The sequence below is a fragment of the Leucoraja erinacea genome, chromosome 28, assembly GCF_028641065.1.
Source record: "Leucoraja erinacea ecotype New England chromosome 28, Leri_hhj_1, whole genome shotgun sequence".
Lineage (NCBI taxonomy): Eukaryota > Metazoa > Chordata > Chondrichthyes > Rajiformes > Rajidae > Leucoraja > Leucoraja erinaceus.
This window is the reverse complement of record NC_073404.1, coordinates 334,891-406,979: the sequence shown is the minus strand read 5'-3', so window position 1 is coordinate 406,979 and position 72,089 is coordinate 334,891. Positions and strand designations below refer to the sequence as shown.

The 72,089-nt window shown below is 47.2% G+C and overlaps 1 protein-coding gene across 1 annotated transcript; it reads right to left on the bottom strand.

Moving 5' to 3' along the window:
• Positions 1 to 19,304: 19,304 nt before the first annotated feature.
• Positions 19,305 to 68,786, bottom strand: LOC129710488 (leupaxin-like). Its single transcript, XM_055657444.1, has 9 exons — positions 68,504 to 68,786; positions 60,115 to 60,314; positions 58,730 to 58,812; positions 56,703 to 56,802; positions 55,274 to 55,456; positions 42,441 to 42,614; positions 39,744 to 39,825; positions 35,083 to 35,231; positions 19,305 to 20,052 (listed from the first exon to the last, which is right to left on the bottom strand). The coding sequence occupies exons 1-9, from the start codon at positions 68,514 to 68,516 to the stop codon at positions 19,786 to 19,788; spliced, it is 1,251 nt and encodes a 416-aa protein (XP_055513419.1). The 5' UTR covers positions 68,517 to 68,786; the 3' UTR covers positions 19,305 to 19,785.
• Between the last annotated feature and the right edge of the window lie 3,303 nt (positions 68,787 to 72,089).

The following is a 72,089-nucleotide window of genomic DNA, read 5'->3' as shown; positions in this document are numbered from 1 at the left end:
TGCCTCGCAGTCAACCGTATGCCTTCTCCTCAAATTCACCTCCCACTTGCTCGGACTAAACTTCATCTGCAATTTTTCCAGGCGGTGAGAAAATTTTGCATCCCTCCTTCTGCCAGCAAGAACACTATTTCTATTAGAAACAAATAACTGCGGATGTTGGTTCATACCAAAGATAGCCTCCAATTTCTGGAGTAACAGGGTAGATCAGGCAGCATCTCTGTAGTCAGACTTCATGACGATTAACATTAGTGAATGATTCTCACATCCAAGGGTCGCCGTCTTACCTTTGTAGTCATTAACAACCGCAAACTCTGTTGCCCTGTTTTGTAGGGAGCGCCAAGTATTTCTTGAAGGAGTTAACCGACGGATGTCTTGCCATGCTGACGCTATGCGTTGTTGAAGAACCTGTCAACAAGTTTCTCATTCACACGTTCGCTCGGAGTTATCTGAGAAAGATGGCTACACATGGGAGACACCTAACCGTAGGTCTGTACGTGGAGACACCACGTTTAATTTTAATAATAATCCAGAGATATCCATCTTACAGACAGTATATGTCCTCACATCTAATCACAGCTTCAGGAAATGCGGGCCGCCCAGTGGCGCAGCGGTAGAGCTGCGGACCCACAGAGTGACATGTTCGACTGCGTTTTCTGTGTGGAGTTTGTACATTCTCCCTAGGAGCGCGTGTGGTTTATTACCGTGATCCGGATTCCTCCCACAAGGACGTGCAGGTTTGTAGGTTAATTGGCTTCGATAAAAAAATGTCCCTAATGTGTAGAATAGTGCTAGTATATGGGGTGATCGCCGCTCTGCGCGGAGTCAGTGGGCCGAAAGGTCTGTTTTCGCGCAGCATCTCTAAAGTGTAAAATGTGCCGTGAATTTAGATGACGGTTAAGACGTTAAAAAAGACGGTTACACCAAACCCAGGGTAACTTTGCCACGAAAACCAGCGCACTGGACAATTTCAGTCGCGAGATGCTGGCGGGTTCAACAGAAAAACAAAGTACTCAAGAACCATTATTTGTCGTTCATAATTCATGGGAGCAGAATTAGGCCATTCGGCATATCCCCATCTAATCCTGGTTGTCCAATCGTTCCATCTCAACCCAATGATGCCGCCTTCTCCCCATAATCTTACTTACTCATCAATGTGTCAATCCCCCCTTGAAAAAAACAAATGATTTGGCCTCCACAGCCGTCAATGGCAAATAAATCCACTGCTTTTCCACCATATTGATACATAAACTCATATTCATCTCATTTCATTTCGAATCAATGTCCTCTGGTCGTAGATACTTCCACAAGCGGAAACACCCTCTCCACATCCACTCTATTCCATAATGAGGTCTCCAACGTCCGTCTAAGCTCCAGCGAGTAAAGGACCACTGCAATCAAACGCTCCTCATATGCTAACCCAATCATCCCCGGGATCATTATCTTCAACATCAACTCCAGCCAATGCCGGTGCATCCTTCCTCAGATATGAGAGCCAAAAGTTCCCACAGTATTCCAAATGCGGTCTAACCATCGTTCTTTAATGTCTCACCATTGCACCCGTGTTTTTAAATTATAATCCCCTCGGAATAAATGCATTGCATTTGCTATCACTTTCCCTCATTCAACTTGCACATTAACCTTTTAGGAATGCTGTACCAGTCCCTTTGCACTCCTGATGTCTGAATCTGTCGTCCAGTGCGCATCAAACTGGGGATGTAAAGGAGAAAATATTCAAGAGACAATAGGCAAGAAACGGAACAATTAAATTCTTACTTGCAGCACCACAACGGACATGTACATACAGTACTCTGCAAACAGGTCCTAAGTACAATCAATGCAGTTTGTCGTTCGGAGTTTAGTTGACGTTCGTAGTGTTCAATAGCTTGATGGGTGGTGGGAAGCTGCTGCTCTTGAACATAGATGTCACCGTTTTCAGCTCCTATACCCACTTCCCGATGGCAGAGTGAAATTAAAGCGTAGTCAAGGTGGTGTGGGCTTCTATTGATGCTGGCTGCCTTTTTGAGGCAGCGCATCCTGTCCTTCCCTTGGATGGTGGGAAGGCCAGTACACATGTTGGACCAGGCATTGTTCAACACTTTTTTTACAAACTTCTTCGTTCCATGTGCGTTCGAGGTACCGACCCAGGCCACGAAGCAACCAGTAAATATGCTCTGTACCCCTTGACACCTATCAATGTTCAAAAGATGGATCCGTAATTGAAATACCGAATCCATCTCCAATGTTATTAAAGGCGTTGACTTACTATTGTTTGTGTACCCATCACCTGTGCTGTAGCAATACAGGATCCGTTGAAAATACCGAAAAATCCGATGTTATTGGAGGCGAGTGACTTAATTTGGAGGCTATCATTGTGTTGATAAGGTGGAGAAGAGCCGAGAAAGTAAATGGAGGCTATATTGTGTTGATAAGGAGGAGAGAAGAGCCCTGAAAGAAGAGTAAAATGTAAATCAGAGGAACCTCTGAAACAGTTGCTAATTCACAACTGATGTATTTGCAGAAGGTGGACATTTTCTTTGGTCAGTGTGTTAACGCTACGGTATTTTCTGCGTGTCCGGGTTGTATTGATGTAAAAATGTTCTCCCGGGATTGCAGACAAAAATCAATGGTTCCCTCTCTATCCTGGTAATCCTGGCGAAAAACTACCAATGGCCTCAATACCGTGGATGAGGAGAGGATATTTCCACAGTGGATGAATCTGGGAGCAGAGGACACAGGATCAGAATATAAGGAATATAAGGATGTTGCTTTAGAAAGGAAATTTCCTTAGAGTGAGGTGAACCTATAGAATTTGTAGCCGCAGGTGGCCGTGGACGCCATTGTTTTGGGTATTTTTAATGTGGAGATTGTCAGTTTCTTGATTAGTATGTGAGTCAGAAATAATCGGCTAAAGGCAGGAGAATGGGTTTGAGAGGGAAAGATAGATCAGCCATGAGTAACATAGAAACATGGAAATTAGTTGCAGGAGTAGGCCATTCGGCCCTACGAGCCAGCACCGCAATTTAATATGATCATGGCTGATCATCCAAAATCAGTACCCAAGGGATTTTTTCCAAATATCCGTTCATTATATTAGCCATAAGAGCTAAATCTAACCCTTTCTTGAAACCCTTTCATGAAAATATCCAGTGAATTGGCATCTACCGCCTTCTAGGGCGGAAGATTCTACAGATTCACACCTCTCTGGTTGATTTTCTTTCCTCATCTCAGTCCTAAATGGCCGACCTATATTTCTTAGACTGTGACCCCTGGTGTTGGATCTGCCCCCCCACCCACATCCCCCAACATCGCGAACATTTTTTTCCGGACAGTGGACAATATTTCATAGGATCCCAGCAGCACCGTGGAGAATTTGAATGTTCCCAATTTGTCCTGCTTATTTGTCACGTGCTTGTAAATTGACTTTCTCAACCCTCTCTCAAATGTGTCTTCATTGATATTTTCCGCATGGTGCCGCAGGCGTGATGTCCACTGTTACCCTGACGTTGAAGTGCTTGATCGAGCCTCAGCAAGCCAGAGGCAGCTCGCGGCTTCACCTGGCCAGGACTTTGATGTGGCTAACGAAGCGAATCCTCAGCCATGTGCGTTACGACGGGACAATCGGGAGCCTGCGCGACACGGGACTGGCCATGCAGGTACGCTATGAATGGGTCCATAGTAAGCGTGCATAGTATTTCCGCTGACCGGAGAGCACGCAACACACAAAGTAGTTTAGATTAGGTTCGTTTATTGTCAAGTGTACCGTGGCACAACCAAGTTGCTTGCTATCCAGTCAGAAAGACTATACATGATGAAAATCATGTTAACTCTTAGCTCTTAGCCTGAGATTTAGATCTTAGGGCTAAATGAATCAAGGGATACGGGAAAAAGCAGGAATGGGGTACTGATTTCAGATGATCAGCCAAGATCTATTGAATGGCGGTGCTGACTCCAAGGGCCGAATGGACTACTCGTGCATCTATTTTTCTATGGTTCTATGTTTCTAATCAAGTTGTGCATGCGTGTATCCAAACATTGCAAAGGGAATAACGTTTAGTGCAAGATAAAGTCCAGTAAAGTGCGATTAAACCTAGTCAATGCATCTGCAAGGGAATAGATATGAGCTCAGGACCGCTCCCTGGTTGTTGATAGGATGGTTGAGATGCCTGATAAGAAGAAGCTGACTCTGAATCGAGAGGTACGCGTTTTCATAATGTGCCTCTTACTTGAGAGGGTTGGAGCGAAGGATGAGTGTCCTAGGTGTGACTGGTCATTGATTAGGCTTTTATTTTATCCCGGAACACGTGACATCAAAACTAAACTGAACTAAATGAGGCGATCGGAAAGAAGAACGCTTTTTAGTGACAAGCGAATCGGCCTAACTCGTCCATGCCGATCACCATTGAAGCTGCCACATGCAAAATGGACGGACTGTCTCATATTTAGCTCCACTAGCTGACAGCTCCGCGGAATGAACGTGTAAACACTAGTAACATTGCCATCACCCCCACTTTCCTCCCCAGTCATCCTCCTTCCGCGGTTCTCCACATTGTCTCCCTCTTGAGATCACACCTTTCCTAATAACAATGGGGCTTCCAGGGCACCATCCTGCTGGAGGTTATTTGTTGCCGGCCCTGATTGTTCCTGGCCTCTTCTCGCCACCAGTCCCCCACCACCTTCCCCCTCATCGCCTACTTTCAGTCAGAAGAAAGGTTCCGACCCGAAACGTCACCCATCTTTCTCTTCGAAGATGCTGCCTGACCCGCTGAGTTGCTCCAGAACTTGTGAGATATAAGCTGCCCACTTGCCCGATTTTGGCCCACATTGCGTACCCATGTATCTGCCCAAGAGCCTCTTCAATGTTGCTGATGTATCTTCCGGAAGTCATTCCATTGGCAGTTCGTTCCCCCTCCCACTGTGTGGAAAAAAATTGCCATTAAATCTTCCTCCTCTTAGCACTGTGCCCTCTGGTTCTTGATCCAGTTCCTCTCACATCAGATCAGTGCGGTGATTTTTAAATATTTGTCGATTTATTATACGAAACAGGCCCTTCAGCCCAGCGTGCCCACGACAACCGATCACCAGTCCACACCTGCTCAATCCCATTTCTCCCACAGCGGACATTGGAGACGTCGTAGTCCCTGTCACCTCATGCATCCCCTATAGTCTTGGACATTTCCACCCTGGGGGGATAGGTTCTGATTGCCCACCCTTTGTATACGTTATGTGGGCTGGAGAGGTCTGGGTGGATGTGGGCCAAATGCAGGCAGATGGGGTATGCTGACCAGAGTGGGCAAGTTGGGCCGAAGGAGCAGTTTCCACGCTGTTTCTCTAAACGAAACAAGTGTGAACGGATAATCGACGGTCGGAGCGCTGTCAGGGGGCCGAAATGAATTGTTTTCACGCTGTATCCCTTAATTAAACTAATATGACCGGTTGGTTGAAGGTCGGCGCGGACATGTAGGGCCGAAAAGTCTGTTTCCACTCTATATCTATAAATTAAACGAAACTAAGTTAATATCGATTTCGCAAGCATATTAAAACGCTCGTTTTGTCCCTTGTCTTCCAGGCTCTGAACGAAAACATTAACGTTTTCACCTCACGTGTCTATAATTGCGCCAAGACAATGGAGAAATTAGGGCAGGAAATCGCGCGCGGAAACCTCGGGGACTTGACATTATTGTCCCAGGCGCTCATAGCTCTCAGTGGAAAAAGCTACCTGGACGTGAGGAATATAGACTGTCCAGTCTCTGGAAGTAAGTGCAATTGGTGAAAATGCGTGCGGAGTGTGAGGAGGAAGTGAAGAAGCATAAAACATGTTAGACTTTAGAGACGCAGCGGGGAAACATTCGGCCCACACTGTCCATGCCATACACCATAAAGGGCCAGTCCCACGAGTATGCGACTCCATGCAGCAAGCGTGACCTAACGTGGTCGCTTGAGCCGAACGGCCTCGCGGGGCCGGACCCACTTCGATCGCCGGAGCCGTATGGAGTAGTGCGGGGCTGGTCCCCACACCGCGCGGGGTTCCGAATACTGTTCAAAACTGTTCCGACAGTGTTCAAAAATTCCGCGCGGCAACGGCCTGCCGGCCCGCAGCCGCCTCGACGCCGTACGTACCGGCTCGACGGACATACGCAGCGTCTTGACGCCGTAGGTCACGCGCGAACTTCCCCGAACTTCACGTCACTCACTCGACCTCCGCGCGGCCCCCGCTTCCGGGTTGGTCGCGCTTGCCGCATGCAAGTCGCATGCTCGTGGGACAGGCCCTTTACACACTTAGGACATTTACAATTTTCCAAAGCCAACAACCTCTAAAATCGTACGTTTTGGGAGTGTTGGATGAAACCTGAGTATTCGTCGAAAATCCACGTGGTCAAAAGAAGGAGGTCCAAACCCGCGATCAGCAAAGTGCAGACAGCACCGTACAGACAGCACCAGACCCGGGTCCCAGGCGCTGTAAGGCAACAGCGCCACCGCTTCGCCACAGTTCCTCTGAATAATAGAATAGCTCTTGAATACTGCCCAACCTCAACAACTATTATTACAGTCATACCGCACGGAAACAGTTCCTTCGGCCGAGCTTGCCCAGGCCTACTAACCTGTCCCATCAACCCTAGTACCACCTTCCTGTTTCTGGAATTCATCAATCTAAACCTATCGTATCTATGTACCTGTCTGATTGTTTCTTAAAAGTTGCGATAGTACCTGCCTCAAATACCTTCTCTGGCAGCTCGTTCCATACACCAACCGCCATTTTGCGTTGAAAAGTTACCCTTCAGGTTCCCTATTAACCTGCCGTCCCCCTCATCTTAAGCCTGTGTTCTCTAGTTCGCCATTTCCCAACTCGGCAGAAACAATGGGCTTACTTGCTCCATTCATCTCATGATTTTATACGCCTCTGTTAGATCATCCCTCTGCCTGAGCTCCAAGGAGTAAAGTCATCGAATGCCCAACCTCCCGCCCATACCACTCCGTATCTCTAAAGTACAAAATCTAAATTGTCCAACGTGTGGGATTACTGAGTCCAACGAAACGCTTCAAATAACTAATTTGCTATAACTCTTCAACTAGGTTTGGATACAACACCGAAGAGACCAAGCTCCATCACAGAGATACTTTCGACGCCCAGTGACGCCCCAGCGCGGGATCCTATCATTTCCACGGTGACAAGTCGACATATGGTAATTGTGACGACGTCGCCGAGGGGAACAACGTCAACTCCGTTGCCCGACCACAGAGCTTTCGTGCAGACTTCTCCATCGCATTCTACACAAACTGGACATCATGCCAGCACGGCCCATACTACATCCCGGCGTACTTCGCTTCTTCTACCCACGGTACCGATATGGACCTGGCTGGGACTGTCTACCATAAGTAAACCCATTGTCCCTACAATATCTAAATCCACTGTATTTGTAGGTACCGGACCGCGTCTGTCTCTTGTAACTGCACCCAACGTCCTATCTGTGCCCAGACCCAGAGTGCCAATTACGAGCAGCTCGAGTCTGCCCACCGTAACTAAATCCAATGCCCCTATTGTGACTAAATCCACTGTGTCCGTAGGTACAGGACTGTATATGTCTTTTGTAACTACAACCAGTATTTCAACCACGAGCAGAGCCACAGTCTCTATCGCAACCGGGCCGCGAATGTCTACCATAAATAAATCCAATGTGCCAAATATAACCAAGGCCACTGTACCGGTAGAGACCGGAGCACGGCTGTCCCATCAAACTGACCATGCTGCCCCAACTGTGAAAAGGCCGACCGTGTTGGCAATGACTGCACCGGGCCTGGCCTCTGTATCTGAATACATTAGCCCTATTTTTACCAGAATGACTGTGCCCATCGAAAGCGGGCCGCGCCTGCCTGTTGTAACTGAACCGGGAACGACTACTCTAAATAAAACCCATGATCCAACAACGAGCAGAACCACAGTTTATATAAGGACCGGACCGAGTCCTTCCACCATAAATATCCCCAATGTCCAATTTGTGACCGGGCCCAATGCACCCATAAGGACTGTGCCGCGAATGTCTAATCTAACTAAACCCGATGTCTCCACTTCGACCAAACGCACCGTAACTGTGGCGACCGGAGCACGATTCTCTACTGCAACGAAACTGAATCTCGCAACTGTGAATACATCGACAGTACCGATAGAAACCGGTAAGAACCACACCACCCCAACCGTGACAATACTAACCATGTCTACAGGAACCGGACCAGGTCTGGGCACTGTAACTAAACCGATTGGCCCTACTTTTGCTGGAATGTTTGTACCGATCGAAAATGGGCCTCGACTGTCTGCTGTGACAAAACCGGGACTACCCACTGTAGCTAAATCCACCGTCCCAAACATGGCCAGAGCCACAGTTTCTGTAGAGACCGGAACGCGAGCGTCCACCGTAAACAACCAGAATGCTTCATTTGTGACCGGGACGCTTGCATCGACAGGGACAAGGCTACGAATGTCTTATGTAACTAAGCTGAATGTTTCCATTGCGCCCGGACAGACCTTGAATGTCGGGACCGGAGCGCGAGTCTCTACAACAAAGAAAATTGATATCGCAACCATGAATGGACAGATTGTACCAATAGAGACCCGCCCGCGACTGTCCTTTGTAACTGCCCTCATCATGAAAAGTCAGACCGCGTCTGCAGGGACCAGGCCGGAACTGGTCTCTGTAGCTAAACCGAATAGTCCTAACTTTACCAGAGTGACTGTACCGATCGCCCCAACACTGTCCATTGAAGCTACTGCCCCAACAGAACGGACTGACCCTACCGTGACCACTGCATTTATAGAAGGCCCTAGGCCTGCAACCTCTGTTGTAACCAAGCGGAGGGTCCCACTTCCATCCAATCAACCGGCTGCTGCAGGGGCCGGTCCGAGTATCTCTATTGTAACTACCAATACTGCCTCTACAATGCCCAGTTCGACCGATATGGGTTCGCGACTGTCCTTCGTAACTAAAGGCAATGCCCCGTCCGTGACCATCGCTACTGTGTCCACACAAACGGGACACCGCTTGGTTTCTACAACTGAACCCACACCATCTAACGCGACGAGAGCCTCCGTGCCTGCAGCGACCGGGCCCAGCCTGTCCATTGTAACTAGACTTGGCGTCCCAACTGCATCCGATCAGATTGTTTCCGTAGCGACCCGTTCTGGTTTGGCTGCGGTATCTGAAACGCACGTCCCAACCATGTCGAGATCGAGTGTGAAATTAGAGGCCGGACCGCGTCTGCCTGCTGTTGCTGATCACATTGTGCCCATCGCGTCCACTCCAGCTGTGAATATACAGACAGCGGCCACTGTGTCTGTTGTAACTGTACCGACACGTTTACCTGTTTCCACTATGGCCGTGTCCATGCTGACCGGACCCAGTCTGACTATCACAACTGAACCGAATATCCTAACCTCATCCATATCGACTGTAAATGTGAAGACCTTGCCGCGTCTCTCTGTGGTAACTCAAGCAAACACCCCGACTACTTCCAGACCAACGGTGCCTGCAGGAACCGGGCGAGGTCTGTCTGATGTAACTGGCCACACGGTCCCTATAATGACGACTACTGCTGTAAATATTGTGACCGGGCCCCGTCTATCCGTTGTAAGTGAACCAACTATCCCAACTGTGACCACTCCAAGTGTGAATATAGGTAACCGACCGCATCTGCCTGTTGTAACTCAACATTCTGACCCTCCTTTAACCACTCGGACTATGACTGTTAGGAATGAAGCCGGTTTGTCTGATGTTACTGAGCCGACTATTCTAACTGTATCACCCCCCACTCTGTCTATGCAGACCTTACCACGTCTACCGGTTGTAATAAAATGGATGGTCCCACCTTTAACCACTCCGAATGTGCCTGAATGGACCGGGGCCGGTCTGTCTGTTGTTGCTGAACCGACTATTCCTACTGTATTCCCTCCGTCTGTGTCTGTAGACACCGGACCGCGGTTGTCTCATGTAACTGAAGATTTTGCCCCTCTTTTCACCACGCCGACTGTGCCTGTAGGGACGGGAGCCGGTTTGCCCGATGTTCCAACTGTATCAACTCCAACAGTGTCTGTATATACCGGGCCGCGCCTGTCTGTTGTCACTGAACAGTCAGTGCCACCTGCCGCTAGACCAACTGTATTTGTAGAGATTGCACCTATTGTTACGGAGCCCTCTGATCCGATAGCATCCATTTCGACTGTTGATTTAGGATTCAGGCCGAGGCTGCCTAATGTAACTCAACTGAATAGCAGTCCACCCACCCTGTAGCCACATATTCACGAAGTCTGGATTTAATAAAAAAATATTCATCGTCAACGCTGTCTTCCTTGTTGCATTTTTTGAGAATGTTCTCGGCTGCGTTGGATGGTCGTGAGTAAAGGCAGGCTGGGCAATTAATACCCACAGTGTAATAAAAAGTAACGAGTTTATACCTAAGATGGACACAAAATGTTGGAGAAACTCAACGTTTCAAGCAGTATCTCTGGAAACATTAATATGTACAGTACGCTGGAGTAACTCAGCGGGTCACGCAGCAGATTTGGAGAGCATGGATAGGTACAAACTGCTAGAGTAGCTCTGCATGTTTGGCAGCATCTGTGGCTAATGTGGATAGCTACAAAGTGTTGGAGTGACTCCGCGGGTCAGGTAGCATCTCTAGATAAAACGGATAGCGACAAAGTGCTGGAGTAACTCAGCGGGTCAGCCAACATGTCTGGAGAACATGGATGGGTTATCAACAACACCCATAATGAGTATTGGTAAATATGTAGATGCAGTTGTCTAATTTCACAAATACTATTAACTGTGTAACACTGTTTGAAATAGTTTTCCAAGGGTTTAGTTGACTCATAGAGTTACAAAGCTGAACGGAAGAAAAATAGGCCATTCGCTCAACCTTGGCCATGCCACCAAGTTCGCATACTTGAGTCATCCCATTTGCTCCCGTTTCTCTCTAACCCCTTCCTAAAGACAATAGAAGTTACTTTGGACTTTATTGACACAGCGCGGAACCAGGCCCTTCGGCCTACATTGGCCATGCCGATCAAGTTCGCGTTATGAGGTCGTTCCAAATCTCGTATCTCTAAAAACCGTTCCTACATAATTTAGACTTTAAAGATACAGCGTGGAAAGAGGCCCTTTGGGCAGGCCAGCGATCACTGCGTACACACGACACATTCGGAAACATTTGGAATTTACGGAAGCCATTTAACCTACAAACTTGCACCTCTTTGGAGTGTGCAAGGAAACCAGATATAAAATCAACGCGGACGCAGGGAGAACGTACAAACACCGTCCAGAAAGACAGCACATGTTGTCAGGATGCAAACCTGGTTTCTGGTGCTGTCGGCAGAAACTCTACCGCTGCGCCACTGATCCACCATATGCATAATTCTATCCAAATGTTTTATAATACGACCATTAGTTTTTGGTCGCTACGGTAGAAATACAATCGTTCGCTTGGTTGTAAACATCGATGACTAGCTGGTGGAGGGATGGGGGTGTCAAATTCAAGCAGATATGCGTGACAAGACTGTTATATAGACAGTGGTGGGAGCCTGGCGCGCGATGTCAGTGGTTAAACATGGAAACATAACAATAAGTGCAGGATGAGGCCATTTGTCCCTTCGAACCAGCACCGCCATTCATTGTGATCATGACTGATCATCCGCAATCGGGAATTTTTGCCTGCTTACTCCTCATATCCCTTGGTCCCGCTAACCCCTAGAACTCTGTCTACCTCTCTTTTGAATTCATCCAGTGAATTGGCTTCTACTGCCTTCTGTGGCACACAATTCCACAAATTCACAACTCTCTGGGCGAAAACTCATGTTTTAAATGGCGTCCCCTTTATTCTTGGACTGTGGACCCTGGTTCTGGATTCCCCCAACATTGTGAACATTTTGCCTTCATCTAGCTTGTCGAGCCCTTTTATAATTTTATACGTTTCTATAAGATCCCCTCTAATCCTTGTGAATTCCAGTGAATACAAGCCCAGTCTTTCCAATCTTTCCTCAAATGACAGTCCCGTCATCCCGGGGATTAACCTCGTGAACCTACGCTGCACTGCCTCATTAGCATAGATGTCCTTCCTCAAATTCGGAGATCTAAACCACACACAATACTCCAGATGTGGTCTCACCAGGGCCCCGTACAACTGCAGAAGAACCTCTACTATACTCATAACCTGGTGGTTGTGGTAGAATCACACATGAGAGCGACTATTAAGAGGCAATTGGACAAGGAGAAGAATAGAGATACATATGGACCATGCACAAGTATAAGGATAGGTTTATTTCGGCATTACGGGCGACACAGACCCGCTGCTCTATTCTGCGTTCTATCAAAGACAAATGTCACATGTAGGTGATGTTGCAGGCATGTAATTTCAGTATGAATTGTATTCTCCAACGAGTCAGGCCGTTATTTTACTCCCGGGTCTAAGAGACAAGTGAGGGAAATCGGAGCCAATTTCTGGCTTTTGATGGATGGCGTCTATTGTGCAATAAATGTCAAATGCTCTTCAAAGGTCATGTTGAACGCGTGGGCAGATGATGTTGCCTGTATACACCTGGGAAATGCATACTTGGCTGTTGGTTAGAACAGATGGCAAAACTGCTCCCCTTCACGATTGTTGATAGCCTGTCGTGAAACAATGAACCGAGCTCAAAAAGTTACCAGTAGCATTGTTAATGCTATTCAATATAGCACGCCGAGAACAATCTGCTTGGACCGTCCAACAGGCAGTTAAATAAACGTGAGTGGGTGGTTCAACAGGGAAAAGAATATGGTCTTCTTAATGCCAACCCGATCGATGGTGAACGTACACAAGGAAATTGGTGACATTGAGATCTTCTGCACTGTAGAAAGCATATTTGTGGGAATATATCACAGCATGGTTTGCGAGAAATTGCAGAGTTGTGGATGCTGACCAGATCATAACCCAAATCCACCTCCCTTCCTTTGACTCAAAATACACTTCAGGCTGCATCGACAAGGCCGCCATCATAATTAAGAACAAGTCTCACCTCGGACATTTTCGCTTCTCTCCTCTCGTATTAAGCAACATGTGCAGACGTGTGAAAATGCATACCTCTAGATTCAGGGGGAGTTTCTTCTCAACTGTTATCAGGCAATTGAAACGTCCGCTCAGGAGCTAGAGAGCGGACCTGTGCTACCATTCACCTCATTGTGGACCCTAGGACTTTCTTAATCGGCCTTTATTTGACTTGCACTGAACCTTATTGCCGTTATCCTGTATCTACACACAGTGGACGGCTTGATTGTAATCACCAATAGTTGTTTTCACGCTGACTGGATGGCACGCAACAAATACGCTTCTCACCGTACGTGACAAAATCTGCTAACCCACCATTCTACCTCCAGGTCCCCCAGGTCGGCCGACTTGGGGCTACTGACTACCCCCCGGTCCAGGTATAAGCTCAGGGGCGAACGCGCTTTTGCGGTTGCAGCACCTAGACTGTGGAACAGCATCCCTCTTCTCATCAGAACTGCCCCCTCCATCGACTCCTTTAAGTCTAGACTTAAAACCTATTTCTACTCACATGCGTTTCTTGAGGTCCTCTGAGGGAGCGCTGTATGTATGTATTTATGTATGTATTGTTAGATCTATGTAGCACGTTAGTACCTGCCCTGATATAAAGCACTTTGGTCAACGAGAATTGTTTTTAAATCAGCTATAGAAATAACATTGACTTGACTTGACTTGACTTGAAAAAAGTCAACTGAACTCAAAACTAACTGAGAGGAAATAAACTAAACAAAACAAAAAATAAAACGAAACTAAACCAAGCTAAACGTTATTAACTCAAACAAACTAAACTCAACCCAATTAAACTAAAATAAAATAGAAATCTAGTCAAACGTAAAGACTGTTTTATTGACATATGTCCGGAAAAGTAACAATGGATGCCTTATTTGCAGTTGGACATTTCGTTCACTTGCACGGTTCAAGTCACCAGTTAAGGCTGGGGATGCGATCAATTGGAACAAGATCAGAGGCGATTTACACGGGCGTTGCCAGAGCTGGCAGCATCTTGGATTTAAGAGGAATATAAACGCACCAATTGTCTTCTAAGAAAAGGAGGCCAAACTTTATATTGGCACAAAGTAAACTAACTACGCGATCGCGCGTCAACATATCTAGGGCGCCTTTTCCAATTATTTACACGACCACGCCACCACCTTGGCGACGCAATGGCGCAGCTCGTAAAGCTTCTGCCTAACTGCGACAAGGACACAGGTTCGATTATGACCTCGGGTGCAATCTATGTGTGTGTGTTTTTTTGCACGTTGCGCTGTGACCGCAAGGGATACCCTCGGGTTTCATTATGTTACAGTGTCATGGAAAGACATAGAGCCTTACAGCGTGAAAACCGGTCCTTCGGCCAAACGACCAAGTCGACTAATTTGCACCAAGCACACTTGCCTGCGTATGGCCAATATTTCTCTAAACTCATCCTACCCGTGTACCCGTCTAAATGTGTTTTTAACGTTGTGATGTAACAGCTGCAACTATCCCCTCTGCCAGCTCGGTCCACGCTCCACGTGACAATAAATGAACCATTGACGCATTAAGCCATCTGTATGAGAAAGGTATCCCTCAGGTTCCTATGGAAGAGAACGTGAGATTACATAGAACTCGGGACACATTGTGTGAGTATAACTCATGTCATGTCATGCAGCATCCCCGCAGAATATGGAAAGGTACAAAGAGTTAGAATTATTCAATATGTCTGGCAGCATCACGGCAGGATATGCATAGGCAATATTTCGGGTTCAGTCCCATCTTCAGTCTGATTGTGGGTAGCTGGAGGTGGTGGTGGCAGAAGCTACAAAAGGGAACAGGCACGACAAAGCGTGGCAGGCAATAGGTCGATATAGGCGAGGTGTTTTTTTAGCAAAGGCCAGAGGTAAAAATGGTGAGTGTATAACAGGTTTGAAGAGTTGTGGACCGTGAGGCCGGAGGAAGTTACGTAGCAGGGATGGGGAGTTGGATGGTCGAAAAGGGTCGGGGTCCAGGTGGGTCACAAGGGAGGGTGGAAGAGGGTGGTTGGGAGATATTTCGAGGTTAACTAAAATAGGAGATTTCAATGTTCATACCATTGGGTTGTACGCTATCCAAGCGAAATCTAAAGGGTTGTTTCTCCAGCTTTCATGTAGCATCTCGTTGGCAAAGGAGGAGGCCCGGGACAGAAAGGTCAGTGTGGGAATGGAACGGAGAGTAATGTTCAGCATGACGTAGAACTGGTATGGGTGATTGTACAATTGTACAATTTAAAAGTAACATTAGCAAAATTGCAGATGACACAACGCTGGGTGGCAGTGTGAACTGTGAGGAGGATGCTTTGAGGATGCAGGGTGACTTGGACAGTTGGGTGAGTAGGCAGATGCCTGACAGATGGAGTTTAATGTGGATAAATGTGTGGTTATCCACATTGGTGGCTGAAAACAGGAAGACAAGTTATTATCTGAATGGTGTCAAGTTGGAAAAAGGTGAAGTACAGCGAGATCAGGGGGGTCCTTGTTCATCAGTCACTGAAAGTAAGCATGCAGGTACAGCAGGCAGTGAAGAAAGCGCCTGTTCGGATGTTCGGATTGATAAGAAGAGGAGTTTAATATAGGAACACAGAGGTCCTTCTGCAATTGGACAGGGCCCTAGTGAGACTACACCTGGTGTATTGTGTGCAGTTTTGGTTTCCAAATTTGAGGAAGGACATTCGTGCTATTGAAATAGTACAGCGTAGGTTCACAAGGCTAATTCCCGGGATAGCGGGGCTGTCATATGTTGATAAATTGTAGTGGCTGGGCTTGTATACTCTGGAATTTAGAAGAATGAGAGGGGTTCTTATTGAAACATTTAAGATTATTAAGGGATTGGCACGCTAGAGGCGGGAAACATGTTCCTGATGTTGGGGAAATCCAGAAATAAGGGCCACATTTTAAGAATTAGGCCATTTAGAACGGAGATGAGGAACAACTTTTTCACACATAGTTGTGAATCTCTGGATTTCTCCGTCTCAGAAGGCAGTTGAGGCCATTTGTCTGGATATTTTCAAGAAAGAGTTAGACAGAGCTCTTAAAGATAGCGGAGTCAGGAGATATGCTGAGAATGCAGAAATGCGGTGCTGATTGTGGATGATCAGACATGATCATTTTGAATGGCGGTGCTGGCTCGAAGCGCCGAATGGCCTACTACACGCATTGTCTATTGTCTATCGGCATGCTTCGGTCATCCTTCATGTCTTTACTAGAATATTGCTTGGGTTTCAGCAACTGTGTTACAGAGAATGGTTGAACTAGTTAGGGCTTTATTCTTTGGAGCGCAAAAGGATAAGGGGGGACTTGATAGATGTCTTTAAAATGATGAGAGGGATAGACAGTTGACGTGGATACGCTTTTTCCATTGAGAGTCGGGAAGATTCAAACAAGAGGACATGATTTGAGAATTAAGGGACAGACGTTTAGGGGTAACACTCTTCTTTACTCAGAGAGTGGTAGCTGTGTGGAATGAGCTTCCAGTGGAAGTGGTGGAGGCGGGTTCGATTTTATCATTTAAAAATAAATTGGATAGGTATATGGTCGGGAAAGGAATGGAGGGTACACAAAAAAGCTGGAGAAACTCAGCGGGTGCAGCAGCATCTATGGAGCGAAGGAAATAGGCAACGTTTCGGTCCGAAACGTTGCCTATTTCCTTCGCTCCATAGATGCTGCTGCACCCGCTGAGTTTCTCCAGCTTTTTTGTGTACCTTCGATTCTCCAGCATCTGCAGTTCCTTCTTAAACACAAGGAATGGAGGGTTATGGTCTGACTGCAGGTAGAGGGGACTAGAGGAGAATAAGTGTTCGGCACGGACTAGAAGGGCCGGGATGGCCTGTTTCCGTGTTGTAATTGTTATATGTTATATGGTTATATCCAGTCTCGATAATGGAGGCTGGATGACAATGCCCGGTCCATCACACGTGCTGATCTCCCCACTGTCGTAGGGATCTACAAGATGCGCAGGTTTCAAAAGGGCACAAACATAATTAAGGAGCCCACCACGCTGGCCATGATCTTGTCCAGATTCTATCTTCGGGAAGAAGATAGAAGAGCCTGAAAATTGGGGCCACGAAGTCCAAAAGTAGATTATTCCCCAACCATTAGCACAACACTGACTTCACTATACATCAAGGACTTTGATTGCTCGAGTAACTTCCTGTAACCTTTCACGACTATTGAGTTTATTAATTTATCGAATATTTGTTTATCATAACAATAGGTCAACTGCACCAAATGGACCACTCCCCAGGGTTCTGAAAGACGTAGCTGTGGCGAATGTGGAGGCTTTATTAGTCGGGAATAGATTCAGAAGAATGGAAAATCGCGATTGCAGCTCTAATTACACGGAAGAATGGAGCGACACAAGAAATTGAAATAGTTGGTCAGTTTAGTCTGACTTCAGTAAGATTGGTTAGATTTTAGAGTGCATTATAAACGATAAACTTACGTGGTACTTGGAGCAACGTTATCAAATAGGCCGAAGTCGGCATGGTTTTTTGTTAAGGGAAGTTCTTGCCTGGCTATTATGTTGGCATTCTCTGAGGAAGCAAAATAAGCAGGATAGGTACAGGAGAGTCAGTCGATGATGCTTACTGCGATGTTCAGAGGGCTTTTGATAAAGAGCCACGAGTGAGGATGCCGAACGTATTGGAGGCAAGTTGCTAGCATGTATATATGATTGGCTGACTAGCAGATGACTAAAAGTGGGAATATTGGGTGCCTTTCTCCAGTGGGATGTCAGGGACTAGTGGGGTTCCGCAGGGTTCGCTGATGGGTCCACTACTTTTCACGTTACGTTAATGATCTGGATAATAGAATTGGTGGCTTTGTGGGCATGTTTTGCGGATGCTGCGAAGGTAGGTTGAGGGGCAAGTGGTATTGAGGAAGCAGAGAGTCCGCAGAATGGCTGCGACAGGTTGGAAGTGTGGATACAGGAGTGTCACGAGCAGTGCAGCATAGCGAATTGTACGGGCATTCACTTTGGTAGAAGGAATAAAGGCATATACATGGAGAGGGGATTTAGCAATCGTATGTGCAAAGGGAATTTGGAGTGCTAGTGCCGGATCGCCAAAGGACTAATTTGCAGGTTGAGTAGATAATACGGAATGCAAATGCTATCAATGCATTAATTTGAAATTACTGGAATATGAAACCAAGCATGTAATGCTAACGCTTAATAAAGAGCTGGTCAGGCCATATTTGGATATAGTGAGCAGTAATAGAGCCCAGATATGCGGGGGATGTGCTATCGTTGGCGAGTGTCCAGAGAAGGCTTAGCAAGATGATTCTGCTGATCACTGGTTTGTCGTAGGGTTATCACTTGAAAGCACTGGGACCCTCCCTACTCGCCGGGGTCTAGAAGGGTGATGAGGGAATCTCATTGAAACCTACCGAATAATAACAGGCCTGGATAGAATGGATGTGCAGAGGATGTTTCCACTTCGGTGAGAGTCCACAACCAGAAAGCACAGCCTCAGAATCAAATGACGTACCTTTAAAATGGAGCTGATTATGAATTACTTTGGCCAGTGGGTGATGAGTCTGTGGAATTCATTGACACTGGCAGTTGTGGAGGCCGCCAGTGGGCATTTTTGAAGCATAAAATGTTCGGTTCTTTGTTAGTAACGACATCAAATATCACGGGGAAAAGGCAGGAGAATGGTGTTGAGGGAATATTAGATCCGAAATAATCTCATTGGGGATCAGACTCGATGTCCGAATGGCCTAATTCTACGCTAATGTGATATCACAGTCTTTATTATCTACCAACTGTTTTGTCCTTTACACCGTGGACAGCTTAATTGCAATCTTTAATCAGACTTTACTAGAATTTTTATAGACAAAATGTTCTCCTCCTTATCCTGTATCTGTGGACGGTGGATGGTTTGATTGTAATCTTAAACCGGGCTTTCCTGCAATGTATCTCCCACTAAAGGTTATTCCCGTTATCCTCTAACAGCAACCTTTGGGTGGCATCGTTGAAATCATGTATAGACTCTTCGCTGACTGGACAGCACGCAAGAAAAATGTATTGCACTGTACCCGGGGACACGTGACAATAAACCACACAAAACTAAACTAAACTAAACTATAATGCATTCTGTTTACAGGCCTGTTGCATGTAGGAATTCCATTGTTCTGTGTCGGTACATATACCAGTTAGTCACGATTGACGATTCTGGCGATATACCAGGGAAACTATCCGATGTTACTGATGAAACAGGTACCAAATGGCTGAATCATGTTATATTTAATATAAACGCAAAGTGCTGGAGTAACTCAGGCAGCATATCTGGAGAACATGGGTAGTTTCAACGTGTCGCAGTAACCGCGGGGCAGCCAGCGGCTCGGGAGAACATGGCTAGGTACGGGAGATAATATAATAATACCCCTTTGGGGCTCGCGATGGCTTGCTAACAGCATGGATACAAGATGCGACAAGTGGAACAAGTGGGGCGACTAGGGTGAGGGAAGGGGAGAGAGGGACACGGAGAATGGTAAGACAGAGGTTTACGCACCTCCTCTAACCTCATCTTCTGTATCCGCACCTCTCGGTGCCTACTCTAATATAAAGTTGGTCTCCGCCTCGTCTTTATTTTTGTCGGGATCCGATGCCGAGCATTGAGCGACGAAGTCGTCGTGAAATGGAAGAAGGGAAGGGGATTATGCTTGCGCTCAGCTGGGGGATGGGGAGCATCGGCGGGACAACTGTCGCTTAAAGGAATAGTTTGTTGAAGCAGGCGTTGCAATAAGGCTTGTCGTTGTTCTCCTTAAAGACCCCTTTGCAGAGCTGTTTGAGGCAGAAGGCACAGACAAAGTGCTCCGGGTGGAACCTCTTGCCCATGGCGGCGATGCAACGGCCGGTGACTGGCTTCTGGCAGGCGCTGCACAGCGACCCCTGGCGCTCGTGATAGTGCAACTCGCAATATGGCATCCCGCTCACCTCGAAGAAGCTGGCGTTCGTGAACGGCGTCAGGCAGTCCTGCATGGGGAGCCAGAGAGTAATGACAAATATTGTTTATTAAATACTCTGACACAATCACCCGAATATTCGCGGATATAACACGAAGGACTCAAAGAATACAATTTCATTATACGCTGATGATATTCTTTTATATAATACTAATACACAAACGGGTATACCCACCTTATTAACATTAATTGAGGAATTCGGCTCTTTTTCAGGATATAGAATAAATTGGAATAAAAGCGAAATTATGTCTTTAAAACCACAGGATTCGAGACACTTACTAAAATTCCCCTTCAAAATTGCAACAGAAAAATTCAAGTATCTGGGTATTCAAATTACGAGAAGACACAAATCATTATTTAGTGCCAATTTTATGCCACTATTAAATAAACTGAATGATATGATTAAATTTTGGAAAACGCTCCCGCTCTCATTGACAGGTAGAATTAACGCTATAAAAATGACTTTCTTACCACAATTAATATATTTGTTTCAAGCGATCCCAATATATATTCCAAAATACTTTTTCAAAAAACTAGATTCTACTATCACTAATTTTATATGGGATTACAGAGCACCCAGAATTCAACGAAAGCATTTGTGTAAACCTAAAGAAGTTGGGGGTTTATCATTACCTGACTTTATGTATTACTACTGGGCAGTGCATATTAAGAACATAATGTACTGGTTGGATAGTTCCACTCAGCAGTTGGAGTGGATAAGAATGGAGAAAGAGGAGTGCTATCCGCACGATATAGAAACGATCTTGCTCTCACCGATAAAATTGAATAGTATAATATATAAGATGAACCCAATTATTCACAATATAATAATTGGAACAAAATTGATACTTAAATTTGGAAAAATACAACCATACCAACTGTTAAAATGTGGATTAGGAATATGATGGACATAGCACACCTTGAAGAAATGAGACTCCGACTAATAGATAAATATGACCAATTCTTAAGGAGTTGGTCTCCTTTCATCGATTTTTTGGAATCATGTGATGCAACGGTACCGTAAAGATTGCTGATTTCAGTTCATGCCGTGGATAGATCTACATCTCCGAATAAAGATTTGACATTTTCTCTTTTAAGGGGGCCTTCTCTCCTATTTCTACTTTCCTCTTTTTCTTTTTTTTTATATGCACACTTCACGTTTTCCTAACTCTACCATCTATTTGTCCTCTTGTCTTGCTTACTTCCTTCAAAAAAAAATAATTAAAAAATGAAAAAATGCTCTGACACACCAGTCAGAGTATTTATTCGTGTGTAGGAAGGGCGAGACCAAGCGAAGATTGGGCGATTATTTCGCTGTACAGATTCGCTCAGTCCGCCTTCTCCTACGCGAGGTCCCGGTGGCTGAACATTTTATCCCCTTCCCACTCCCTTACTGATCTTTCAGTCCTGGGCCTCCTCCACTGTCAGAGTGAGCCCCCTCGATAATTGGAGAACAGCACCTCATATTTCATTTGGGCATCTGACAACTGACTGGCATGAACGTTGATATCTCTAAATACAAATAACCACTGCAATCCGTCCCTCCTCCCTTCCCCACTTTAGTCGTCCGACTCGATCCACAATTCGCATCCACGCATCCCTTTGCTCTCACATCTTCCGTAGCCACGAATGTTCCATTGTGGATTCCACTTGTCGGTCATCTGCTGGCGTTCTGATTTGTTCCGGCAATTTGCTGCCTCTAGTTCCCTTCCCTCTACTTTTATTCCGAAGACGAGTTTTGATACGAAACTTCACCCATCTTTTGGTTCCTCCAGTGATGCTGCCTGCTCGCTGAGTTACTGCAGTACATTTTGTCTACCTACAATATCTCATCAGTCACAGAGTGCATAGATGTTGCGAGGTCATGTTCTTAAGACAAAATAGCAGAATTAAAACCTTCCGTAATGTCTACGTGCCTTCTGAAATGCAAGGTGGCGACTGTGTTAACCCCAATACGGTGTTTTACATCACAACGTGTGCGGACGTGGCGCCGACAGACGAGAAGCCGAAGCAAAGAAGTGGACGCCAAATAACCGAATGGAAACGAAGCCAAAACGCCAAATAATCGAAAGCGTACGAAGCCGAAACACCACTCTAACCGAAAGGATGGGAGGCCTAAACGCAAACTAACCGAAAGGGAGGGACGTCTGAAAGCCAACTAACCGAACGTCACCTAAAAGCAAACTCACCGAATGGCCGCTTGTCACACATCTCCGCTCCAGCTGATCCACATCCCGTCACGGTGCGGCCCCACGGGGGAGACGAGGCCGAGCGTGGCCGTGGGAGAGTTGGGGCTGTCGGTGGGAGGGTGGGGGTCATTTTCCCACACAAGCCATAGGTGACTGGACAATCTGAACCCAAGCACCAAGTTGGAGCGGCCGAAGGTGCGCATCCCTCTGGGCAGCCCACACTCTCCCACGGCCACCCTCCGCCCCGTCTCCCCGGTGGGGCCGCACTGTGACGGGCTATGGGTCGGGTGGAGCTAACAATGTTCATCCCTCCACAGTGATGTGAAGGACGCGGGGGACTGGACCAATCGCTAACAAATCCCGCTCATCGGCAACGTCATGTCGTAGGTACACAAAACTGCTGGAGAAACTCAGCGGGTGCAACAGCATCTATGGAGCGAAGAAAATAGGCGACGTTTCGGCCGAAACCCTTCTTCAGACACTTGCCCTCAAACCCTTCCGGTTCTTCCTCGACCAGAGGAGCAACCTATACCCAGCCACTGACACTCTCCTCCGCCTAGCGGAGTTGGTCCTCACCCTCAACAACTTTACATTTGACTCCTCTCATTTCCTCCAAACACAAGGGTAGCTATGGGCACACGCATGGGCCCCAGCTACGCCTGCCTCTTTGACGGGTATATCTCATCAACGTCATGTCGTAATTTGACGTTTCTGTTGAGCCGCGTTCGTTTTTTGGCTTGTTGGCGACGCCGTCTTTCAGGTAGGTGGCGTTTCGGCAGAGCGGCAATTTGGTGAGTTTGCTTTTAAGCGACGCAGGCTTTCGGTTCGTTGGCTTTCAGGCGTCCCGCCCATTCGGTTCGTTTACTTTTCGGCGTCCCACCCTTACGGTTAGTTGGCGTTTCAGCTTCGTACACTTTCGGATATTTGGCGTTTCGGCTTCGTTTCCATTCGGTTATTTGGCTTCCACTTCTTTGCTTCGGCTTCTCGTCCGTCGGCGCCATGTCTGGGTACCGTTTGTGCCGATGAAGTCTACAGATTCACCAAACCGTTACAGTTGTATGTCGATGGTGAGGCTGCATTTAGAATATTGTATTCAATTTTAGGTTATCCTGTTATAGGAACGAAAATTGTGCAGAGAAGGATTCGAGGGCCTTGGCTTTTGAAGGGTTGAGCAGGAGAAAACTTCCTGCCTTCGAGCGCAGTTGGATGAGCGGTAATATAGATCCGTAGAAAAAGCATGAGTCGAAGATATCGGGTAAATGCAGTCTTCTGCATGGACTATTGGAATCGAAAACCAGAGGTCAAAGGTTTAATGTGAGAGAGGAAAGACGATTTAATAGGAATCTGAGGCATAACATTTTTCACACAAAGGTTGGTGGGAACTGGCAGGCGTGGATTTTATTAATTGGAGCGCAGGAACGGGGGCGGGGGGGGGGGGGGGGGGGGGTGGGGGGGGGGGGGGGGGGGTGGTGGATGGGGGGGGGGGGCGGTTTTTTACATAGGTTTATAAATTAAAGAAGGGGAAAGATTGGGTGAGCGCACCGAAACCTTTTCCTCAGGGTAGCGGATTTCAGAACAAGAGGACATTTGTTTAACCATATAACCATATAACAATTACAGCACGGAAACAGGCCATTTCGGCCCTACAAGTCCATGCCGAACAAATTTTGTTCCCCTTAGTCCCACCTGCCTGCACTCGTACCATAACCCTCCATTCCCTTCTCATCCATATGCCTATCCAATTTATTTTTAAATGATACCAATGAACCTGCCTCCACCACTTCCACTGGGAGCTCATTCCACACCGCCACCACTCTCTGCGTAAAGAAGTTCCCCCTCATATTACCCCTAAACTTCTGTCCCTTAATTCTGAAGTCATGTCCTCTTGTTTGAATCTTCCCTATTCTCAAAGGGAAAAGCTTGTCCACATCAACTCTGTCTATCCCTCTCATCATTTTAAAGACCTCTATCAGGTCCCCCCTTAACCTTCTGCGCTCCAGAGAATAAAGACCTAACTTATTCAACCTATCTCTGTAACTTAGTCGTTGAAACCCAGGCAACATTCTAGTAAATCTCCTCTGTGCTCTCTCTATTTTTTTTTTTTTAAGTTGAGAGCTGCCAGAATTAATACGAAGGGGAAACATTTTCACTCAGATGGTGGTTGGAAAATGGAAGGCTACGACGTTTTTGGATGTGCAGTAGGCTAAGATATTATCTTAGGGAGATGTATCGATCAAGAGGACAAGTGCTAACAGATTCACAGTGAATGGAGCAACTGGGCTTGTACACTCTGGGGCTGAGAAGGATGAGAGGGTATCTCATTGAAACATATAAGTTTGTTAAGGGTTTGGATACGCTAGAGGCAGGAAACATGTTCCCGATGTTGGAGAGTCCAGAAACGGGACACAGTTCAAGAATAAAGAATAAGCCATTCCGAACGGGGACGAGTAACTTTTTCTCACAGATATTGCTGAGTCTGTGGAAATCTCTGCCTCAGAGGGCGGTGGAGGCAGGTGCTCTGGATGCTTTCAGGAGAGAGCTAGATAGGACTCTTAAAACTAGCGGAGTCGGGGATACGCGGAGAAGGCAGGAACGGGGTACTTATTGAGGATGAGCAGCCATGATCAAAATGAATGGCGGTGATGGCTCGAAGGGCCGAATGGCCTACTCCTGCACCTATTGTCTATTGTCTATTGTCACACAGAATTAAGTACACACAGACTTTTCCGCCGAATAGGGCAATCCAGATTGAAAGGACGTGGATTTCAGATGAGAGGAGAAAGATATATGTGGGGTATCTTTTTTTTACACGTAGTAGGGCGGGTATATTGACCGAGCTGCCACAGGAGGTAGATAAGGCAAGTGCTAAAATACAATTTAAGAAATATCTGGACAGGTACATAGGAAAGGTTCAGAGTGATTAAAGGATCAAACGTGGCAGATATGACGAGCTCAGGTCGGCAACATGGTCTGCACGGAGATGTCGGGACAAAGGGATTGTTTTGTGCTGTACACTATGTGGCTATGATTCTTTGATCGATACAGGCCATATGGCCAATCGATCGGACTACAGAGGCAGATATCCTGTTGAGCCATCCAATGCTTAACACAGGAACCTGCTGAGTCCACCCGGACAACAGAACGTGCTCTACCGAAATTATGAGGATATTGAACCCAGGAGGAATGGCTCGTGAGAATGGGGATAAGCAATGGGCCCGTTCAGTTCTCTACTTGTAACTGAAGGTGTTCGGGCTGAGTGAGTGCCTCTGGATTAGAGGAGATAATTCAACCGACCAAGGCTACAGAAAGACAGGAGAAGTCACATGGCCGGAAGTGTTTGTTGTGTAGGAAGCAGTTGAGTCTGACCGACGCTCCATATTAGGAATAACGGAAGCTATTTCTCCGGGAAGATGGGTCAATGGATGGTAAATGGAATTTAACTCTGACAAGGGTGAAGTGTTGTACTTCATATTATTTTTTAATGAAGCCAAATCATGGAAGCAGGTCCTTCGGCCCACGGAGTCCATGCCAGACATCAATCACCCGTTCACGCTAGTGCCACGTTATCCCACTTTCTCATCCACTCCATACATATTAGGGGGCAATTTACGGAGGCCGATTAACCTGCCAACCCGCATATCTTTGTGATGTGGGAAGAAACAGGACCACCAAGAAAAACCCCACGCAGATATGGGAGAACGTTCTCGCACGCACAGACAGCGCCGGAGATTAGAGTCGAACTAGCGCAATGATATAGCAACCCTATAAGCTGCTCCACTCTGCTGCACTGCGACATGTCTAATCAGGGAAGGACATCAACTGTAAATGGTGAAACCCCGGACCGTGTTGCGGAAAAGGGAGACCTGTGAGTGCAGGAGCACGGTTCCCTGAAAATGGCGAGTCGGGTGGATGGGCGATGTTTGGTTTAGTTTAGAGGTATAGCGTGGAAATGGGCCCTTCGGCCCAACGTGTGCGCGTCGGCCAGCGATCACTGTACATTGATGCTATAATATATTCTAGCAACATTTATTTACAGAAACCAGTTAACCTGCAAAGCTTGAGAAACTCAGCGGGTGCAGCAGCATCTATGGGGCGAAGGAAAAAGGCAACGTTTCGGTCCGAAACCTTTTCTTCAGAATGATCGGGGGTGGGGGGCGGGGAGAAAGGAAAAATAAGGAGGAGCCAGAATGCTGGGTGATGGGAGGAGACAGCAGGAGGGCTGAGGAAGGGGAGGAGACAGCAAGGACTAACAAAATTGGGAGAATTCAATGTTCATGCCCCCAGGATGCAGACTCCCCAAACGGAATATGAGGCATAATGCGGACCGAGCGGAGGTATTCGGCGAAACGATCGCCCAACCTCCGCGTGGTTTCACCGATATAGATCTGCTGACATCTAGAGTAGCGGATGCAACAGATGAGGTTGGAGGAGGTTTGTGTACCTTCGATTTTCCAGCATCTGCAGTTCCTTCTTAAATACCTGCAAAGCTTAACGCCTTTGGCATTTGGGAGGAAACCGGAGCACCCGGAGTAACCCCAACGCAGTCACAATGAAAGGGTACAAACTCCGTACAGACAACACCCGTAGACAGCATCGAACCAGACTCTCTGGCGCTGTAGGCAGCAAACTTAGCGGAGCGCCACTGTGCCACCCTGGTGAAGAAGGCGTGTGGCATGCTTGGCTTCATTGGGAAAAGGAGACATTTATACACTCGATCTGCGCACGTGAGAACAGTCTGGTGTATTAACTCCAGGGGGTTTCAGCTCCAGGCAGAGACGGGGATAGCCTTGGATTGTTTTCCATGGAACGTTGGAAGATCAGGGTAGACCTGATAGAAGTGTTTAAAATTATGAGATTGAGTAGATAGTCTTCTTTCCCCCAGGATGGAAATATCACTGACTAGAGGCAAATGAATCTGGGGTGACAGGGGCAGTTTCCAAGAGTGTGTGTGTGGGGGGGGGGGGGGGGGGGGGGGGGTGCTTTTTTACAGAGGGTGTTGGGTGTCAGGCGTGGGGCGGGGACAGATGAGAATTGGCCTTGGATAGACACGCGAATGGGCTGGGATATGGATCATAAGCTAGCAAATTAGTTGAGATTAACCTGGCGACTTGTTACGCACACAAATTGTAGGCAGGAGGACCTAGGAGTGGGTCCCACTTTCTGACTAATGTGTTGAAGTTGCGAGGTTCTTTGCATTGGTATAAGATGTTTGTGAGGCCTAATTTAAAGTATTGTGTTCAGTTTTGCACACAATGTTTTCGGAAGGATGCTGTCAAGCTGGATAAGAATAGATCGCTTAAATGAACAGTCATTTGCCCAGAGCAGGGGAATCGAGAACTAAAGAGATATGCTTAATGTGAGGATGGGGGGAATTAAACAGGAACCTGGAGGGTAACAATTTCACAAAACGGGTGGTGGGTGTATGGAACGAGCTGCCGGAGGAGGTAGTTGATGCTGGTACGACATTAACATTTAAGAGGTTAGATTTAGAGGGTTATGGAACAAGTGCAGGCAGGTGGCACTAGCGTCGATGACAGATGTTTGTCTGCATTGCCATTTGGGCCGAAAGGCCTCTTTCCGTGCTGTTAACAGGTATTCGAAGATGGAGGGGGTTGTTTGGTACTGTTCTGTTTTACGTTATATATAGAAGGTGTTCTGCTGCAGAGTTCAGAGAAAAGCCACAGAAACACAGAGAGGAAATAGAACCGGAGAGGGGAAGTTCATGTTCAGAGTTAACCACCGGAGAGCAGTTGAGAGGGGTTTCCTGTGTAGGCAAACCAGATCTCATTCCACTTGCAATTATCTTAACTGCTGAGCGACTACAGTGAAAGGGGCGTCATTGATGCTGCTGCCTGTTTTAATCTGAGCAAGTGTGGGGGCGATGTATTTTGGGAGGTTGAATGTGAGATAAAGTATACAGATACTTAACTTAATAGCATTGATGTACAGGAGAATTTGAGGTCTAAGTCCGAAAATGGCAATAAAAGAAGATTGAGTTATAACGAAGGGCATGTATGCATTCAATGTTGGGGCACTCATTATGAGTCAGAATGTTACGGTGCAGACTTTCGGACATTAGTTACGCCGCATTTGGAGAATCGTGTGTAGTTATGCTCGCCTCAATGCATAAAGGATGCAAAAGCTTTTTTAAAGGGAGTAGCAGATGTTTATCAGAACGTTGCCTGGATTAGAGGGGATGAGCTACAGGGAGAGGTTAGAGCGGGTGCAGCAGATCTTTACCAGAATGTTGCCTGAATTAGAGGGTACCATAGAAACATAGAAAATAGGTGCAGGAGTAGGCCTTTCGGTCCTTCGAGCCAGCACCGCCATTCATTGTGATCAGGGCTGATAGTCCCCTATCAATAACCCGTTTCTGTCGTCTCCCCATATACCTTGACTCCACTAGCCTCTAGAGCTCTAACTAACTATCCCTTAAATCCATCCAGTGACCTCCACTGCGCTCTGTGACAGGGAATTCCATAAATTCACAACTATCTGGGAGAAAACGTTTTTTCTCACCACAGTCTTAAATGACCTCCCCTTTATTCTAAGACTGTGGCCCCTGGTTCTGGACTCGTCCAACATTAACCATATAACCTTATAACAATTACAGCACGGAAACAGGCCATCTCGGCCCTACAAGTCCGTGCCGAACAATAATTCCCCCTTAGTCCCACCTGCCTGCACTCATACCATAACCCTCCATTCCCCTCTCATCCATATACCTATCCAATTTATTTTTAAATGATACCAACGAACCTGCCTCAACCACTTCCACTGGAAGTTCATTCCACACCGCTACCACTGCCTGAGTAAAGAAGTTCCCCCTCATGTTTCCCTAAACTTCTGTCCCTTAATTCTGAAGTCATGTCCTCTTGTTTGAATCTTCCCTATTCTCGAAGGGAAACGCTTGTCCACATCAACTCTGTCTATCCCTCTCATCATTTTAAAGACCTCTATCAAGTCCCCCCTCAAACTTCTGCGCTCCAGAGAATAAACACATAACTTATTCAACCTTTCTCTGTAACTTAATTGTTGAAACCCAGGCAACATTCTAGTAAATCTCCTCTGTACTCTCTCTATGTTGTTGACATCCTTCCTATAATTGGGCGACCAAAATTGTACACCATACTCCAGATTTGGTCTCACCAATGCCTTGTACAATTTTAACATTACATCCCAGCTTCTATACTCAATGCTCTGATTTATAAAGGCTAGCAGACCAAAAGCTTTCGTTACCACCCTATCTATATGAGATTCCACCTTCAAGGAACTATGCACGGTTATTCCCAGATCCATCTGTTCAACTGGATTCTTCAATTCCCTACCATTTACCATGTACGTCCTATTTTGATTTGTCCTGCCAAGGTGTAGCACCTCACATCTATCAGCATTAAACTCCATCTGCCATCTTTCAGCCCATTCTTCCAAATGGCCAAAATCACTCTGTAGACTTTGGAAATCCACTTCATTATCCACAACACCCCCTATCTTGGTATCATCTGCATACTTACTAATCCAATTTACCACACCTTCATCCAGATGATTGATGTACATGTCAAACAACAAAGGACCCAACACAGATCCCTGAGTCACCTGCCTCCAACCCGACAAACAGCCATCCACCATTACCCTCTGGCGTCTCCCATTCAGCCACTGTTGAATCCATCTTGCTACTCATGCATTTATATCCAACAGTTGAACCTTCTTAACCAACCTTCCATTAGGAACCTTGTCAAAGGCCTTACTAAAGTCCATATAGACAACATCCACTGCTTTACCCTCGTCAATTTCCCTAGTAACCTCTTCAAAATATTCAAGAAGATTAGTCAAACATGACCTTCCAGGCACAAATCCATGTTGACTGTTCCTAATCAGACCCTGTTTATCCAGATGCTTATATATATATATATTATCTCTAAGTATCTTTTCCATTAATTTGCCTACCACTGAAGTCAAACTAACAGGTCTATAATAGCTAGGTTTACTCTTAGAACCCTTTTTAAACAATGGAACGACATGCGCAGTACGCCAGTCCTCGGGGACTATTCCCGTTTATAATGACATTTGAAATATTTCTGTCATAGCCCCGGCTATTTCTACACTAATTTCCCTCAATGTCCTAGGGAATATCCTGTCAGGACCTGGAGACTTATCCAGTTTTATATTTTTCAAAAGTGTCAGTACTTCCTTTACTTTGAAACTCATAGTATCCATAGCTACTCTACTAGTTTCCCTTACCTCACATAATTCAATATCCTTCTCCTTGGTGAATACCGAAGAAAAAAAATTGTTCAATATCTCCCCCATCTCTTTTGGCTCTGCAGATAGCTGTCCAATGGACCAATTTTATCCCTCGTTATCCTTTTGCTATTAACATAGCTGTAGAAACCCTTTGGATTTACTTTCACCTTACTTGCCAAAGCAACCTCATGTCTTCTTTTAGCTTTTCTAATTTATTTCTTAAGATTCTTTTTACATTCCTTATACTCCTCAAGCACCTCATTTACTTCATGATGCCTATAATTATTGTAGATCTCCCTCTTTTTCCGAACATGATGTCCAATGTCCCTTGAAAACCAGGGCTCTTTCCAATTTTTATTGTTTCCTTTCAACCGAACAGGAACATAAAGATTCTGCACTCTTAAAATTTCCCCTTTAAATGTCCTCCATTTCTCTTCTACATCCTTCCCATAAAACAAAATGTCCCAGTTCACTCTTTCTAAATCATTTCGCATCTCATCAAAGTTAGCCTTTCTCCAATCAAAAATCTCAACCCTAGGTCCAGTTCTGACCCTCACCATAATTATATTGAAACTAATGGTATTGTGATCACTGGACCCGAAGTGCTCCCCAACGCATACCTCCGCCATCTGTCCCGTCTCATTTCCTAACAGGAGGTCCAGCACTGCACCTCCTCTAGTAGGTACCTCTATGTATTGCTGCAAAAAACTATCCTGCACACATTTTACAAACTCCAAACCATCCAGCCCATTTACAGAATGTGTTTCCCAGTCTATGTGTGGAAAGTTGAAATCTCCCACAATCACTACCTTGTGCTTACTACTAATATCTGCTATCTCCTTACATATTTGCTCTTCCAATTCTCGATCGCCATTTGGCCGTCTATAATACACCCCTATAAGTGTTGCTACACCTTTCCCACTTCTCAGTTCCACCCAAATAGCCTCCCCAGATGAGCCCTCCATTCTATCCTGCCAAAGCACTGCTGTAATATCTTCCCTGACTAACATTGGGAACATTTTTCCGGCATGTAGTTTGTCCAGTTCTTTTAAAATTGATATGTTTCTATAAGATCCCCCCTCGTCCTTCTAAACTCAATGGAATATAAGCCTGGTCATTTTTAATCTTTCCTCATATCACAGTCCCGCCATCCCAGGGATCAAACGCGTTAACCTACGCTGTACTGCCTTAATCATAAGGATGTCATTCCTCAAATTAGGAGATGAAACTGTACACAATATTCCAGATGTGGTCTCACCAGAGCCCTATACAACTGCAGAAGAACCTCTTTACTCCTGTACTGAAATCCTCTTGTTATGAAGGCCAACATTCCATTAGCTTTCTTCACTGCCTGCTGTACCTGTAAGCCAACTTTCAATGACCGGTGTACAAGGACGCCCAGGTCTCGCTGCAGCCCCCCCTTACCTAACCTAACCCCATTGGAATAAAAATCTGCCCACTTGTTTTTGCGGCCAAAGTGGATAACCCTACATTTATCTATATTATATCTGCATCTGCCACGCATCTGCCCACTAACTCAACCTGTCCAGGTCAGCCTGAAACCTTCTAACATCCTCTTCACAGTTCACACTGCCACCCAGCTTTGTGTCATAGGCAAACTTGCTCCTAGTTCCCTCTTCCAAATCATTAATATATGTGGTAAACAGTTGCGGCCCCAACACCGAGCCTTGCGGCACTCCACTCGCCACTGCCTGCCATTCTGAAAAGGACCCGTTCACTCCTACTCTTTGCTTACGGTCTGCCAACCAATTTTCTATCCATGTCAACATCCTACCCCCAATACCATGTGCTCTAATTTTAGTCACCAGTCCCCTTTGCGGGACCATATCAAAGGCTTTCTGAAAGTCTAGATACACTGCATCCACTGGCTCTCCTTCATTCATTTTACTTGTCACATCCTCAAAAAATTCCAGAAGATTAGTCAAGCATGATTTCCTTTTCATAAATCCATATTGACTTGGACTTATCCTTTTACTGCTATCCACATGCCCCATTATTACCTCTTCAATAATTGCTCCAGCATCTTTCCCACCACCGAAGTCAGGCTAACTGGTCTGTAATTCCCCGTTTTCTCTCTCGCACCTTTCTTGAAAAGTTGGATAACATTAGCTATCCTCCAATCCACAGGAACTGATCCTGAATCTATTGAGCATTGGGAAATGATCACCAATGCGTCCACTATTTCTAGTGCCACCTCCCTGAGGACTCTGGGATGCAGACCATCAGACCCAGGGGATTTATCATCCTTCAGTCCCATTAGCCTACCCAATACTATTTCTCGCCTAATGAAAATGTCTTTCAGTTCTTCTACCCCCTTAGATCCTCTGTCCTCCAATACTTGGAGATTGTTTGTGTCTTCCTTAGTGATTGAGGCAGATGGTTTAGGGGTCCATATAAGAGTCATTTGGATAGATGCATGTATATGCAGGGTATTCGGGTAAATTCACTATAGTCAGGCAGATAGCAGATCGTCTTATTTGCTGCAGGCATTAGATATAGAGGGTTCAGGAGAGGGTTACCGAAATTATGTGCAAGAAGAAACTGCAAATGATGGTTTTCACCGAAGATACACTACATCCACTGGCACCCCTGGAGTAACTTAGCGGGTCAGACATCATATATGGCGAATACGAATTTGACGTTTCGGTTCGAGGCCCTTCGTCTGATGATCATCGAGACCCTTTATCTGCAGACTAAATAAGGATCTATACCCGAAACGTCACCTACACCTTTTCTCCAGAGATGCTGCCTGACCAGCCGAGTTACTCGAGCATTTTGTGTCTATTATACCAGAATGATGCATGGAGTATAGACTATTAGCTAGAGGGAGAGGTTGGAATGGGGGAAGAGTCAATTTACCAGAATTATATCTGGATTAGACGGCATTAGTTACAGGGAGAGGTAGGAAAAACATGGGTCCCATTCTCTGGAACAACAAAGTTTGAAGGGAACTTCGAGCAATTTACAACACATTCTGAGAGAAATTGATAGGATAGTCAGTCAGAAACGTTTTCCTAGGATGGAAATATCAAACACGAGAGGGCATAGCTTTAAGTGATGGGTGCAAAGGAGATGTACGAGGTAGTTTTTTTTAACACAGAGGGTGGTGTGCGCCTAGCAAACTATCGGGCGGTGATTGAGGCAGAAGGTTTGGCGGCATATAAGAGCCATTTGGATAGATGCCTGTATATGCAGGGAATTCGGGGATATTCACTATAGGCAGGGAGATAAGAGATCGTCTTGGCATCTTGTTCAGCACAGACGTAGTGGGCCGAGGAGACTGTTCATGTGTTGTACTGTTCCATGTTCTATGTTTCTATGTTCCATATTCTATGTTCTATATGATAGGTTTCGTATTTTTTGTTCCATTTCTATGTTTTATGTTCTGTGTCATATTTTCAACTTTTGCTTTCTGTGTTCACTTTTCTATGTTCTATGTTCTATGTTGTAGCGGGCTGATCCCGTGGCCTAAAACATCATGTTTTGACCGGGCGAGGGATTGTCATTATCCTGCTGAATTCCATAGCAGGAACATTGTGCTGAATCGCCTAAAGCTGCTTTTTTTGTTGTTACGTAAATCCATTGCTAAACCGCAGTTGCTGCACGGATCCTTGATTTCTCACATGCCCGTCCACGCTTGACGCCCCTTCCCGAAGTTGCTGTGATGTGGGGAGTCGGCGGAGGCCATGGCAATACCGCTCCCCCATTCGCTCTCCTCCTCCGTCCCCAGATCGCAGTCATAGCCATGGAGTCATACAATGTGGAAACAGGTCCTTCAGCCCATTGATTCTCCTACTCTGTAAAAGTATGTGCATGTATCATATCTACACCATACATGATCTTAAACCTCTTCACCTCTCATTCTCCTGCGCTCCAATGAATAACGTCCTATCCTGCTGAACCTCTCCGTGTAGCTGAGGCCCTTGGCTTCAGGCAACACCCTCGTAAATTATTTCACCCTCATCCAGTTTAACAACACATTTCCTATAACACGGTGTACTTAACTGAACACAATACTTCAAGTGTGGCCTCATCAACGTCTTGTACAACATGACCACCCATGCTCTATACTCGGTACTCTGACTGAGAAAGACTAATGTGCCGATAGACTTCTTTGCCACCCTATCTACTATGCACCTGAACTCTTAGAACCCTCTGTTCGCCAACACTGCCTGTCTACCTGTGACGCCATTGTCAGTCAACTATGTGTCTGCACTCCTAGATCCCTCTGCTCTACAATAATCCCTGTCTATATATGTCGCTACTTTCAGGGAACTATGTACCTGCACTCCAAGGTTCCTCTGTCTCCAACACTCCCTGTGTACGTGTGATGCTACTTTCATGGAATTGTGTACCTGCATTCCTAGATTCGTCTGCCCTGCTTTGACTTTCCAAAATGCAACACCTTTCACTTCTCTCCACGTAACCATTTCTCAGCCCACCTGCCAAAGCATCAAGATCCTGCTGCGATTTTGAAAATCGTCTACGCTATCCACAATACTACTGCCCGCTTTAAAAGCGAAGGGCATTCGTCCCCCACACAACCCCCGTACAACCCATCTGCCCCTCGGGTCACAACCACTTACCCTGCAAACGAAACACTCTGGGTGCCAGACGTTGTCCAACGCGGAAAGGTAGTTCTCCAGGACCGGCCGATCGCAGCAGCCGCATTTGGGCGCGAACAGGCAGAAGTAATCTTTGTGGCAGTACGCCTTCCCGTCCTTCTCGAGGTAACCTAAGGACATTGAGGAGATGTGAGCGAGTGTGGTAGCGCGTTTATGGAGGTGCGGATTGTTGGGAGGGGGGGCGGGGGGGAGGAGTGCTAGGGTTGGTGAAAGCAATACACATGCTTGGGTCAATTAACTGGTGGCGCAAATAACTCTGCTGAAACAGGCCTCTCATAGAATCATAGGGATGTACAACGTGGAAACGGCCTCCCTGGGTCTGCATAGACTCGGTGGGATGAAGGGTCTGTTTCCATGCTATTTCCCTTTTCCTTGAGGCAGAGACATAAAACGCTAACGTCATACAACGTAGAAACAGGCGTTTTAGCCCAACCTGCCCACATCGACCAAAATGTCCCATCTACATTGGTTCCACTACACTCGTTTGACCCATATTTTCTCAAAACCTATCCCATTCATCAAACCGTCCAAATATATGAAGTATTACGATAGTACCAAGGTCAACTACCTCCTTCCGCTGCGCGTTCCACACACCCACCACAATTTGTGTAAAAGAGTTACCCCTCAGTTTCCCATTGAACCTCCCCACTTACCTTAAACCTACATCCATATAACCATATAACAATTACAGCACGGAAACAGGCCACCTCGGCTCTACAAGTCCATGCCGAACAATTTTTTTCCCCTTAGTCCCACTGCCTACTCGTAACCCTCCAGAGACTGTGATACCCATGAAGAAGTGCCTCCACCACTTCCACAGGGAGCTACCACTCTCTGCCCCCTTATTCCCACAGGGAATTGGATGAAAAGGCGACTGGTTTACTAATAAAAGAAGCAAAGTGCAGGAGTAACTCTGCTGGTCAGGAGCATCTCTGGAGAACATGGATTTTGTACATCCTTCCTACGTGGCGACCAAAATTGTACACCATACTCCACAGTGAACCAGGCAACATGTACTCTGGATTTATAAAGGCTAGCATACCAAAAGCTTTCTTTACCACCCTATCTATATGAGATTCCACCTTCAGTGAACTATGCATGGTTATACCCAGATCCCTCTGGTCAACTGTATTCTTCAATCCCTACCATTTACCATGTACGTCCATTTTGATTTGTCCTGCCCTGTAGCACCTCACATCAGCATTAAAACTCCACTGCCATCTTGCAGCCCATGTTTCCAAAGTAAATCACTCTGTAAGTCGCCTAAATGGTCAGGCAGCATATCTAGTTCTCGAATGCCAACTTGTAATAGATTGTTTAAACAGGTCTGAAAAGTGGTTTAGTTTAAAGAAGCAAAGTGGACTCTGGTGGTCAGGATTTTGGAGAACATGGATTTAGTGGTTAGTTTATGAACCAGGCACATGTCTGGCGATGGCCACAGGCTGGGATATTCAGAGCGAAAAACATCTCTGGACGGCATGCACACGTGCAAAATGTTATAGCTTTCCAATCTGGAGGAAAGAAAGTGATTTACTAGTTTAGTTTACATGATGGTTTGTTTTACATTATCAAGCCGTTCGCGTTATGTTGTGTGTCCATCAGCAGAAAACTATATATGAGACAAACGTTGGATGGTACAGGGTAATGAAGACGTGGATTTTCGGGTAACCAGTCACCAGTCAAGAATCAAGTCAAGAGTGTTTTATTTTCATATGTCCCAGATAGAACAATGAAATTCTTACTTGCTGCAGCACAACAGAACATGTAAACAGAGTACCCTGTAAACAATCTGTTGTAGTTCAGAGCTTATTTGTGGTTGTAGTATTTCAAAGCCCGGTGGCTGTAGGGAACAAACTGTTCCAGAACCGAGACGTTACAGTTTTCTGGCTCCTGTACCTTCTTCTCGATAGCAGTGGTGAAATGAGTGTGAGGCCAGGATGGTGTGACATTCTCATGATGCTGGCTGCCTTTTTCAGGCAGCGACTCCGATAAATCCCATGGTGGGTAGGTCAAAGCCGGTGATTAACTGGGCAGTGCTCAAAACGTTTTGCAGTCTTTTCCGCTCCTAGACGTTCAAGTTGCCGAACCAGGCCAAGATGCCACCAGTCACTATGCTCTCTACTGTACATCTGTGGAAGTTCACGAGAATCTTCTTTGACATACCGAATCTCCTAAATCTTCTCAGGTTGTAGAGGCGTTGGTGTGATTTATTTATAATTGCATCAGTGTGCTGGGTCCAGGAAAGTTCTTCAGAAATATGCCCGCCCAGGACTTTTTGACTCTCTCCACGATATAAACAGGATTGTAGGTCCTCATCCTTCCTCCTGCAAAGTCCACAATCAGTTCATTCGTTTTACTGATATTGAGAGGCAGGTTGTTGTGCCAGGCTGTTGGTCAATCGGCCGATCTCACTTCCATACTCTGACTCATCATCATCTATCATTCGTCCAACAACGGTGGTGTCGTCCGTGAACTTGAAGATGGAGTTCGAATTATGTCCGGCTACACAGTCTTGAGACTAGAGTGAGTAGAGCAAGGGGTTGAGCGCGCAGCCTTGAGGTGCTCCCGAACTGATTGTTAATGAGGAAGAAGTATTTCTGCCAATTCGAACAGACTGTGCATGGAGAAGTCGATTCTCCAATTTCAGACGGATTATCCAATTGCAGAACCAGTTTCATGAGCTTGGTAACTGCATTATTTTTTCATCACTATTCATATTTAATTACTATCACGATACAAAACGAAACCGCGGTGACAACACCCACCACCATGTTACAAAACCACCAAATTATTCAGACACTAAATTTCCAAACAACTATTTTACAAATATTCTAAATAACTACCATGCAAGTATGTCTGTGGCACCCACTCCACCCGCCCCGATACCCGCTGCCCTCGGTTGAAATATGGGGCTTGCGGTCTCCCTAACAGGAGCGTCTTCTTCTTTCGTGTGGCGCGCACAGCCTAAATTGTTGGACAACTTGTTCTATTTGATCTTACGTTCGTGCACGTCGAGTTGATTGCATTAGTCGAAACAGGGCGGACCACGTGAAAGTTGCAATCTTCCACCCCCCTAACAGGAGCTGATGGCATGGGTGGAACGTTTTTGGCTTCGGGGGTTTTGTTCTCCAGGTGTTTCATCTTCTTTTGAAGCACCTTTTCCCAAGCTTGAAAGGGGGGTTCCTTATGGGGAACCGGGCCCCAAGAGGAGCAACCGAAGCAGCCGCCTCTGCATAGTTCCAGAAAGGCCCTGCTCCCCCAGAACCCTGACCCTGCATGGTAGCAGGCGCTATAATTTAAGCAAAGCGCATAAACAAAATGCTAGTCATACACAGACGGTCCAAATTGCACGAGGCCAAGTCCACACACAAAAACAATATCGACGGTCGAGGGAGGGAGGCAAGTGATGTTGCCTCAAACGTCGATAATGGCGGCTCCCACGAAAACTCCCACGAAAACTGCTGCATCTTCGCCCGGCTCTCTGGGCTCTCCTGCGTTCCCTGCGATCTGCTGACCGCAGACAATCTGCGAATCAATGTATGCAGCGTCGCATCGATACACAAGGTCGTTTAAATGTGCCGAGGTACCAACTCCGAATTCTAAAAACATGTTTGAACTCACTAGTTTTGTGTTTGGACGGGAGCACCGCAAAACCACACCTCGTCTCCGTAACCAGCTTTTTATTTGATTACAAACACAATATTTATTACGAACAACACGGATACTAAAACAACAAAAAACAAAAATAAAACCGTGATGACACATCCACCACCAAATTACAAAACCACCAAATTATTCAGACATTAAATTCCAAGCAACTATGTAATAAACATACTAAACAACTACTATATGACTGTGTCCCTCTCTAACACCAGCCGAGCGCAGACGTTACCTCAGTAAAGGGGAAGCCTCTGGATCGGGCAATCGCGTAACCAGCTTTTAATATATCTATAGATATTTTAATGTTTTAATTATGTTTTTATCAACAAATGTATTCAATTATTAAAAATAATATTTACAATATAATAAAACAAACCAGTACCCACCACCATAATTCAATACAAAGAAATATCCTAATTTAGCTACTACACAGCCAAAGCTTATTGAGGGTGCAGTCAACCCCAATGTTCTCGGAAATCGGCCAGGGTGCCCGTGGACAGGGCGTAGTCCCTTTCTCACCCCACCCGGGCGCGGACGTAACCCCGGAAAAGAGGCAGGCAGCCGGTTCGGGCAGAGACCTCTTTCGCCTGGCGCGTGACGCGCAGATGGCCATGTTGGGCAAGCCCAGCAGCAACCCAACCAGGACATCTTCTGCCCTACCCTTTCCCCTACGCACAGGGTGACCAACGACAAAGACGGCCCGAAGGGCCAAATGGCCTCCTCCTGCACTTATATTCTATGTTTCCCAATCGGAGCCTCTGGAGGAATTCCACGCGGTCACTGGACGAACGTGTAAATTAGACTCTGACAGCCTCCGAGGTTAGAATTGAACGCGGATTTCTGGCGCTGTGAGGCAGTAGTTCTACCAGCTGTGCCATTTGGCAGCTCTAAGGTTCAGCCCATTACTCTGTCCTCGCTGACTATATGATGAGCACGATATCGACAGTACCAATGACACTTACCATCGGTGCCAAATATATCGCCACAGTGTGCACAGAAAAAGTGTTCCGGGTGCCAGGTTTTATCTAAGGCCGTGAGGATCTTCTGTAAAGAAGCAAAAATAAAACGGCAATGTAGAAATATTGGCCATGAATCAACTAGACATTGCCAGTTCATCAAATATAATTAATCTCAATTGTACATGTAAAATGATGATATCGTAATGTATCAGCAAGGGTTTGGGGACTTTGGAGAGGTGCAGAAGAGGGTTAGCAAATAAAGCCTTACTTTTTTTTCTATCGTTATAGCGCGGATACAGGCCCTTCGGCCCAGCGAGTACGCGCCGACCAGCGATCACACGTACACAAATTATATCCAACGTAATTCGGACAATTTCGAGAAGCCAAATAACCCCCACACACGCACACCTCTGGCGTGTGGAAGGAAACCAAGCACCCGGAGAAAACCCACCCGTTCACAGGGAGCACGTTTAAACTCCACAGAGACAGCAATGGTGGTTAGGATTGAAACAGGATCGCTGGCGCTGTATATCAGCAACTCTACCGCTGCACCACTGTTCTGTCCACTGAGTGGTGGTATTTAGGGTACTGGGTAGACTGAGAGGTTAGACAAACTTCGAATGTTTTCTCTGGATCGCGGAAGTTTGGGGGGAGACTTGATAGAAGCATGTAACATTATGAGAGGCATAGATAGGGGAGATAGTCAGAACCTCTTTCCCAAGGGGTAAATATCAAAGACCAGAGGGCAGATCTTTAAGGAGAAAGGAACACATTTTGAAGGAGATGTGCGGGGCAAGTTTCTTTTTTACACAGAGTGGTGGTCGCCTGAACGCATTACCATGTGTGGGCGTGGGGGCAGATATGATAGTGGCGTTTAAGAAGCTTTCAGATAGGTTCATGAGTATGCAAAGAATGGAGGTGTGTGGATCATGTGCAGCCCGCCTAGATTATTTGTACCTGGCATTTTACACAGAGGCGTGGCACATGTTGACAGGGTTGGCGGTGAAAGAAGATACGACAGCAGTATTCAAAAGGCAGTGGATAGGTACGCGGTTATGCATTGAATGGTGGGATGCGGGTGATGTGCAGGTCAATAAGAAATGTTCTTGGCATCATGTATGGCAGACGTTGTGGGCCAAACGCCCGTTCATGTGTACTATGTGATCAGTGACTAAAATGAATGGAAGACAACTACACATTGCTGTAATTACGCAGCGGGTCAGTCAGCATCTCTGGAGAAAAGGAATATGTATCATTTATGTACGGAACCATTCTTCAGACTTCGTCGAGGAGCAGGCAAATCAGTAGGATAGAACTGCATATACTGGTTTGAAGAAGGGTGCCGATCAGAATCATCATCTATTCTATTCCTTCTCCTCACATATGCTACCTGATCCGTTGTGTTACTGCAGCACTTTGTACTTATTCATAATCCAAGAGAGAGAGACAGGGATAGTTGAAGCGACCGGGACAATCGGGGAGGGAGACGGAGACAGGAGGAGGGAAGAGCGAGAGATGGGGAAAAGAGAGGGATTGAGAAAAATTAGAGATATGGAGAAAGGTACTGACAATGTGAGCGACTAGATTAGTATGAGAGACGGAGAGAGAGGGAAGAGGGAGAAGAGAGAAAGAGATAAAATATGAACAGGGGCAGACAGACAGAGAAACTGGCGATGAGAGTGACTGCGTTGACAAGAAAGGGAGATGAAGCCAGAGAGTGGGATAAGAGCGAGATATGGGGTAAGGGGTGGCGGGAGACGAATAGAGACAGTGAAAGAGAGGGTGAGCGGTGTTGCGAGAGAAGGTTAATCAGGGTGAGATGCGGAGACAGAGACGGGGAAGAGAAAGGGAAAGGGAAGACAACGCGCGGCGGACAAAGAACTAGAACCGTGTGAGTGAGTGAGTGAGTGAGTGAGTGAGTGAGTGAGTGAGTGAGTGAGTGAGTGAGTGAGTGAGTGAGTGAGTGAGTGAGTGAGTGAGTGAGTGAGTGAGTGAGTGAGTGAGTGAGTGAGTGAGTGAGTGAGTGAGTGAGTGAGTGAGTGAGTGAGTGAGTGAGTGAGTGAGTGAGTGAGTGAGTGAGTGAGTGAGTGAGTGAGTGAGTGAGTGAGTGAGTGAGTGAGTGAGTGAGTGAGTGAGTGAGTGAGTGAGTGCATCAGTGAGTGAAGGAGCGCGCGCGAGAGAGAGAGAGAGAAAGAGAGAGAAACATTGACAGTGAGAGCGACGAGATTAGTGCGAGAGGGTCAGACTGGAACGAAAGAGCGAGACACGGGGAAAGAGAGAGTAAGAGAGAACGGTACTGACAATATGAGCGGCAGAGTTAGTGAAAGAGAAAGACGGGAATATGGGGTGTGTAGAAGGGGAATATGGATACAAAAGGCAGAGACGGACAGAGAGGGGGACTGGTGATGAGAGTGACTGGCTTGGTCGGAGGGAGAGAGAGACGGAGATGGATGGGGGGGGCGGGGTAATGAGATAGACGTGGAAGACAAACTGGGACTGAGTGAGGCTGGTGATGTGAGAGGGTTAGTGAGAGAGGTAAACTGAGAGAAACATGGGAAAGTAAGAAAGAAAGGAGAGACGAGCAGTCAGAGAGATAGAGGCAGTAAGCGAGAGTTTCAGAGTTCTTTGGTCCATGTGTGACATCACTCCTGTCGCTAGGAGACCGGACCTACATAATGGACTCCATGTAGAACGACTTACGTCAACAATAGCTGCGCCGCAGTAAGCACATTGTGGTGAGAAAAGGTTCTGGTAATCCTTGTTGCAATAGGCCCGACCATCCCGCTCGTAGAACCCGTTGTGTCCAATTTCTTCCTGGCAGTGCGCACAGACGAAATGTTCGGGATGCCACGTTAGACCCATCGCCGTGATAATCTGCAATGCGGGAAATGCAAAGAGGCGGCTGCATCAACAGGAGTCACAGGTCAACCCACCGTTCGCGACTCGGGTACAGAAAACATCTGTAAGAGTTTACGAGGACGTTGCCAGGACTGGAGGGCCTGAGCAACACGGATAGGTTGAGCAGGCTTGGACTCTTCTCCTTGGACCACAGGAGCATTATCTGTGATCTCATAGAAGTGTACAAGATCGTGAATTATAGACAGGATGAATGCAAATAGTATTTCACCCAGAATACCCGTATCAAGAACCAGACGAGATAGGTTTAAGGTGAGGGGAGGGCAGGGGGAGTATTAATGGAAAACTGGGAGGACACTTTGTAAAACAAAGTGTGGTTACATCTGGAATGAGCTCCCAGAGGGGGTAGACACAAAATGTTGTAACTGAGCGGTACAGGCAGCATCACTAGAGACAATAGAAAATAAGTTCAGGAGTGGGGCATTCGGCCTTCGAGCCAGCACCGCCATTCAATGTGACCATTGCTGATCATCCACAATCAGCATCCCGTTCCTGCCTTCCCCCTCTATCACCTGACTCCGCAATCGTTAAGAGCTCTCTCCACCTCTCTCTTGAAAGTATCCAGAGGATCGGCCTCCACCGCCCTCTGAAGCAGAAAATTCCACAGACTCACAACTCTCTGTGCGAAAAAGTTTTTCCGCATCACCGAACTAAATGACTTACCCCTTTATTCTTAAACGGTGGCTCCTGGTTCTGAACTCCCTCAACGTCGGGAATATGTTTCCTGCGTCTAGCGTGTCCAACCCCTTAATAATTTTATGTTTCAACAACATCCCCTCTCAACCTTCTAAACTCCAGAGTGTACAAGCCCAGCCGCTCCATTGTCTCAGCATATGACAGTCCAGGCATCCCTGGAATTAATCTTGTGAACCTACGCTGCACTCCCTCAATAGTAAGAATTTCCTTCCTCAAATTGCGAGACCAAAACTGCACACAATACTCCGGGTGTGGTCTCACTAGGGCCCTGTACAGCTGCAGAAGGACCTCTTTGCTCCTAAACTCTACTCCTCTTGTTATGAAGGCCAACATGCCATTCGCTTTCTTCACTATTTGCTGTACCTGCATGCTTACTTTCATTGACCGATGAACAAGGAACCCCCGACCACCCCCCGACCCCGTTCTATTTCCCCTTTTCGCAATTTGACATCATTTAGATAATAATCTGATCTCCTGTTTTTGCTACCGAAGTGGATAACCACACATATAGCCACATTAACCTGCATTTGCCATGCATCTGCACACATGCCCACTCAACCAACATGTCCAAGTCACCCTGCATTCTCATAGCATCCTCCTCGCAGTTCACACTGCCACCCAGCTTTGTGTGATCTGAAAATTAGCTAATGTTACTTGTAATCCCTTCATCTAAATCATTAATATATATTGTAAATTGCTGCGGTCCCAGTACCGAGCATTGCGGTACCCCACTAGTCACTGCCTGCCATTCTGAAATGGATCCGTTGATCCCTACTCTTTGTTTCCTGTCTGCCAATCAATTTTCTATCCATGTCTGCATTCTACCCCCAATACCAGGTGCCTTAATTTTGCCCACTGATCTCCTGTGTGGGACCTTATCGAAAGTTTTCTGAAGGTCCATGTACACTACATCCACTGGCTCTCCCTTGCCCATTTTCCTAGTTACATCCTCAAAAAAAATCCAGAAGGTTAGGCAAGCATGGTTTCCCCTTCGTAAATCCATGCTGACTCAGACCGATCCTGTTAGTGCAAGGTAAATGTGCCGATATTTAATCTTTTCTGATCGTTGTCTAGTTCACATTATTCCGACCCACAGGCAGAAACTAATAGCTACCCTAAGCCTGTGGTCAGAACAACGAAAAGGTGGACAAACGAGAGCATTGAGAACCTACAATCCTGCTTTGACTGAACGGATTGGAATGTGTTCGGGGAAGAAACCTCAAGCCTCGGTGTGTTTACAGACACTGTATCATCATATGTCAGCTTTTCTGAGGACAGTTGCATTCCCACTACGACCCGGACCTGTTTCAAAGAGGAAGCCTATAGGAGCGGGGATGCAGACCACTGCAGGCAGGCCACGTACAAGCTGAAAAGAAGAATCAGAGCTGGCAAGGAAAGGCACTCTGAGAAGTTGACGAGCAAGTTCTCAGCTAGTGACCCTTCTTCAGTTTGGAAGGCGTTGCAAGATATCACCAGTTACAAGAGGAAACTCCGGCTAAGGATCACCTCCCACAACTGGATCAAGGACTGCAACATCCTGATCTTCACGGAAACTTGGCTCAACACTGACGTTCCTGACAGCGCCATCCAGCTATCGGGGCGTCATTTACTCCGAGCGGACAGGACATCAGACTCTGGTAAGACCAGAGGTGGGGGTCTGTGCATTTATGTAAACAAAGCATGGTGCACGGACTCCACCATCATCGAGAGTCACTGCTCAGCTAACCTTGAGTTCCTCTTGGTTAGATGCAGACCGTTCTATCTGCCCAGAGAGTTCACCTCCACTGTTGTGACTGCAGCCTATATCCCTCCTGATGCTAATGCCAAGCTTGCAATGAAAGAGCTGCATACTGCCATTAGCAAACAACAGACTCACAACCCCGAGGCAGCCTTCATTGTTGCGGGTGACTTCAATCACTCTAACCTGAAGACTGTACTCCCCAAATTCCACCAACATGTATCCTTCCCCACTAGAGTAGACAAGACACTGGACAAAGTCTACACCAACATGGTTGAAGCTTACACAGCCATCCCCCTCCCCCACCTTGGTCAGTCTGATCACGTCTCATTGTTCCTGCTCCCTAAGTACTCCCCACTCATCAGACGGGTTAAACCAACTGTGAGGACAGTTAAAGTCTGGTCAGAGGAAGCGGACTTCACACTTCAGCAGTGTTTTGGAAACACTGACTGGAAGGCGTTTGCAGCCCAGGCCACCCTTGACTCCCACACGGACATTAATTCCTACACATCCTCTGTTCTGGACGTTATAAACTCCACCATCAATAGTGTCACCTCCCTCAAACAGGTGACCATATACCCGAATCAGAAGCCATGGATGAACAGCGAGCTCAGGCTACTGCTGAAAGCACGGGACACCGCTTTCAGGTCAGGCGATGCTCGAGCCTACAGTTCATCCAGGGCTAACCTGAAGAGGGGCATCAGGAAGGCCAAGCACTGCCATAAGCTCAGGATTGAGGAGCACTTCTACAACAACTCCGACCCCCGACGCATATGGCAAGGCATCCAGGCCATCACGGACTACCGACCCTCCAACATCACCCCCACATCCAGCGACGCCTCCTTCCTTGAGGAGCTTAATCACTTCAATGGCCGCTTCGACAGGGACAATCTAGAGACAGCCATCAAGGCTGTGCTACCTGCCGATCACCAACCCCTCACACTCACCCCCTACGACGTGTACGTGGCACTGAGTAGGACTAATGTACGTAAAGCTGCTGGCCCTGACGGCATCCCCGGGCACGTGCTCAGGGCCTGTGCTGCGCAGCTGACAGACGTCTGGACTGACATCTTCAACCTGTCACTTGCCCAAGCAGTTGTCCCCACTTGCCTTAAAACCAGCTCCATCGTGCCAGTGCCAAAACACTCCACTGCGGCAAGCCTCAACGACTTCCGCCCAGTTGCACTTACCCCCATCATCACCAAGTGCTTCGAGAGGCTGGTCCTGGCACACCTCAAAAGCTGCCTACCCCCCACACTGGATCCCTATCAGTTTGCCTACCGCAAGAACAGGAGTACGGAGGATGCCATATCAACGGCACTTCACTCCGCCCTCTCCCACCTCGGCAACAGAGACACTTACGTAAGAATGCTGTTCATCGATTACAGCTCAGCATTCAACACCATTATACCATCAAAACTGATCACCAAACTCGGTAACCTGGGCATCGATCCCTCCCTCTGCAACTGCATACTGGACTTTCTAACCAACAGACCCCAGTCTGTGAGGTTAGACAAGCACACCTCTTCAACCCTCACCCTGAACACCGGCGTTCCACAGGGCTGTGTGCTGAGCCCCCTCCTCTACTCCCTCTTCACCTATGACTGCACACCTGTACATGGTACTAACACCATCATCAAGTATGCAGATGATACAACGGTGATTGGCCTCATCAGCAACAACGATGAGCTGGCCTACAGGGAGGAGGTCCAGCACTTAGCAGCATGGTGCGCTGACAACAACCTGGCCCTTAACTCCAAGAAGACCAAGGAGCTCATTGTAGACTTCAGGAAGTCCAGAGGCGGCACGCACACCCCCATCCACATTAACGGGACGGAGGTGGAACGTGTTTCTAGCTTCAGGTTCCTGGGAGTCAACATCTCCGATGACCTCTCTTGGACCCACAATACCTCTACTCTGATCAAGAAGGCTCATCAGCGTCTCTTCTTCCTGAGGAGACTGAAGAAGGTCCATCTGTCTCCTCAGATCCTGGTGAACTTCTACCGCTGCACCATCGAGAGCATCCTTGCCAACTGCATCACAGTATGGTATGGCAACTGCTCTGTCTCCGACCGGAAGGCATTGCAGAGGGTGGTGAAAATTGCCCAACGCATCACCGGTTCCTCGCTCCCCTCCATTGAGTCAGTCCAAAGCAAGCGCTGTCTGCGGAGGGCGCTCAGCATCGCCAAGGACTGCTCTCACCCCAACCATGGACTGTTTACCCTCCTACCATCCGGGAGGCGCTACAAGTCTCTCCGTTGCCGAACCAGCAGGTCGAGGAACAGCTTCTTTCCGGCGGCTGTCACTCTACTCAACCACGTACCTCGGTGACTCCCAATCACCACCCCCCCCCCCCCCCCCCACTGACCAACGCCATGAGCGATTCTTCCCCAAGAAACGTAACCCCCCCCCCCCCCCCCCCCCCCCCCCCCCACCACTTATTATTTATTCAAATCGTTTGCTATGTCGCTCTTCCAGGGAGATGCTAAATGCATTTCGTTGTCTCTGTACTGTACACTGACAATGACAATTAAAATTGAATCTGAATCTGAATCTGAACCTGAATCTGAAAGCTCCCCGCTCTTTGGACAAGCGTCAGCTGACCAACGCCATGAGCGAGTTCTTCTGTAGGTTTGACAAGCAGAAACGTAACCCTCCCCCCCCCCCCCCCCCCCCCCCCCCCCCCCCCCCCCCCCCCCCCCCACGCCAACAAACACAGCCAGACCCAGTCTGCAAAGACTGGACACTTTTACATCCACTCCTCCCCAATCGCTACTTCACACCAACTTAAAGCAAGACTCCAGTCTGAAAAGACTGGACCCTTTCCCACCTCAACCCACTTTCACACCCACTCACAGCCTGACAGACTGCAAAGACTGGAACCTTCTTCACTCACTCACTCCCATTCACCACTTGACACATACTTAGGGCAAGACTCCAGCCCCACCTTCCCCCTCCACTCACCACTTAACACCCAATTACCCATCCCCTCCGTGCTGCACAACACCACTTCTCCATCATCAACAATAAAAATAGAGGTGGTGGAAAGGCTGTTCAGGAAACAGAAAAGTCGGAAATCTCCAGAACGAGACACTGCTTCCCCCTCTACCCTCAAGCTCTGTGCCGAACAACTGGCAGAGACATTTTCAACCAGTCCCTGCAAACCTGTACTGACCGTGCCTGCTTCAAAGTCTCCACTGTTGTTCATTTACCCTAAAACGCAAGGATTACTGGTCTTAATGACTACAGGCCTGTCGCACTGACCTCTGGAGTCGTGAAGATCCTTGAAAGACTTGTGCTGGCCAAGCTGAAAAATATCACGAACTGCAATTTGCATATCGGGCCAATAGATCTGTGCCTGCACTTCATCCCCCAGCACGGAGACCGCCAGGGGAACTATGCCAGGATTTTGGTTATTGATTTTAGTTTTGCATTCAACACCATTGTGCCAGAGCTACTGCACTCCAAACTTTCCGAGTTGACCGTGCCTGAACCCCTCTATCGGTGGAGCACCAGCTTCCTGACAGACAGGAAGCAGCATGTGAGGCTGGGGAAACACATCTCGCACCCGCAAACCCTCAGCATAGGAGCACCGCAAGGCTGCGTACTCTCCCCTCTCCCCTACTCTCTCTACACCAATGACTGCACCCCCACTGACTCCTCTATCAAGCTTGTCACGTTTGTGGACGACATAACCCCGATTAGACTGATCCAGGATGGGAAGGAATATGCCTACAGACAGGAAGTGACACAACTGGCGTCATGGTGCCATCGCAACACTATGTAGCTCAATGCTCTTAAGACAGTGGAATTAATTGTAGACTTTAGGAGAGATCCCCCTCCCCTGACCCCCACTCACCATCAACAACACCATAGTCACATCTGTGGAGTCGTTTAAGTTTCTGGGAAACATGATCTCCAAGGACCTTAAGTGGGGAGCTACGATCCACAGTCAAAAAGACACAACAAGGATGTACTTCCTACGGCAGCTGAGGAAGCACAATCTGCCACAGGCTATGATGGTCCAATTCTATACGGCCATCATAAAGTCTGTTGTCACCTTCTCCATCATGGTCTGGTCTGGTCTGCCCACAAGCAGGACATCTGGAGGATGCAGCGAATCGTCCGATCAGCTGAGAAGGTTATTGGCTGCAACCTTCTCTCCATTGACGAACTGTATACTACAAGGGCAAGAAAGCGAGCGGGTAAGATCATCTCTGACACCTCACCCTGGCCACAAACTCGTTGAATCACTTCCCTCTGGAAGACGACTCCGGACTGTCAAAGCTGCCACAGCCAGACATAAAAACAGTTGTTTTTCCACGAGTAGATGCACTACTCAATAACCAAAAATCTGTAGACTCCATTTGCTCTCGCATTTTATTTCATGCACAATAATGTTTTATTATTAATGTTTAATGGTTTATGTATCATTCGTAACTGTCACTGTATGTCATTCAGTCAGCTGCGGATACGCACCAATTCCTTATATGTGAATACCTGGCCAATAAACGTATTTATTCATTCATTCATACATGCATTCAATCATTCATCCATTCATCCATTCATTCATTCCTAGAAACATAGGAAATACGTGCACCGCCATTCAATATGATCATGGCTGATCATCCAACTCAGTATCCTGTACCTGCTTTCTCTCCATAACCCCTGATCGCTTTAGCCACAAGGGCCACATATAACTCCCTCTTAAATATAGCCAATGAACTGGCCTCAACTACCTTCTGTGGCAGAGAGTTCCAGAGACCCACCACTCTCTGCGTGAAAAATGTTTTTCTCATCTCAGTCCTAAAGGATTTCCCCTTTATCCTTAATCTGTGACCCCTTGTCACGGACTTCCCCAACATCGGGAACGACCTTCCCGCAACCAGCCTGTCCAACCCCCTAAGAATTTTGTAAGTTTCTATAAGAATCCCCCTCAATCTTCTAAATTCTAGCGAGTACAAGCCGAGTCTATCCAGTCTTTCTTCATTTGAAAGTCCTGACATCCCAGGAATCAGTCTGGTGAACCTTCTCTGTACTCCCTCTAAGGCAAGAATGTCTTTCCTCGGATTTGGAGACCAAAACTGTACGCAGTACTCCAGATGTGGTCTCACCAATACCCAGTACAACTGCAGTAGGACCTCCCTGCTCCTATGCTCAAATCCTTTCGCTATGAATGCTAACATACCATTCGCTTTTTTCATTGTCTGCTGCACCTACATGCCTACTTTCAATGACTGGTGTACTATGACACCCAGGTCTCGTTGCTTGACTCCAGCATCATCCCCACCACCGATGTCAGGCTAACCGGTCTATAATTCCCTGTTTTCTCTCTCCCGCCTTTCTTAAAAAGTGGGATAAGATTAGCAACACTACAATCCATAGGAACTGATCCTGAATCTATAGAACATGGGAAATGATCACCAATGCTTCCACGATTTCTAGAGGCTCTTCTTAAGTGCCTTGGGATGCAGACTACCAGGCCCTGGGGATTTATCAGCCTTCAGTCCCATCAGTTTACCCACACCATTTCCTGCCTAATGTGGATTTCCTTCATTTCCTTCGTCACCCCAGATACTCCGGCCAATAGTGCACCTGGAAGATTGTTTGTGCTTTCCTTAGTGAAGATAGATCCAAAGTACCTGTTCAATTCATCTGCCATTTCCTTGTTCCCCATAATGAATTCACCCTTTTCAGTCTTCAAGGGTCCAACTTTGGTCCTAACTATTTTTTTCTCTTCACATGCCTAAAGAATTTAATCTTCCTTTATATTCTTGGCCATTGCTGTTCCACTATCATCCCTGCTAGGGTATCTTTCCAGTCAACTTTGGCCAGCTCCTCCCTCATGGCTCCATAGTCCCGTTTGTTCAACTGTAATAGTGACACCTCCGATTTACCCGTCACCCTCTCAAATTGTAGATTAAAACTGATCATATTATGGTCCCTATCTTCTAATGGTTCGTTAACCTCAAGTCTCCTTATCAAATCCGGTCCATGACACAAAACTAAATCCAGAATTGCCTTCTCCCTGGTCGGCTCCATTACAAACTACTCTATGAACCCATCTCGGAGGCACTCCTCAAACTCCCTTTCTTGGGTCCAGTACCAACCTGATTTTCCCAGTCTACCTGCATGTTAAAAGCCACTGTATTACCTTTTATTACTTTTACTACATGCCAATTTTATCTCTTGATTCAATTTGTACCGCATATCCAGGCTACTGTTTGGGGGCCTGTAGATTAGTCCGATCAAGGTCTTTTTACTCTTACAAATCCTCAGTTCTATCCATACTGACTCTACATCTCCTCATTCTATGTCACCTCTGGCAAGGGATTGAATTTCATTCCTCACCAAGAGAGCTACCCCAACCACTCTGCGCACCTGTCTGTCTTTTCGATAGGAGGTATACCCGTGAATATTCAGTTCCCAGCGATGGCTATCTTGCAGCCATGTCTCTGTAATTCCCACAACATCATACTTGCCAATTTCTAACTGAGCCTCAAGCTCTTCCATTTTATTTCTTATACTTTCCGCATTAATATACAACACTTTAACTTCGGTATTCACCTCCCCTCTCACACCGGTCACTATTGACCCTGATCTTAGAGTAAGATCCCATCTCGAACTTTCCTTCCCATTAATTCGGGAGTCTTTTTTAACTTTTCCTGTACTCGCTTTCCCGTTAAATCCATCTTTATATTGCCAATTAGTCAATCTCTCCCGCCCACTATTTAGTTTAAGCCCACAAGTGTAGCACTAGCAAACCACCTGTCATATCGTTAGTCCCCCCCCCCCCCCCCCCCCCCCCCCCCCCCCCCCCCCCCCCCCAGTTAAGGCGTAAACAGTCCTTATTGTACAGGCCTCCCCTACTCCAGAAGTAGTCCCGTTGAATTACTCCAGCATTTTGTGTTTATCTACGGTATAAAAAAGTATCTGCAGTTCCTTCATACACTTCCTAGTGGATATTTTTGAGGCAGGCACTATCGAAACATTTAAAAAATCATATGTGCAGGTACATGGAAAGGGTAGTTGTGGAGGCATATGGGCCAATCGCAAGCATGTGGTATTGTTAGAGATGGGGCACGTTGGTCGTCGTGGGATAGTCCGGCTGAAAGGCCTATTTCTAAGCTGTATTGTATTTTATTTTAGTTTAGAGATTCAGCTTGGATACAAGCCTTTCAGCCCATCATGCTGACATCGATCATTCTCACTCATTCTGTGTTGGGCTTGTGTACACTGGAATTTAGAAGGAAGAGCCATATAAGATTATTAAGGGATTGGACACGCTAGAGGCAGGAAACATGCTCCCGATATTGTCCAGAACCAGGGGCCATAGGTTAAGAATAAGGGGTAGGCCATTTTGAACGGAGATGAGGAAAAACGTTTTCACCCAGAGTTGTGAGTCTGTGGAATTCAGAAGGCGGTGCAGGCCGGTTCTCTGAATTATTTCAATAGAGAGTTAGATAGAGCTCATAAAGGTAACAGATTCGAGGGATATGGGGAGAGAAGGCAGTAATGGGGTATGATCAGCCATGATCACAGTGTATGCCGGTGCTGGCTCGAATGGCCGATTGGCCTGCTCCTGCACCCATTGTCTATTGTCTATTGTTATCCCAAGCCCATTCTTGCTAGTGAGGGAGTGCATCATAAGTTTACAAGGTTAATTCCCGGAATGGCGGGACTGTCATACGCTGAGAGAATGGAGCAGCTAGGCTTGTACACTCTGGAGTTTAGAAGGATGAGAGGAGATATCATTGAAACATATAAGATTGTTAAGGGCTTGGACACACTAGAGGCGTGTTCCCGATGTTGGGGGAGTCCAGGACCAGGGGCCACAGTTTAAGCAAAAGGAGTAAGCCATTTAGAACGGAGACGAGGAAACACTTGTTCTCACAGAGGGTGGTGGGTGTGGAATTCGCTGCCTCAGAGGGCGGTGGAGGCAGGTTCTCTGGATGCTTTCAAGAGTGAGTTAGATAGGGCTCTTAAAAATAGCGGAGTCAGGGGATATGGGGAGAAGGCAGGAACTGGTACGGATTGGGGATGATCAGCCATGATCACATTGAATGGCGCTGCTGGCTCGAAGGGCCAAATGGCCGACTCCTGCACCTATTGTCTATTGTCTATTGCCCTCATCCACTGCCTGCACACCAGGAAGAAATAACCCGCAGACCCGCACGCCTTTTGGATGTGGGATGAAACCGGAGCACCTTGAGGAACCCCACACGGTCACATGAAAATGAATGAATGAATTAATACGTTTATTGGCCAAGTATTCACATACAAGAAATTTGCCTTGGTGCTCCATCCTCAAGCGACAACATAACATACAGTGACAGTTACGAATGACACATAAAACAATAAACAGTGTTAATAAAAGCAGCTTTGGGCGAACATGTGAACCAAACAAAATACCAGAGCAAAAGGAGGCTACAGATCTTTGACTATTGAGTAGAGCTACTACTCGCGGAAAAAAAAGTTGTTTTCATGTCTGGCTGTGACAGCCTTGACAGTCCGGAGTCGCCTTCCAGAGTGATTCAAATAGTTTGTGGCTAGGGTGAGAGGGGTCAGAGATGATCTTACCCGCTCGCTTCCCGGCCCTCGTCAATGGAGGGAAGGTTGCAACCTTCTTAGCTGATGGAACAATGCGCTGCAGCCTCCGGGTGGCGTGCTTGGTGGAGAACGTGGAAAGTCCACACAGACAGCGACCGAGTTCAGGATCGATCACGGTCCCTGGAGCTGTGAGGCTCCACTGTGCTGCGTCAATTGGAATCAGACAGTGTAAATTAGTTCGAGTCATACAGCACAGAACCAGACTATTCGACAGGGTACCCGGACGTGGCGCCGACGCACGTGAAGCCGAAGCAAAGAAGTCGAAGTCAAAGAACCTAATGGAAACAAGGCTGAAACGCCAAAAAAACAAAAAAGTACGAAGGCGAAACGACAACTAACCGAAAGGATGGGACGCAGAAATGCAAAATAACTGACAGGGCGGGACGCCTAAAAGCCAACTAACCGAAAAGCTGCGTCGCTTTAAAGCAAACTCACCGAATGCCCGCAGTATCGACAGGCCACCTACCCGAAAGGCGGCGTCGCCTACAAGCCAACGAACCGACTGCCGCTCAACAGAAAAGTCCAATAACGGATATGACGTTGCCGGGGGCGGGACCTGTCAGCGATTGGTCAAGACCCCCGCGTGCATCACATCACTGTGGAGGGATGAACATTATCCCAAACCTCCGCTCTACCCGACCAACAGCCCGCGGAGGGTAGCCGTGCGAGAGTGGGGGCTGTCCCGAGGGATGCGCACCTTTCGCCGCTTACAACTTGGTGCTCGGGTTCAGATTGCCCAGTCACCCATGGCTTTTGTGGAAAAATGTCTACCCCTTCTCTCTCCTCTCTTCTCTCTCTCCCCCCTCTCTCTCCCTTCTCTCACTCCCTTCACTCTCTCCCCCCTTCTCTCTCTCCCTTCACTCTCTCCCCTCTTCTCTCTCTCCCCGTGTCTCTCGCCCCCCTCTCTCTCCATTCTCTCTCTCCTCCTCTCTCCCCCTTCTCTCTTTATCTCCCCCACTCTCTATCTCTCCCCCCTCACTTTCTTCTATCTCTCCCCTTCCCTCGTTCTCTCCTCCGTCTCTCTCCCTTCTCTCTCGTCCCCTTCTCACTCCCATCCACTCTCTCCCCCTCTCTCTCCCTTCTCTCTCTCTCCTTCCTCTCTCCATCCCCTCTCTCCCTTCTCTCTCCCCCCATTCTCTCTTTCTCCCCCCACTCTCTGTCTCCCCCCTCACTCTCTTCCCTCTCTCCCCTTCTCTCGTTCTCTCCCCGTCTCTCTCCCTTCTCTCTCGCCCCCTTATCTCTCCCCTCCACTCTCTGTGGATGAAGCTAATATATTATATAATATTATCAATTATTTTAATATAACATAATATATTGTATTAATGTATTAACAATATTTAAATACATTTGCACGTACATAGAAAGGAAATGATTCGATGGGATTTGGGTCAAACCACGGAAAACGGGACCAGGTTAGATGCAGTACCATGGACGAGTGGGGCCGATTGGCCGGTACTCAGTGCCCAGTAACACCGTGAGATGACAATCATTACGCGAATCGTGTCACGCGCGCAAAACCCCAGGACCAGAACCCATCGCACAATCACACGGAACCGAACAGTGCTGCACTCACCTTTCCTACGATGGGCTTCTTGCAGGAGCAGCAGATCCCCTTGGTTCCGGTGCTTACCCCAAGACGTTTGAGGTCCGTTTGTAGGGTACCAAGCATGGTGTCCAGCGAAGTCTCCGGCGACTGCGAGTTTGCTTCTGGGATGTGAATGGCGGAGGTCGGCGAAGGTTCATTGAGGCTGAGAACCTGATTTAAAGACGAAGAAGAGGCTTCTGATATGAATACATCGCCATATATACAGGTACTTATCTCGCATTGGTGAATAATGTAAGCCTTTGAGGGTGGCACAGTGGCGCAGCGGTGGAGTTGCTGCTTTACAGTCCCCGAGACACAGGTTCGACACTCACGACGGGTGCTGTCTGAATGAATGGATGAATGACCAAATGTATGAATACGTTTATTGGCCAAGTATGTACACATGCAAGTAATTTGCCTTGATGATCCGATCGCAAGTAACAACACGTCATACAGTAAATAATTAAGAAAAAAACTTAAAACATTAAGTCTAAAACATTATAATTTATGTGAATGAAATAAAATACCAGAGTAAAAGGGGGCTACAGACATTTGGCTATTGAGTAGAGCTACTGCTCGTGAAAAAAGCTGTTTTTATTCGTTCTCCCTGTGACCGCTTTTTTACAGGGGGAACGTAAAAAAATCCGTACAGGCAGCACCCGTGGTTAGGATCGAACCCCGGTAGCTGGCGCTGTAAGGCAGCCATTTTACCGCTGCGTCACTATGCCGCCCTTATCTGTCAATCCAAGCACTAAAAATACACAATGACGTGGCATCCACAACTATCTGTGGCAATGAATTCTGCAGAGGCCTTTATTCTTTCCCAGCAATTAAAATATCGTCTCCTCACCCAATCTGTTCGCTGAGTTTCAATGAGGTGCATCTTCTACCTCTAAAATTATGCAACGGGTCATATAACTGTGACATTTACAGACCGTTACAGGGAATGCACTATGTCACTTATTTTAATTTAGTTCAAGTTAAGTTTAGAGATGTAGAGTGGAAGCAGGTCCTTCGGCCCACTGAGTACATGCCGACTAACGATCAGTTATCCACACTAGTTCTACCCTGCACCCGGAGGACAATTTACAGAAGCCAATTAACCTACAAACCCGCTAGTATTTGAAATGTGGGAGGAATCCGGAGCTTTAGGATAAACCCTTGCGATCACAGGGATATCGTACAAACCTCGTACAGACAGCAAGCGAGGTTGGGATTGAACCCGGGTCTCTGGCCGTGTGAGACCACTGCGCCACTGCACCGCCCCTGTTTGAGCGGGACGTTGAACTACTCTGGATTTACGAGGCTTTTTGGAGCATATATAGACCCCCCCCCCCCCCCCCCCCCCACTCCCACCTGCCACCACCTCCCCCGCATTGTGGCGGATTTGCAGCGGCTCGCGGGCGCACAGACTTACGCCGGCCAGGTTCGCCATGATATCGTCCAACTCCCGAGCAGCCGAAGTCGGGCTCAGTAAAGTAGTTTCTTGGGTGTCCGGAGAACGCTCCACATGCGGTCTGAAATAAGGACCAAATGCTGTCAGATAAACAGGCAGATTGTATTAATAGTCCGCCTGCTGGAAAACCGGACGAGATGCATAACTTGATGAGTGGACCAAGGAGTTGCGGAACCAACGGTCCATGTGGAAAGGTGGTGGGGAGGGAAAGATGTGTACAGTGGTGACAAACTTTGAGGATGTCACGGAAATGTCGGAGAATTATGTGTTTGATGGGGGTGGGGGTGGGGTGGGGGGGGGGGGGGGGGGGGGGTGGGGGGGCTTGTGCGTGAAGTTGTGCAACAGGGATCTCATAGTCACAGGGTCATACAGTGTGGAAACAAGCCCTTCGGCCCAACTTGTCCTAACCGACCAACATCTCGCATCCGCACTAGTCCTTCCCGTTTACGTTTCGTCTGTGTTCCTGTAAACCCACCTTATCCATATACATGTCTCAATGTATCTTAACGATTGAACACAGAGGAGACACGTGTGAGGGCCTCATCTATGTGCTTATACGTCCTGCCTGTACTCCATCCAGGGACACTGACAGTTCTTCCAGCTGAGCCAAAGCCTCCTCAAATTTCGTCTATTTTATGCGGGTGTTCCCGATGTCAGCTTCTGCTTGGCGGCGAGACAGAATCTGGACCGGAGACTGTTTCGCTGCGCACTTACAATCGGTCAGCCGATGCCTACTGGCTCTCCCGCATGTTAACCATCTCAACTCCCTTGCCCATTCCCGTTGTGAACTTTCGGCCAATGCCCCCTCCATTGCTAGTGAGGCCATAGGCAAATTGCAGGACACTTGAATAGCTTACAGCCCAGCGGTATGAACATTGAATTCTCTATTTTTAAAAATTAACTTCACACTAATACCCTGCCCCCATCACTTCTTGCCCCCTTCCTCCACTCTGGTCGTGTTGACAGTTCCTCAGTTTTCTGCGTTGTTTCTCATGAGATCTTATCTTCTCTGGCCAACAATAGATCTAGCAGCGCACCGCCCTGCTGAGGTCAGTTGTTTCAGGCCCTGATTTGTCCCGGTCATTTCTTACATCCATCTCTTCACCAATAGCCCCTCACCCGCCACATTTACGTTGAAGAAGGGTCTCGCCCCGCTGCCGCAGCAGCAGAAGTCGGGCTCTGTAAAGTAGTTTCTTGACAAGAAACCTTTTATCCAGAGATGCTGCCTGACCCGTTGATTTACCCCAGCACCTTGTGTCTATATTAGGAAATAGGCTCTTTGGCCAATAATCCCACGTGCCGACCAAGATGCCCCATTTAAACTCGTCCCATTAACACGTGTTTGGCCCATATCCCTCCAACATTTTCTCATCCGTGCACCTGCCCAAATTTCCATTGATATAAAGTGACACGGACAAATGTTATAGATGTTTGGGGCAAGATTATTTTACACAGAAGGTGGTGGGGTCTGGAATGCGCTGCCAGCGGTGGTGTTAGAGACCCAGGTTCCATTTAAATCTTCCCCCACTCACCTGAAACCTATGCCCTCTAATTGTTTTATTCCTCTACCCTGGGTTAAAATTCTCATTGCATTCACCCAATCTATTCCTCTATTGATCTTATCCGCCTGAAAAGGATTACCTCTCTCCTTGTAACTATTATCGCCTAATCCAAACAGCATTCTTGCAAACCTCCTCTACACTCACCTTTCCCTGTAACTAATACCCCATAATACAGGCAACGTTCTGGTAATCTTGCTCTGCCCGAAACATCCATGCAGCTAATAACATCTAACCCCGGGGGCACTCTGGTAAATCTCATCTGCACACTCGCCAACATCTCCTTGTAGCTAATATCCCCTCATCTGTTAGGGCGACTGCAGCCTCTACAGAGCAACCGCATTCTTCCTATAGTGGGTGACCAGAACTACACGTAATACTCCAAGTGAGGCCGAACCAGATGTATTCGTGCTGGGTCTTGGAGCCCACCTTTCCACGCCATCACACGGTCTTCCTCCTTTGGAGGCCGCTCCCTCGCTGTCAGCGAAAAACGTGAAATAGACTGGGTCCAACTGCAAAGATAAATTAAATGGAACCAGTTTTAGTCCAGGTGCGGATAGCAGACTCAGCTATGATCTCAAACATTTACGTCGATGGAGCTGAAATTGGCATTTCTCACATTTACAGTCCACCAACTTTTGAAAACAATAAAAGCAGTTTTCAAATTTAGTCGCCGAGAAAGAGAGAAGAGGAGAGATAGACGGAGATACGCAGATGGGAAGCGAGAACAAGAGAAAGAGGCAGAGATAAAGAAGCAAAGAGAGAGAGGCAGAGAATGACGTAGGGAGACATGCAGATATGGAGAGGCAGAGAGGGAGACGGGGAGGTAGAGAGGGACAGGCAGAGAGAGAATGGCAGAGAGGGAGTGGCAGGGAGAGAGGCAGGGAGAGGGAAAGAGAAAGAGAGAGATGCAGAGAGAGAGAAAGTGAAAGAAAAGGAGAGAGACACGAGAGTGATGAGAACATGGGAGACACGGAGACGCAGTGAGAGAAAGTAAAGACTCGAACGGAGAAAAGTGTGGTGGAGTAAATGCGTCACTCAACATCAAAGATGTCGAATTGCTTCAGTTCTTCGCGTAATGCCACCAACAACCTGTCGGGGTGCCTTAAAGGGCCTGTCCCAGGAGCATGCGACTGCATGCGGCAAGCGCGACCAAACCGGAAGCGGGGGCCGCGCAGAGGTCGAGTGATCCCGTACGAGTTGACGGGATGTTCGAGCGAAGGCGTACGCCGTCAAGTCGCTGCTTACGGCGTCGAGACGTTGCGCACGCCCGTCGAAGCGGTGCTTATGACCTCAATGCGGCTGTGGGCCGGCAGGCCGTTGCCGCACAACTCCATATGGATCCGGCGGCCGACGTGGGACCGGCCCCTGCGAGACTGCTTCGAGAGAAGAGAGAGAGAGAGGGACCGAGACAGAGAGACAGAGAGAGAGAGAGAGAGAGAGAGAGAGCGAGAGAGAGAGAGAGAGAGAGAGAGAGAGTGAGGACAGAGAGAGAGAGAGAGAGAAAGAGAGAGAGGGAGAGTGCAGGAGAGATAGAGGGAGAGAGAGACAGAGAAAGATAGAGAGAGTGGGAGACAGAGAGCGTGATAGAGAGAGAGAGAGAGAGAGAGGCGAGAGAGAGAGAGAGAGAGAGAGTGAGAGAGAGATAAGGTCAGTCATGTCATGATGTTATACAATATCACTCAGGATGATACCCAGGGACCCTACCCGACCCACTGCGTTACTTCGTCACTTTGTACTTATCCATATACCCCAAAGATACTGCCTGCCCCGCAGAGTTACTCAGGCATTGTGTGTCTCTTTTTGATTCTCACTTGAGTTGGAGCAGACGACTTCACTTGCTGGCCACCAGAGGTCGTCGGTTTTGGCTGCTCTGAATTCACTCGTGAAGTGCCATCGGTGGCCAATGTAGTCAGAAAGTCAATCCCAGCCAGAAAAGACGGGTCGTCGCCAGCCCCAGCGGCGGCCCCAGCGGCGGCAACCGGCGGTCGCTCAAGTTCCGCCAGCAACATATCTACAAAGATAAGGTGGACATGAGAGGCAACATTTAATGAAACCATTCACTAAAACGGGTGTAGGGTCCGACCCAAAATATTGACATATTCTCCAGAGATGTAGAACTTAGAAGTTTATAGGTTCACAAGTAATAGGAGCAGAATTAGGCCATTGAGTGTACTCCGCCATTCATGGCTGATCTTACAACCCGATTCCCCTGCCTTCTCGCCAAAACCTTTCACATCCACCAATCAAGAACCTGCCAATCCCCCCATTAAAAATACCAACTGACAATACAATACAACAATACAATACAATTTATTTGTCACTTGAACCTCATAGAGGCTCAAGTGAAATGTTGTTTCTGCAGTCATACATACGAGAAAAAAAATGACCCAAGACACAACACAATTTACACAGACATCCATCACAGCGCATCTCCACCTCGCTGTGATGGAAGGCAAAAAAAACGTATCTCTCCCCTGCACTTCCCTCTCCCCCCGATGTCAGAGTCAAAGTCAGAGCCCCCGGCGGGCGACGGCAATTGTCCCGCGGCCATTAAAGCAGCGCCGGGTGATGCAAGGCCGCGCTCCGGACGACTTGGCCTCCACAGTCGTCTGTTGCAATTCACCACAGATTCACGACCCTCTGGCTAAACATGTTTCCCATCATTTCCTTTCTAAAGGCACTCTGAGACTGTGCCTTCTGGTCCTATTCTATCCCACGCGTGGGAACATCTTCTTCACATCCAGAACTTCCATTACTTTGTAAAGTTCAATTACCTCTCATCCTTCTAAACATTAACTAAACATCATTCTAAAGATTAAATTGTAAGGGTAAAAATACTTCAATGAGACTTATCAATAAGCCCCCAAACAATAGCCTGGATATTTAAAGTTGAAATTGGAATGTCGTAAAGGTAATGCGATGGTTGTTATGGGAGATTTCAACATGCAGGTAAACTGGGGATATCGAAGGGTCAATCGGAGATGTGAGTATTACAGTTGAACAAAGAGGACTATGGAGCCATGATGGAAGAGCTGGCCAAAGTTTACAGCAAAGGGGCCCTAGCAGGGATGACAGTAGAGGATCCAGGGTGGCGGAGGAACAGAAGGAAATTCACGTTAGGTCACACATAGGAGATTAGTGGGAAAAATTAGAGCACATGGTATTGGGGGTAGGTGCTGACATGGATAGAAACCTGGTTGGAAGACACGAAACAAAGGGTAGGGATTAACGAGTCCCTTTCAGAATGGCAGGCAGTGACTAGTGGGTACCGCAAGGCGCGGGGCTGGGACTACAGTTATTTAAAATATTTATTAAAAATTTGGACGAAGGGATTAAAAGTAACATTAGCAAATTTGCAGATGACACAAAGCTGGCTGGCTGAGTGAACTGTGAGAAGGATGCTATGAGGATGCAGGGTCATGGACAGTTTGGGTGAGTGGGCAGATGCAGTTTAATGGGGATAAGTTTGAGGTTATCCACTTTGGTGGCAAAAACAGGAAGGTAGATTATTATTCAAATGGATCAAGTTGGGAAAAGGGGAAGTACAACGGGATCTGGGGTGGGGGGTCCTTATTCATCAGTCAATGAGAGTAAGCATGCAGGTACAGCAGGCAGTGAAGAAAGGAAATGGCATGCTGACCTTCATAACAAGAAGCGTTGAGTATAAGAGCACAAAGGTCCTTCTTCAGTTGTACAGGGCCTTAGTGAGACCACACCTGGAGTATTGTGTGCAGTTTTGGTCTCCCAATTTGAGGAAGGACATTCTTTTAATTGAGGTCAAAGGTCAAAGGTCAAAAGCTTTATTTGCCATTTGTGCTTACGCACATAGGAACTCTTGTGCGGTTGTTCGGAGAGTCAAGTCAAGTCAAAAAGACACACAGAAGATACATAATCTATAAAAGCATGTACTTCTCTAGAACTAAAAAAGAAAGAAAATGCCTAAAGGCAGTATATGTGTTTGTGTGTTGAGCGTGTGTGTTTGCACTGAACTTTGCTTGTTGCTCACCATGATGTTTACAGAGTATTATTTTTACATATTTGTTGTCCTGCTGCAAGTAAGGACTTGATTGTTCCGTTTGAGGACATCTGACAATAACACACTCTTTATTTTCTTCACGACAGTGGACTGTGTAAAATAAACTTGCTGGTCACATCTCCATTGAACTTATCCCATCTCATCTTGATGTTATGGCCTCTAATGTGTACTTTTTTTTTCATTCTGGGTAAATGGTTCTGTCTGCCTACCCTATGTGGGTAAATACATGTATATACTTCTGTCAGGTTTCCTCGCAACCTCCTGCGTTCCAGGTGTTCTTTGGACCGCTGCTTTGCTAGACATCTTTATGTTATGTGCAAGATGCCATTATCTGTATTTCTTTGTGTCTCCACCAAAAAATGTCAGACTGTTGAATCGCCGATATGTCACTGAGTCGAGGTTGTTATTTTAAGAACAGTTGGCATTACAAAATATGATGACAAACGATCACCGTTCACATGAGAGCTATATTATCCCGATTTGCAATCCTCTTCTTGCACAAAACTGGGAAGGGGGAAGAACAAGTAATCACGAGCTCAACCAGGATCTCAGCGGATCAGGCTGCAAGTATGGAGGGAAATGGAGGTGGAATTTCGAGTCTAGACACTTCTTCAGACATTGGAGTACGCGCGAGAAAGCAGGAAAACAGAGATGGTTAGTGAGAGGTGAAAACAGAAGAAGGGGGTGGGCGGCGGGGGGCGTGGGGTGGCGTTGGGAGTTGAGGTTGCAGCTAGCAGATGTAAAACGGCTAGAGGGGAAAATTAACTTTTATTGTTCCGGGCATTGAGCATAAGAGCAAATAATTCATTGTGCAGCTTTATAGGGTTTAGGTAGGCCGTCTTAAGAATACAGTGCGCAGTTGTGTTCGCCTCGTAACAAGATGGACGTGGAAGCGTTGGAAATTGTGCAAATAAGGTTTACCAGAATTCTGTCTGCATTATATGCAGGTTGAACAGACTTGCATTGCTGAACGCTGAAATCTGCGAGAAGACCTCATAAAAGTACATAAAACTATGACACGCAAACATAACGTAGTAATTCAAAACATTATTCACAGTCATAGAGGAAACATGTCCTTTGGCCACAATTATCCTCGCCGAATAACATGGCTCTGGTACACTAGTCCCACGCAAGCTGAATCTTTCCCTGTGACTTAGGACCTCGAGATCTGGGAACATGCTGGTAAATCTATTGTACACCCTTTCCATCATAACAAACATTTTTTTCTAATAAAGAGACTAAAACGATTGGAATGTGGTCTCACCAATGTCACATATAACTAGCATTGCCTCGCAATTTCTATATGCATTACTGTGACTAGTGAAGGCCAATATGGCGAAAGCCTTATTGACCACCTTATCTACTTGTGACGCCACTTTCAAAGATCCCAGATACCTATGCTCTAAAACACTCCCAAGATTCTTGCCACTCTCTGAGTAGGTGCTAACCGGGTTCAGTAACCATTCTTCAGCCCACCTGTCCAGTCGATCGCGATCATGTTGCAATGTTTTGATAACCTTCTGCGCTACTGCAACACCTGAGTGTCATGTGCAAACTTACATATCATGCCTTGCACGTTCTCATGCAAATCATTTATATAGATAACCAACAGCAATGGGCCCAACACAGTTCCCTGAGGGTAACCACTAGTCATAAGCCGCCAGTCCGAAAACCAACCAACATTCTCATGAAAGGATTTTTTAACCAGTCGATTAGCTCTCCTTGGACCTCATGCGATCTAAACTTTCTGAACAGATCCCATGCTGAACGTTGCCAAATGTCTTGCTGAAATCCATAAAGACCGAGTTTTCACCTCTGCAGTTCCTTTTCCCAGGGCGAAAATGTCAACGATTTGAAGCATGGCTTGGACCCGAAAGAGGCATAGTATAAAGAATATGTGTGTGGCGATTATTTTACTCAGAGTGGTTGGTGGCGGATTAGGAACGTTGGATAGGCCGATATACTGCATGATTCATGGTTGTTATGCTAAGAATATAAAACGATGCGAAATCCGATAACCATACAGAAGTAGGACATTTGGAAAGTTCAGAAAACGTGCGATCTCCAAGGAAACGACGCCACTTTCGCGTTTCATTTCCCCAAATTTCTAGAAATCTCCCCAAATTTACTTCTCAAATCTCCTACACGCACGTACACGAAACTCGAACTAACAAAGGTCTGGCTGCCCTATCAATTAAGCCACAGGGCGCTGCAGGTTTTGCTTTTCAGAGATATAAAATGCTGGAGTAACTCAGCGGGTGAGGAAATATCTCTGGAGCACATGGATATGTACACATGGATATCGGCACGTCATCCGAGGGCGTACACACCCTTGAGGATAAATGGGGCTACTGTGGATAGGGTGAGCTGTTTTAAATATCTGGGAGTCCACTTCGCTGAGGATATGACATGGACATCACACGCCGCAGCACTCGTGAGTAAGGCAAGGCAGCGCCTTAACCACCTCAGGCAATTGAGGAAATTCAGAGTGTCTCCGAGGATCCTCCAGTGCTTCTACTCAGCGGCTGTGGAAAGCATCTTGTCCGGAAATATTACCATCTGGTTTCGGACATGCTCTGCCAAGGACAAGAAGGCTCTGCAGAGAGTAGTGCGTTCGGCCGAACGCACTATGGGAACTTCACTCACCCCCCTGCAGGAATTATACATCAGGAGGTGCAACTCCAGGGCCAATAAAAGCATGGGGGACCCCTTCCACCCATGCAACGGACTGTTCCAGCTGCTACGGTCAGGCAAACGTCTCCGTTGCCATGCTGTGAGAACGGAGAGGTTTCTTCCCAGAGGCCATTCGGACTGTAAACTCCTATCTCACCAGGGACTAACTTTACTGAACGTTTTCCTTCCAATATTTAATATGTAAAAGAATATGTGTGTGTTATGATTGTGTTTATAGTTTGTATGGTTGTTTGTTTGTTTGTCTTTTTGCACAAAGTCTGCGAGCATTGCCACTTTCTTTTCACGGCACATCTCGTATGTGTATGTGACGAATAAACTTGACTTGACTTGACTTGACAAGTGCGGGAGGAACTCGGCGGGACGTGTAGCATTTCTGGAGAATATGGATAGGTACAAAATATTGGAGTAACTCAGCGGGTCAGGCAGGATCATCAGAGAACATGGATAGGAACAAGTGCTGGAGCAACTCAGCGGGTCATGTGGCATATCTCGTGAACGTGGACTGCGACGTTTCGGGTGTGCACCCCTCTTCAGACTGAATCCAGTCATAGAAAAATCCGGATGGGTGGTAAGAGCAGGACAAAGGCTAGCAAGTGATAGTGCACACGCGTTCTCCAGAAATGCTGCCTGACCCGCTGAATCATTCCACACGTTGTGTTATTTTGTGTAACCAGTACCTGCAGTCTCTTATTTCTGCAAGACACAATTATTCACAATTCTCCTTTTGCCCGTGCGTAGTTGTGTCATGATCGGATTGGCTCGATAGAGATTCGCCCACTAACAAAGAAACATGGTGGGACGTGATTCAGTGGCACTTTGGTGGGTTGAGTCCCTTGGTCAAATGCTATTAATAGATATGTCACATGCCCATGCCGACCTCTCCTACCAATCTAATCCAAGTTCCCAGCGTAGCCTGCTCTGCGCTTCAAAGGTGCCCCCCCCCCCCCCCCCCCTGTGCCCAATACAAGTGAAGTGCAGGTAAGGTACAACAGCGCGCCTTCCTTCACTTTCACGCGGTCCGTTTGACGAGGTTGTTGTTGCTACTCACGTAGCCCTGCGGACAACACTTTCCTCACGCCACCGCCTTCGAGAGGACGCGCAAGGTCACCGTGGGGCTTACTTCACTGTTTTCGTCTTTTTTTTTGTCTAATGTTAGTTTGGGTGTCTCTCTGTGTGTCTTGTGTAGGGGTGGTAGGAAGAGGAACAGGGGAACCGCTTTTGGTCGCCTCCTCGACCATTGCGCCTCCCTCGCGGCCTAACACCATGGATTGAAGCGGCCTTTCCCGGAGTCGGGCACCGAGCATCAGCAGCAGACGCAGCGTGGACTTTCCATCGCGAGCGGGCGAACCACTGCCGGGGGTCGCCAGAGAGGAGTGCTCCGGTCGCTGGCCTGGTGCGGTGAATCTGTGGAATTCATTGCCACCGGCGGCTGTGGAGGCCGTCATTGGGTGATGTTAATACGGAGACTGACATGTTTGACTAGTAAGAGTATCAAAGATTATTGGGAGACGGGGTGTGGGGTTGAAAGGGAATGATAGAACAGCCACGAATAAATGGACACGATGGGCCGAATAGCCCATTTCTGCTCCGTTGACATATGGACATTCGAGCTATAACAACATTTGAAATACATTTGGACAGGTGCATTGATAGGAATTTGCCCAAACGCAGGCATGTGGTATTAGTGTAGGTGGCACCTTGGTCGGCAGTGACGAGATGGCACGTACGGTCTGGTTGTACGTATGATGTGAAGGCCGGATGACACTCCGTTGATGCATTCTCTCTGTGACCAGACCAGTGAAACTTCGGTCTCTAGGTTACACACCGCAGCGAGAGGAACAACATCCGTTCCTGCAGCTCGCTGCTAAATTAAAACCACAAAGACGAAATCCGGTGATACGAGAAACTGCACATTCCCCTTTGCAAGCGCGCACACACACACACACACACAAAAAAAAAACACACACACACACACACACACACACACACACATACGTGCACACACACACACATACGTGCACACACACACACACATACGTGCACACACACACACACATACGTGCACGCGCACGCACGCACACACACACACACACACACACACGCACACACACCCACACACACACACACACACATACACACGCACACACACACGCACACACACACACAGACACACACAGACACACAGACGCACACACACACACACACACACGTGCACACACACACACATACGTGCACGCACACACACAAAACACGCACACGCACACACACACACACACACACACACACACACACACACACACACACACACACACACACACACACACACACGCACACACACCAAACACATACACACATACATACACGCACACTCACACACACACACACACATACACACACAAACACACACACACACACACATTCACACACACACACACAAACACATACACACAAACATACACGCACACTCACACACGCACACACAACTAACGTCAGTTGCTTCTTGACAGGTTGAATTACACCAGACCTTTTTAACTATCAATGTTCTCCAGAGATGCTGCCTAACCCATTGAGTTACTCGATCACTTTGTTCCTATTCATGTTTTCCCAGAGATGCTGCTTGACCCGCTGAGTTACCACAGCACTTGATGCCTTGCTTTTATTTAGCACTGCCCCCTGAGATATACTTGGACACTCGGTTCAACACTCCGTTACCCCTAAAGCCGCAGACAGCTTCGGAGTATTCATACGTGAGCATGGGATACTTTTCAAGGCAACAAACTTCGCCTCCCGCTGGCCTTCGCCTTCCATCCTTATCACCCAGCAAGCTTTCGTCCGTGCCTCACATCGAAAGGTGTCCTCCGCACCCCGCCCCACATCACATCCCATAATGAACACTGCCCGAAGCATCACTGCCGCAGAAGCCCCTCCACCCTTTTCGTCCTCCCGTCCCATTCTCACCGTCCCCGGTCACCATTCCGTCTCCCTTCCTTCCGGCCCCATCTCCCCGTTCCTCGTGCGTTCCACAATGCTCGCCTCCCTCCATCACCCCGTCCGGCTTCCCGATACCCCTATTCCCTTCCTGCGTCCGCGTCTTCCCTGCCCCCTGTCTATCTGCGCCACCCCCCCCCCCCCCCCCCCCCCGTCTCCTCGTTCCCCCCACGTCCCCAACCCCGACCACTTCATTCCCGTCTTGCCTTCGTGCATCGTCCCCCTCTCACGTTCCCTGTCTCCCATCCCACGTCCCCCATCTCCCCTTCCCTCCACCCATCGTCTTCCTTCTTTCCCTCTCCCCGTTTCTCGCCGCGTAATTCGATTGACGGACACCTACCACCCTTCTTCCCAATAACTCCCTCCCTCGCCCAACTCCAAACCTCCATCCATCAGTCACATACGCCCACCACGCCCCTCACTGCCTCCATCCCCCAACGCCGACCGCTCTATCCCCAGCCCTGCCAGTCTCATGAACTCACCCAGCTCGTCCATATTCAGAGCGTCCCGTTCAGTCGCTCCCGAAGCAGCTCAGTCACCGGAACCCGGACGGATCGCCGCTCCTCCTTCACCACTCGACATTGGACGCCTACCCAGCCTACTTGAGGCGCGCATGCGTCTCGACTGACTGTGACACGTCCGACCCAGGAAATGTTTATAGGGGATGTCCGCGGACAGGTTTTATTGATCACAGGCGGTGGTGGGTGTCTGGAAAACGCTTTCGGGGAAGTAGAGGCCAAAAGGATAGTGGCGTTTTGGTTTAGTTTAGGTTACGTTTAGTGTAGGTTTCGGTTTATTTGAGTTTAGATTTAGGTTTAGATGTAGGATCAGTTTAGTTTAGGTTTAAGATACGTTTAGTTCATCTTTAGTTTATTTTTGATTGATTTACGTTTAGTGTAGGTTGAGTTTAATTTAGTTTACGGTTTAGATTTAATTTAAATTCGGCTACATGTACCATGTAACATTGAAAACCGTTTTTTTGTTGCGTTTTATCCAGTCAGAGAAAATACTGAATATTAATACAATCATTACATGATTACATAATCATTGTCTAGTTCACCTTACTCCAACCTACAGGCAGAAACTAGAAGCTGCTAAGCCTGTGGTCAGAACAATGAAAAGGTGGACAAGCGAGGGCATTGAGAACGTACAATCCTGCTTTGACTACACGGATTGGAATGTGTTCAGGGAAGCACCACAAGCCTCGATGAGTATACGGACACTGTATCATCATAAGTCAGCGTTTGTGAAGACAGTTGCATTCCAACTAGAACCCGGACCTGGTTCATTAACGACAAGCCCTGGTTCACTGCAGAATTCAGGCAGCTCCGACAGTGTAAAGAGGAAAGCCATAGGAGCGGAGATGCAGACCTCTACAGGCAGGCAAGGTACAAACTGAGAAGAGGAATCAGAGTTGCCATAGTACTCTGAAAAGTTGAGGAGCAAGTGATTCTTTTTTCAGTTTGGAAGGGTTTGCAAGACATCACCAGCTACAAGTGGAAAGCCCCCCGCTCTTTGGACAATCGTCAGGTGACCAACGACCTGAATGGGTTCTACTGTACGTTTGACAAGCAGAAACGTAACCGTGCTGCACCCTTTCTCCACAACCATACCCCAGTCTGCAAAGGCTGGACCCTTCTACAACCACTCCTCCCCAATCACCTCTTCACAACTAGTTAAAGCAAAAGACCCCAGTCTGAAAAGACTGGACCCTTTCCCACCCACACCTCTCCAATTACCACTTAACACCCGATTACAGCCTGACTGCAAACGGCTGTGGCCTTGACCACTACCCAGCACCTCCGTGCTACCCAGCATCATGTTGGCCACCTCCATCACCAACAATAGAAATTGCGGAGGTGGAGAGGCTATCCAGAAGAAAGAAAAGCCGGAAATGGCCAGGGCCGGACAATGTTTCCTCTACTCTCATGCTCTGTGTCGAACTACTGGCATCGGTCTACACTGAAAATTTTAACTGGTCCCTGCAAACCTGTAGTGTCCCTGCTAGCTTCAAAGTCTCCACTATTGTTCCTATACCCAAAAAGGCAAGGAGTACTAGTCTTAACGACTACAGGCCTGTCGCACTGACCTGTGTAGTCATGAAAACCTTTGAAAGGCTTGTGCTGGCCAAGCTGCAAAATAACACACACCCCCTGCTGGACCCTTTGCAGTTTGTCGACAGGGCCAATAGATTTGTGGATGACGCAGTCAACCTCGGCTTGCACTTCACCTTTATCACTTAGACAGCCAGGGTACCTATGCGAGGATTTTGTTTGTTGTTTTTTGGATGACGCAGTCAATACAATTGTGCCGGAGCTACTACACTACAAACGTTCTAGGTTGACTAAGGACATCATTGTGATTGAGGCAGTGCAGCGTACGTTCACGAGATTGATCCCTGGGATGGCGGGACTGTCATATAAGGAAAGATTGTAAAGACTAGGATTGTATTCATTGGAGTTTAGAAGGATGAGCGGGTATCATATAGAAACATATAAAATTATAAAGGTACTGGACAAGCTAGATGTAGGAAAATGTTCCCATTGTTGGGCGAGTCCAGAACCCGGGTTCCACAGTCTTAGAATAATGGGGAAGGCATTTAAGACTGAGGTGAGAAAAAAACGTTTTCACCCAGAGAGTTGTGAATTTATGGAATTCCCTGCCACAGAGGGCAGTGGAGACCAAGACACGGGATGGATTTAAGAGAGCGTTAGATAGAGCTCTAGGGGCTAGTGGAGTCAAGGGATATGGGGCGAAGGCAGGCACGGGTTATTAGAAACATAGAAACATAGAAATTAGGTGCAGGAGTAGGCCATTCGGCCCATCGAGCCTGCACCGCCATTCAATATGATCATGGCTGATCATCCAACTCAGTATCCCGTACCTGCCTTCTCTCCATACCCTCTGATCCCCTTAGCCACAAGGGCCACATCTAACTCCCTCTTAAATATAGCCAATGAACTGGCCTCGACTATCCTCTGTGGCAGAGAGTTCCAGAGATTCACCACTCTCTGTGTGAAAAAAGTTCTTCTCATCTTGGTTTTAAAGGATTTCCCCCTTATCCTTAAGCTGTGACCCCTTGTCCTGGACGTTCCCAACATAACCATATAACCATATAACAATTACAGCACAGAAACAGGCCATCTCGACCCTTCTAGTCCGTGCCGAACACGTATTCCCCCCTAGTCCCATACACCTGCGTTGAGACCATAACCCTCCATACCTTTCCAGTCCATATAACTATCCAATTTATTTTAAAATGATAAAAACGAACCTGCCTCCACCACCTTCACTGGAAGCGCATTCCACACAGCCACCACTCTCTGAGTAAAGAAGTTCCCCCTCATGTTACCCCTAAACTTCTGTCCCTTATTTCTCAAGTCATGTCCCCTTGTTTGAATCTTCCCTACTCTAAGTGGGAAAAGCTTATCCACGTCAACTCTGTCTATCCCTCTCATAATTTTAAAGACCTCTATCAAGTCCCCCCTTAACCTTCTGTGCTCCAAAGAATAAAGCCCTAACTTGTTCAGCCTTTCTCTGTAACTTAGTTGCTGAAACCCAGGCAACATTCTAATAAATCTCCTCTGTACTCTCTCTATTTTGTTGACATGCTTCCTATAATTAGGCGACCAAAATTGTACACCATACTCCAAAATTGGCCTCACCAATGCCTTGTACAATTTTAACATTACACCCCAACTTCTATACTCAATGCTCTGATTTATAAAGGCCAGCACACCAAAAGCTTTCTTTACCACCCTATCTACATGAGATTCCACTTTCAGGGAACTGTGCACAGTTATTCCCAGATCCCTCTGTTCACCTGCATTATTCAATCGGGAGCAATCGGGAGCAATCTTCCTGCCTCTAGCCTGTCCAACCCCTTAAGAATTTTGTAAGTTTCTATAAGATCCCCTCTCAATCTCCTAAATTCTAAAGAGTATAAACCAAGTCTATCCAGTCTTTCTTCATAAGACAGTCCTGACATCCCAGGAATCAGTCTGGAGCACCTTCTCTGCACTCCCTCTATGGCAAAAATGTCCTTCCTCAGATTTGGAGACCAAAACT

Coding starts and splice junctions, on each gene's coding strand:
- LOC129710488 (XM_055657444.1), bottom strand. Junction 56,803..58,729: donor CCGTGTGATGGCGTGGAAAG/GTGGGCTCCAAG, acceptor TCCTTATTTCAG/ACCGCATGTGGAGCGTTCTC. Junction 39,826..42,440: donor GCGGCGCAGCTATTGTTGAC/GTAAGTCGTTCT, acceptor GCTTCTTTACAG/AAGATCCTCACGGCCTTAGA.